Below are 64,465 nucleotides of genomic sequence, written 5' to 3'. Positions count from 1 at the left end.
ACCGAAATCTGCAGTTCTCGTAGATTAAGCCACAGACAAGTATGAATACATGTTATATTATGTCTTTTGTTCCAGCTTCCAGTCTTCCAGCACACTGTATATTTTATGTATTCATTCCGCGTATACGTATACGTGCTGCCATTGTCGAATGTCTCTCCATGTGGAGTTGTTCTCGTTTTCACCGTCGATCTCGCTGCTAGGCCTTCGGGCTTTCTTCCGATACGAGTCGCTTGTCGTATCGTATAGGAGAAAAGCCCGAAGGTCACGACTCTCAGCTAGACCACGCATCACAGACAAGTAAGAAACTGTTCCTTGGTATTATATGGCCGTGGAAGCGTACTAATCGGTAATACCTGCCTATATCATCATCATTGTCGTGGACGACTTAATTATTAAAACCTTAAAATCAAATCACAGAGGGGTACCCCACAAGAAATGCTCATGCTTTCTCTTTCCAATATCTTAGAAACTACAGGGAGGATAGATATTGGTCGGTAATTACCAACGTCAGTTCTACCCCCTTCTTTAAATAATGGCACAACCCTAGCTCGTTTCCACTCCGCAGGAACATGTCAGGCAATAATTAATTTCATATCAATTATATTATTCAGGTAGAAATAGCTTAAACTGCTTTGAAATTGTGAAAAGAAATATATTAGATCACCGGCATATTCTTTTCCTTAGCTAAAACTATTCCTCACACCTTCATATTAATGTAATACCCTATCCACAGAGGGCGCACAGCATATCCCATGTGAATGTTGACTGTAGACGAACAGTCCTGTCGGTAATTGCAACACGAGTCACACCAGCCTGTACCTGCCAGCCTCCCCTATCTTATGCGGGAGGATCCATGTCTTAGATTGCAGTGATGTTTTAATGAGGTGACCAGAAACACTATTCGTACACAGCCGCTACTGGATATTCGCTATCATGACCGGGTTCTCTTTGGTCTTATCCCGGCGCTGGAGGCTATGTGCGGCCCTGGCATCGACTTTTGCCAAACTGGCCATGGCTTCCCAGGCAGTGGCACAACTTTGTCAAAGTACCAAACAAAACTACAATACATTGGAGTACATATTGTACCGAACTGTGAAGGGGTCTGTTACCAAACTTTAGTATATCACGCAATTACTTTTGATGCCTTCCTTTAATTTTGAGCCGGCTCTGGATTTGCTCAACACGTGCACTTGGAATACTAGTTCAAAGTCCTAAAATGTGTAAATCACGGAGTTCTGTCCGATTTTCGATATGTTTCCTACTTGTCTGTGGTACAACCCAGGGACGCTGCATCTAGATTTTGTTGACTATTTTTCAATGTACATATTTCAAAATACATTTTATAGTTATATATATGTGTATTATCATAATATATATGCATAATTTATTTCAAAATACATTGTATAGTTATCTATAATATGTGTATTATCATAATATATATGCATAATTTATTTCAAAATACATTGTATAGTTATCAATAATATGTGTATTATCATAATAATTTTCTATCTCGCATACTAATAATAATTTTGCTCTCGCTTCAAAAAAACAATGTTTTCTTCCATATTTCAGATTGGATTGTATCTACGCATGACCTGTTTGGCCATATGGGAAATTTCTGAGTCGATATTGAAATTCTATTCACAGGCATTTCTAGGAATGGTTTTATTTGGAGAAACTCTATCATTGATATGGTGGTTTGGAGCATCCCTTATAATTGTAGGGTTGTTGTTTATACATAAAGGAACTGTTGAAGATGAAAAGAAGGCGATACAAGTGGAATGGATATTGCAGATACTTTGAAAGTTGACACGTGGTGGCGCTGTCGGATTTTCGAAAAAACAACAACACGAACGTACAGTCGTTTGCAGCAACTTTCGTTGGTAATGAACTATATGTATATAAAGTACAATATACAAATTAACCATTTCATTATCATTATTATTTCGTCTTTTGCGTCCTGGACGTTATATAATCTGTTCTAAAAATGGCTTAATCGTTATGTTTATCGGCAACCGATTGTCCGTGAAACCTTTGGGTTGGTCTGAAAACAGTGATACGCGTTGAGAGTCGTTCATGGATACGTGCATGCATGTGTACGTATATAGGTGTATGTGCGCGCGTTTACATGTGTGCGTGTACAGTGTGTGCGTTGGGTTGGTGGAAGTATGTATGGGCGTATGATTTTCAAATGCCAGTGACCTCTACCAACGACCTTTTTCAATACACCATTCGCTTGTAAGGTGACCTTAATTTCTTGTACTTCCATATCGTAAAGAAAGTCATCAAGTGCAGAGTTTCTTTGTTGATCTCTTCCAATGTTGTCGTCTTTTATATATGGAATCACTCCTGTACAAAGGAACTCACTGGCAAACAAACCACCCGAACTTCAATTTACATACAGTGAAGTATTTGTTATGTGAATAAACACGTCGGCACATGCTACAAAGAATGCTTGATCAAATTTAGAAGACCAAAGATTCCCAAATCAATAGCATAGCTGTATGCTTTGTTATTCCGAAAACTTAGGGTTCTTTTGACGAGAAAATGTCCTCATATTTATAGACGTAGTGCATGATAAAAGGACTCTGCCCCGCGTTGAAGGACAGTAGCGCGATAAAAAAAGAAATTCAAGAAGGGGTTGGTTCTGAGTAGGTCAGATGGAAAGTACTTTTGTTTGTTCACAACTGAGAAGACAAAAAAAATACAGCTATTCAGGACGCCTCTTTCATTTCTTTATGAGTGATTCGACTCCTACGTACAGATGCTCTCAATTCAACTGGCTGCTGGTGTAACGTGACGTCATATAACTACACACTAAAATTCATGTTTTTCCCCAAAAAAGTCTGAATTCTGAATGTTATTGACATTCAATCTTGACATAATACTTTCAAATTTTCAATATCCTTCAAATTTCAAACGCCGTTGTTTCTGTCGAATGCCCCCCCCCCCAACATTTAAAGTGTCGAAATCTGCTCAACCAAACGGTGTCCGCATGAGCCTAAGCTGCACGCCCTCCTTAACAAAAAAGAAATAAAAAAATTCAACATCAAAATTTCAACATTGAATGAAACACTACACAAAGTTGGAACGAGGATTTTTCATCAAAAACCTTGTTATGTACACGTGATATTGTTCACCATTCTCATATGTCCAAAAACGTCCTTGGTCCAAATTAAATAGCGTTTGACGATTCGGATTAACCCTTCAGAGTTCCCACACTTCTGAAACCTTATGGGATATTATGAATTCGCATCAATATTTGATATATTAGGGCTATATTTGGCGATATTTTTGGACTTATGAATTATAAAACAGAACGGGTGCGTATATAGCTAGGCTTCACACACACACACACACACACACACACACACACACACACAAATATGTATTATATAAAAATGTATATATATACATATGAATGTATATATATATATATATATATATATATATATATATATATATATATATATATATATATATATATATATATATATATATATATATCGCATTATATATTCGCATCTAGAAGCTTCTTCTCAAGGGTCTTCACATAATATTCTATAGGCATTTGATTGAAAAACTTGCGTGTGGATAAGTGGATTAGTACCTGGGCGATTATTGTAATACGGTACTTTGTAAAGAAAGTAGTAGCAGCTTGACCCAAAAAGACGACCATGAGCTCAATGAATGACATAGCTGCACGTATTGTCATTTTTGACTGTTCATTCACAAATAAAACTCAAAATCAAACAATGGCGCATGTACTGGGTTAGGAACAAAACATATTTGATCTAAGTGGGTCAGTCCAAAGAAACTGCAGTGCTGTACGGCCGCGGGTTGTGATTTTATACAAATTAATTGAACATGACTTGCACTTGGCCATATAATTAATACATTGATGCACTACAGCACTCTTGGAAAGGAATTAATATGAAAGAAAAATAACAGAAAGACGCTCAGTTATTTCTTTTGAAATGTTGACTGCAATAAATGCTTCTTTATGTACTTGAATACGATCTTGCCATGTTTGCTAAGGTCAGGCAGGAGTAGAGGAAGATGATGGGCATTGGTAGAACGCCTACGTACGTATACAGTCTCCGTTATAGGGGCATCGTCAAGGGAACCTCATTGAATTTAAGACCCTCTTCGGGTGTTAGATCAGTTTTAAACGTTTTACCGACCTTGACAACATCACACATCAGAAGTATCTTTCAAAGCATATTTGCATCCCAAAAACGTAATTCCGTCATAAAAATGTATTTTTGTCTCTTCGTATAATAGACACAATATTAGGCGATCATAACATTTCCAGGTTTCTTGGTTAATTTCATTTTTTAGTTTACTATGTTTTTTACTATGTTCTGCTTTAAAGTCCTAAGTTTAGTAAGAAAAATGGATCGTGCTTAATCATATACCTGTGCCATAAGTAGCTCTTGTACACTCTCCCTGCAGTATTGACACATCCATCATCCCTACCCAGAATGGAATATTTGAGTCCTTTCTTTGACAAACAATACAAACTTTTATACGGGCTCTAAGGTCATCAGCGCTCCTGTTTCCTTAGACGTAGTTGTATCATTAGTCTAGCAACATGGAAAGCCATCGGATTCTTCTTCTTTGGCTGTTTCTCGCCCTATTTGCAACTCTCCAGCAACTCACCCTGGGACAGACGTGTACTGACTACACAAACTGGTGCCAGCAGAACAACCAGTGCGCGTACATCTTTACACAACCCCGTCAAGACGGACAAACCTGCCTGCAGAACCTGGAAGAAGTGGACGTAGGACAATTAGTTACAGAAAATGCACAGCAGAGAAATCAAATAATATCGTTACAGACCCAACTGTCAGCAGTGCAGGGACAGGTTGAGGACCTAAACAATTTATTCAACGGAATAGAGAACGTTGTGGTTGGCCACACCAGTCAGCTACTGTGCACGGGTAAGGCAAAACTTGTTTCCGTTGTCAAGAACAATCCATAATCCACTCGCTTTACCATACCCATAGTGCAGTGGCATGCACGTTATTTACTCTCGCCCCGCCCCGCCACTTGCTTTCTCTCAAGAATGTTTCATGTATTAGCCAGAAAAACACAGAAAAATTCAATCGATATCAAGCATGTCTAAAATGCAACTTCATTATAATTGTGCTATGTTTCCTTTGCTTGTATATAATCACAAGCGTCACTAAAATATCAATGAGAACTGTTTTGGTATCGACAGAAAATTTCAATATAACACGAACAGTCATTATACAGTTTATTTGGTGAACCCGACAAATGTTTTAAATATCGTCAATGTGAAGTGCTTCTGGAATTGAAAGTGCTGTACATGTGCCTGGTAACCTTGAGTGATTATCATGTATTATTTATTGCAAAACAACGTTGTAGTTATACTGTCACTCATTCAATTATTCGGCACTGTACTAAGGCTCTCAATGGGTGGTATTGTTTTAATCGACTTGTGAGTCAATAATCATGATGTTGAACTGAGTATATGTACTGTAAACACAATAGTGATCTCGGTTGTAACAGCTATGAAAGACTGTACACTTTCGTTGCGTCAACGCTAAAATGACAATTGCAAGTTTAGTGGAGGTAAACATGCGACGGCATGATGGAACGATCATCGCATGTCAACTTTTCCTCTAGGATCGACTCATTAATTGAGAGGTAGTTCAAGGAGATAAAATACGCCTTGACTCCTGTCTAAATCTGTTGACACTTTTTAACGAGACATATCCATGCGAATGTGCCTTTTCGATGCGGTCACGAATTTCGCCCTTTCAAAAAAAGGTAAATAAAGACATCACTAAGATACGTTTCAGGGTGTGGTGACACGCCCATGATAAATGATATTAGCATGTTCAAAACGTCAGTCTAGTGCCATCAAGAAAACGATACACCTCATCCTATATTATAGCATATCACATAGAGAACAGAAATATGTTGAGGACGCGCTAGTTCGTGTAAAAGTGTGCGTGTAATGAGCGTACATTATTTTTTTTTATACAATAAAAAGTAAACAGTGGGTGAGCCGATGTCATACTGGACATTACAGTGGATGCAGTCACCCTTGACTGACCGGAGAATACAAATATCACCACGGTAATCACCTTCTCTATAGTACTGTAGTAAAAGTGAACCGATGCCATTAAACCCTGTTTGCTTCGAATTCTAGACTGCCCGGGCAGAACTTTGGTTGTTTGTTTTTATTCCAACTTTTCACGTTACAATATCAATATATTGTCATCCACAATACAACACATTTGATCAACCGTTGACTCCTAACATTTGACATTTTATGCAAATTCTCTATGAAACTGTTCTGACGAAAATAATCAGAGAAAATATCTTATATATCGGGTTAGGTTGTTTTTATCCCCCCCCCCCAACTCGAGGCTTCCAAACATTTTAGTTTTACGCCGGCATATACCTATTATATTGCCAGATAATAGACTTTTTGTGAAGGAAATCCAAACATACTCGGACGACTACCAATCCACTGAACAAATAAGAACAATTCAAAAGTCAAACAATTTGGAACATAAGTCGAATTTCTCACTTTCGAACTTACTAAATACTCTATTGTCAATTTGTTCATTTGATATTCGTGTGCTTGAAACTCGATGGTTTAGAATCGAAGCTTTGTGACGCGTTCTCGGAGACGGTATTAAATACCAGGGTACGGGCGGGTGCGGATGTTTTGTTACTGCATGCGGGCGAAGAATTTTACACACATTTTCGACGATTTCACCTTTGTTTAAAATTACACGAGCGATAAATTCAGTGTTCCGTAAGATGTAAGCTTTGGAGAAGTCAACTAGTGTCATGACTTGCATAAAGAAAGCGGTCTTTGTGTGTTTGGTCACTGAACTGAGTTGGTAGGGCAAAAGTACTTGGACCATTGAAGGTCACCCTTCTTTTCTTACCAACACGTTTACGCTCTATAGTCAGGACTATAATACAATATCACTTCTATCACTACCCTAGAGTGGGAGTTTGTGCCGATGTATGTATGTATGTATGTATGTATGTATGTATGTACGCAATTAATAAATGCTTAATCTTTGAATTAATTTGTTAGAAATGTATTCATGTGTCTCCCACCCTGCCTTATTTTCTTTTTTCTTTTCTGTATCAACTTGAGCATTAAAAGTATCTTTCGCCCAAGTGCGAGTACCTACATGTGTGTGTGTGTGTGTGTGTGTGTGTGTATGTGTTGTATATCAATGTTATTTTGAAGCTGTTCTCTACTTTTATTCTCTTCTCAGTAACAACCAATGTATGCGATAATAGTCCATGTCTAAATGGCGGAATTTGTGAACAGTCCCTTATCTCCTGTGCTATGTATACCTGTACGTGTGTTGGTTGTTGGACAGGGGTTAATTGTGAACTAGGTAAGTATATATATAGAGACATTTTTAGCACCAACGGTCGAGTGAACTACTGGGTACAGTTATTTTAAACCGATATGGTATGGAGCATGTTGTTTTAGTATCCTTGGTGAAACGTGAACAAGTAGCATGCAATGCGTGGTTATAAAGATATTGGTAAGCACAGTATGATTTTACAGATATCACTCAACTCAACTGCAATAATGTCAGGAATGTAAATCAGTTTTCTCACTGAGTTGCAACCCACTGTAAAAATCAATGTGTGTTTGTGACTAATTTCTTTTAACCAACGATAGACCGTACGTCTCAGCAATCATTCGTATAACATTTACTAACCTTTACGTCAACAAATCATGTCGTCAAAAAATCCTAGTGAGGATGATTTTTGACGATTATAGGTTGCTATTGAATCGGACTCGATTCAATCATCGATTTTTGAGTAACTTTTCAGGTTTATGATATATCTTAAAAAGCCGACATACATTTATGGATGGTGTAATTATATTAACTTTTATTATGGACCACTGTAACATTTTTTTTCAGCTGTAAATCAGTGCAGTCCCAGTCCATGCTTAAATGGCGGTGTATGTCTACCAGTATCGGGTTCTTGTACCGACTATGCTTGTCAATGTCCTCAGTGTTATACAGGGCCACAGTGCTTGATCGGTTAGTACTATTGCTACCACTAAAGTTACAAATTTCCGACAGATAAATTGTGTGTGTGTCTGACAGACAGACAGACAGACAGACAGACAGACAGAGACAGACAGACACACACAGAGAGACAGACAGACAGACAGACAGACTGACTGACACAGAGATATAGACAGACAGACAGACAGACAGACAGACAGACAGACAGACAGACAGACAGACAGACGGACTTGAATGAGTGGACGTTGAGGGCATGAAGGAAGTAACATAGGTACTAGTGAAAGGATTACATTGTTTATGATAGCGACGACGACGATGACGACGGTGTCGACGATGTGCTAAGATAACAATACTTAAAAAAATGGATGTCGCCGTTTCATTGTCGTTTTATTTGCCTGACAGAACTGAATGCCTGTAGCCCTACCAATCCATGCCTAAACAACGGTTTATGTAGTCCTGTACAGGGTAGCTGTACGTTATTTACCTGCCAATGTCAGCCTTGCTATTCGGGCAGTATCTGCCAAATTGGTAAGTAGATTTATTGTGTGAGAGCAAATATATAATGAAATACACAGTGATGAAACTGGTAAAGTCAGAACTTAAAAACAAGTTATACGGTGTCAATCCGCAGATTTGTCGCAGATGTAAAATATAAAACATGTATAGATAAATACACGAGACAATTTGAAAAGTACAAAAACATTCTGAGCCAAAACAACAACAAAATTAAAAAAAACAAAACAACAACAACAACAACAGCAGCAGCAGCAGCAGCAACTACAACAACAACAACAACAAAATAGCTATCATCAGTAACTATTTTATTTGGTAATCAGTATTCTGTAAGTTACGGTGGCCCACAAATGACACCACAAACTATATTGGTTTGAATGAATCTTTTATTTTTCGAGAGTAAACTTTTTATACTTTTGTACGAAGCTTTTATTTCCAAACTTTTAATACCTTAAAGGAAACTTTTAGTTTTCAAGAGTAAACTTTTTATACTTTGTCTACGAAACTTTTATTTTCCAACAATAAACGGAGTTTGTGGTGTCAATTGCGGAGAACGGTAGTAATGAGGATTTTGTTTAAATATTTATTGACAGATGTTTTTTTTAGACAGTTTGACAGCTTTCAATTCTTTGATTTCCAGGTGAGGACCAATGTAGCCCTGATCCATGTCAGAATGGTGGTACATGTATAGCCCTGCCTGGAAGTTGTGTGACATTCTTCTGTTCATGTCCAGCATGTTATTCAGGCACCACGTGTAACAACTGTAAGTTTGAATCTAGAGTCTTATTTTTCCATAGATATAACGCAATATGCGGTGGCCATATTGGATTCTACATTGTAATGGCTAAATTTTGTTTTGTCGTCTATGTAAAAATATTTGTACAGTGACCCCTGATTTTCTTCTTGTTGTTAATGGGGGTGTGAGTTTTCGATCGCAAAGTGATCAGAAAAGCTCAGGATTTCCGTTTTGAGTACCCCTGCACTGTCTAAGAAAATGTATAAATTTGCGGGGAGTAGCCCGGTCAAAGGTCAACGGAAGGTGATACACCTGTCTGCTTTGAAGGCGGTTTGCAGCAATACTAGTACTAGTCATGCAGCCCTTCAGCAGCAGGATTGCCTTCATTTAGTAGAATTTTGTGTGACGTCACTGGTTTAGGGTATCAAATGAAGGCGATCTGTATGTGGTAACTATGGTAACAGTAGTAGAAAGATGTGACAAGAATAATAACGACATAAAGTTCCTATTGTATATTTTTTCACAGTCTTGAACCCATGCGTGACTAATAACTTATGTCAAAATGGCGGAATCTGTACACAAGTTGCTGGATCATGTACTTTGACAACTTGTCAATGTCCCGGATGTTACTCAGGCATATACTGCCAGACATGTGAGTCAGATATTGCTTTTTTGTAATTGTTTTTTATTGATAATTAAATTTCAAATGTTAGAAAATTCTAAATCATAAAATATTAATAATCAAATAATACATGTTATAAGATATTGTTTTTATCCTATATCACTGAGAATCAATCGTATTTTTTAAGGCTTAGTTTGCTACTTTAAATACCACTTAGGGAAGCTGTTTTCTAGGCCTTTGTTATACATACATGAAATTCAGAATTAATAAGCAAAAAAACAAGGGTATAACATAAAGCCAATGTGAGGGCGTCATATATATCACGGAAACATCATCCAAACGACTGATATGCAAGTTAACTCCGGCCTTAAAAGGGCTGACCGATTTGTGAGGGCGCCCCGTCACGGCGTACATCGCAGTCTACAGTAACTACTATTACTACTATTACTACTATTACGTTTGTAAAGGTAGGATCTACGATTCTCACTTATCCTTAGCCTAGAAGTAAAAGTGTCATTTTTTTCACTGTATATTATGCCATGATTAGTAATACGTCGTTATTTTCATTATCTGGGATTGTTCAAAACGTGTTCGTTGAACATCGCCATTTCTGTTTGCCTGAACTTGAGTTAAAAGAATACACAAATGACAACAAAGCAGTGTAACTATAACTGACAATCATTATCTGACGATTTTCATCACCATAACCCACGTTTACCTCTTCCTCGTTGCTTTCATTGTTTCTCACGTTTAGTTGATGATCCTTGTCGGACACAACCATGTCAATTTGGTGGAGCTTGTCAGGTCGTAGAGGGCTCTTGTTCAGATTACAGCTGTACATGTCAAAACTGTTACACAGGTGTCGCATGTCAAACACGTGAGTTATATCAAATTATCATCCAACATGTCTTGAATTAATTAGTAATGACGCCATGTTTTTATTATTTTATTTGATGTGTGGAATTTAAATAATTATAATTGATTATGTTTTTATTTTTAATTCAATTTCATGAACGGATAGAAATAAATCCATGTGAACCAAACCCATGTGAAAACGGTGGATTCTGTATTGGAAATAGTCAAACACAGGATTGCAATGACTATACGTGTTACTGCCAAGACTGTTACACAGGTTCTACCTGTACCACGTGTAAGTAGAACAACGGTAAAAAAAATCCCACCAAATCCCATCATATTCCGGTCAGCAGAAAAACGAAAGACTAAAGAGTTTGGTCACTAGGAGTGCTGTTCGGAAACAGTCTTGGCCCATGACCACACCTGAGGGCTATGATACTATGATAGTTATGTAACTAAATAGCCTACACTGAATAAAAGCTTTAATTTCCCCTAGTTTCACAATAAAAGAATTCAATAAGTTGAAAAGTTTCTATTATCATTGTTTTAGATCAAGTATCGAACATAGATGTTTGTTTGTTTGTTTGTGTGATAGTATATAGTCAACCTAACTTATACATATACTAGTACACGAATTTGTCTGTAAGATACGTGGTGATGGTGCGCTCTCATGCATCAATAGATCCATGACCGGTGAGGGCGGATCTTATGATGGGTCGTACGATGTATCTTAAAGTCTATACACGTATCGGTTCTAAACAATTCATTTTTTCCGTTTTTTCCTAAAAAGATATCGATGCCTGTTCCAATAACCCATGCCTAAACGGAGGGACATGCACTGTGTATCAAGGCTTTTGTAGCTTATATGCATGCGAGTGTGCAGAGTGTTATACCGGCAGGAACTGCGACCAATGTAAGTAACTTAATAGGCCTGGTATAGATTCAATAATACGTTTATACCATGTACCTTTATACTTGTTCTGTCCCTACCTATACCATTATAATTAGATGCAGTCGTAGATGGCGCCCTACACATGAGATAATAGAGCACCCTCAACGACTGTATATGTTTCCCTTATTTCAATGTCAAATGTATACAAAGACTTGGATGACTCTATGACTATTTATACTCACTAACCATCTCGGTGCGGGACTATAATCTTTACGAAAGACATTCATTGGTTTTATAGAAATAAAACTTTTAGAGATATATGTATACATGAAACTAGGCGCACAGTTTATGGAAGTTGGATTCAAGACTGATTCCATTATTTAAACCAAAATTGACACTCTTTTCAGGAATACTTTTGTTATTTTGCACGTAACATCCCTAACCTTGAGTTATTCATTGTGGATCACACTTTGGGCATGTTAATGTAACTTAGTGATGAATGCGTACAATGTGTCTTATACCTACAGTCCAAGACCCCTGTGGCAACAACCCTTGTGCCAACGGCGGTACGTGTGCTGCTACGTCCTGCACGGAATACACATGTACTTGTACAGGTTGCTTTACGGGACAATTCTGCCAGATTCGTAAGTAGTATGCATATAGATGCATTATGGAAGTAAGATACAAGACGCATCAATGTTGTATACACATATAGATCAAAATTTGCCAGACAAATCCTTGTTTCGTTTGCCAAATTATTGAATGCAGCTTGACTACGGTTGTTGAATGTGATGTGCCCAGATACTAATGTCTCTGAAAATCAAAGGCCTTAAAATCATTCAAAACTTAGCTTGCTCTTAGTCCTTTTATAACAAGATAAAATAACAAGAGAAATTGGAGGGCTTATATAGCCATGCTTGCAAAGGAATCGACAATGTTTATTTTATATAGCATTCAGTGGCCATATCGAATTCTAAACCGCCACGATTTCATTTTTACACCCTATTTTAGAAGAATGCATGACGATTTTAACTGCCAATGTGTTTGAGTTGTTTTTTAGTTTTCTTGAGCAAAGTAACAGCAAAAGTTTAACATTTATATTTTATATACTAGTATATAATATTTCATTTTATATAGTGTACTACATTAACTTGCTATTCATGGTTTATACACCGCCATCAGTTGTACTATCTCTAACCCATAGTTATAAGGAGAGGGCGCAATTTGATTGTACAATCGAAATTCAAAATCATTTTTTTTATCAAATGAATTTTGTGGGGTATTTTGTCAATACTGTTTCATTTTACGTGATCACGCAGTCATACGATGTCTCTATAATTTGCCGACTGCGTTGCTCTTAGGAATCACCCTTGACCCATTGCCCGTTCTATTAAAATATTTATGACATTGGAGAGATACTATACGTCATATCTTGTTTTCATGTTCTTTATTCTATTGTGTATACCTTTACTTTTACATTTACTTATACACTCCCTTTACAGCTAACAATCCATGTGATCCAAGTCCTTGCCAACATTCTGTTTTCTGTCAACAAAATTTCCAAACGCAAGATTGTACCGATTTCACTTGCTACTGTGAGCCATGTTATACTGGCGCTTTATGTGACATATGTAAGTTGGGCCAACTGTTACCTCAATTGATATAATACTTTTTTTGACTGATTTTTACCAGTCGTTATCATTGTGTGTTGAATATATAATCGGGATTATACTTTGCGATATCAAAATGTCGACTGAGTTTTCCTTGGGACAATACTAGTCTGTAAGACATGCCGTGTTAGGGAGCCCTCTTGCATCGGCCTCACAAAGGCGACCGATGAGGGCGGAACGACACGACACATTTTACAGTCTATAGAGGCTTACTTCTATCAAATGTATAAACTGGCAATTCTGAGGAGTGTAACAGATCGAGACACAAAGGATGTTTTGTTACTAACGTGCATGACCACATCTATATAATTGAAAATAGAAAATATATTTTATCGAAATAATAAAAAAGTGAAACTTTTAAAAATCAAAGTTGAAGAACAAAATCCAGCCAGTTTCATTTGTTCATACTGTTTTTAAGCGTGACAATCTCTGCTACTAATGAGAATGCATGAAAATTGTTTGCTTTCGCAAGGTAACGAGACTAAACAGAATATTACCGTTGGTGGCGCCCGACAGTTTTCAAATATTTATTACACACAGATCGAAGTTTAGAGTAAGTGCTCCATCAATGGATGTATTTTTATAGCCGACAACGGAGACAGCCTGTGAAGTGATTTTAATTTGGTACTGTTCTAAAGATGTAATAATTTTCTGTCTTTTCAAAGTCATCGATGTATGTGACCAGCTACCATGTCTGAATGGTGGTACGTGTGCAAATGCCCCCGGTAACTGTAATGTGTTTACCTGTACCTGCCCTGCATGTTACACTGGCAGAAGCTGTGAAACTTGTAAGTAAACCGCAAACAAGTCTATATAATTGAACGAGTTCGAACACAAAGTATGAGATACATTTATACCCTGGTCGTCATTCCTGGCGTGTACAGTGTATAATTATAATATTCCCTGAGTTAGTCTCATTCAGCTAGAATATATATATATACTTGTGATGACCATACGATTTTGCCACTTCTCGTATTTGATTCACAGCGACAATGCCCCTTCGGTCACTAGTAATTTTCTTTTGGCCGAAAGAATGTGGTTAATTTGTCTTTTTTCTTAGAAATGTCATACTTTAAGACCGCTGAAAAATAGTGTGCAAATAAAAAGATTATTGCTATTATATTTTGTCTGGTACTAAAGTGACCTCAGCATTTTGCTCTTCTGCAATTAGATATTTATGATCAACACAAATTTGATGTGTCTTTTCTTGAACAGATCTAGACCCATGCGCCAACAATCCTTGTATCAATGGAGGGTTGTGTACAGCATCATCATGTGCGACGTATGAGTGTACATGTCCATCGTGTTATGTTGGAACTTTATGTCAGCAACGTAAGTTTGACATTTCTACTTAACCCTTAAAGTATCACACTCCTGTACGTAGGAGTTAGATTGACGTTCAGGGCGCATTACAGTACATTGCAGTACAGTGTAGTGCAGTACTGTATAGTATAGTACAGTACAGTGCAGTACAGTAAAGTACAGTACAGTACAGTACAGTGCAGTGCAGTGCAGCACAGTGCAGTACAGTACAGTACAGGACAGTAGAGTGCAGTACAGTACAGTGCAGTGCAGCGCAGCGCAGCGCATCACAGCACAGCATAGTACAGTACAGTACAGTAACAGTGCAGTGCAGTATAGTACTATATTATGTGACAGAACCCCATGACAATTGAGTGCAAGTGTGGCTTACTTGGGGTATTTGCACGAGTGCTTACAGTGTTCTCATCGCCACGAGCCTAGAGAGTGAAAGTGAAGCAGACAACACTGCAAGCACGAATACAAATACCCACACTGCAACTCACGTGGCATGCCGTTGTTAATATTGCATATGTTTATCTGATGGAAATTTCCATAAAACACACACAAAAGTACAGCACATCGAGTATTTTTTATCACGGGAGGTTTTCTTCTCTATACTAGTTTGGAACAGTTTTCTAGGGTTTTGTCAGGGAATTTACCGACATCATTTGGTCTACTGGAAGGAACAACAGGGTCTCATCAGTAACAATCGCGATACCTCACACGAACGATCTAAGCTATAGCTAACGACCATGTTAAACTTGAATACAGAATACTTCAAGTTGATCATTGAGTAGTCCTGCTTGCATGGCTTGGCGAGTATTGGGTCAGTGACTCGATTGTGACTGTTGACACTTGACAGAGATACGTTTCAAAATCAGTAATTATTCTGTTTCATCAGGTATAAACCAGTGTGAACCAAACCCTTGTCAAAACCAGGGTACGTGTGCGCCGACTGGTTCTGGTTGCACAGACTTTGTGTGTTTATGTCAGAACTGCTATACTGGGACAGACTGTGGAATATGTGAGTGTGTTTTACATTTATTTTACATGTTTACAAAAATCGTATTTATTGATTTTGTTTAAAATCATCCATACACGTAAGAAACAAAAACACGTCGACCAAAACATCACGTTACAACTAAATACACCATGACACTTCATATTGATATACTTATGACTTTCAGCTTTAAAATATGCACTTGACAATGTACTAAAAATCTCGCTAAACTTTGACTTAATTTATGAAGATTTATGAGGGCTGATTCGTGGTCCTTTTGAAATATTAACAGAAATTTCGAAGTTCATCGTTTTCTTTTCAGTTTACCATAGTAACATGTGCAATATCAAGTTTTGTGACCATATTTGATTCTGAAATGGATTCATATTGATGACATTTGGCCTCTATTTGAGAGAAAGAAATTGCATGATGGCACTTTGTCTCTTGATTTTGAAAGAGAATGTGTTTGTTTATGAGGGTTTTTTTTTTTAAAAAGTGAAAAAACAAACGTTTTAAATATTTTTTATTTCTGAAACATACTACGTAACAAGCTTGAACTCTTTAGATTAGAACAAAGTTACTACAATCATGGAGAAAGAATGTCTATCATGCTAGAACTGGAAGTATTGCTACGGCGTCGTCGATACTCTGACCTACATCCGGGTCAAAGTCAGTTTATCCTCGAAACTATACATCAAATCAAATCAATTAAGCACTATTCATTTTAATTTCCCCTGCCTACTGTAGTCTGCGAGATGAAGTATTTCTTCACTTCGTCGCTTCATTATCGACTCTTCTTCCTTATCCCCTAGTCTCGTACGTACTTACCAGTACAAGTTCTACATCATCCTTTCTGTTATAAACAGTTTGTATAATAATCCGTTCAAACTAATGAGTTTTCTCGACTCTCACTTTACTTACACAGTGATAGATCAATGCGCACCCAATCCTTGTCAGAATGGCGGTGCATGTCAGAAGATAGCGGGGTCATGTACATTCTTTCTCTGCCAATGTCAAGGCTGTTTTGCAGGAAACACGTGTGAAGAAGGTAAGACATGTATGTTTTGTGTGTTAATTATATAAGGTGTCACGAGTTATCCATTGTGCAAATTGAACGTGGGCGGCCTCGGCAATTTAGCACAATATGGCGATATTGTGAACTTGGGGAATTGACTTGAACTAGAACTCTGTTTAATTAACATTTATTACAGTCCCATTGTGTCGACTTTAACTTTCTTTGTATTCTACATATAGTTTGGCCTACAACTATTGTTGATTTGAATCAGTATATGTACCTTTTATTACACAATTATACTGTAACCTTCGATGGCTATAGTAAGGTAAAACATCAACAACAAGAACACAGCCATCAACAACAAATTTACCATAGCTTGGATAAGTTGCTTGCCCTGTTCTTTGCATTGTCCTCGATTACTTAAATCCACTACATGGTTGAGGCGTACAGACTTTTACACTAACAGATCATACCACAACGTGCATCAGAGCTTTCCGAGGTATATAAACACAAATGACAAAAGTAAGGACGAATTCTAGGTGTTGTAGAACCAATCCTTTATAACCCTTCACCTCATCACCCATCTCGAGCTCCGGTTCTTCATCTATCAAAATAATTTCAAGACATTGCCCCCCCCCCCCATAAACTACAAAATGTATCGTGCAACTCGTAAAATTAACAAAATCATTAACTCTAAAATATACTTGTCCAATAGAACAATTTGATAAAATAATGTTATGTATCATTTAAAGGTTACTGGTACAGTCCGCTGTAAGTTTGAGTTCCTGCAAGACAGTTATACCTACTAAACTTTCAAGTTAAGATCGCGAGGTCGCAATTTCTGGCTACATTTTGTCTAAATGAAATAAACTAGTTACAGAAATACTGCACCAAGACGCAGACACATTGGCACCAATATTATGACTTCTGTATACATTTGATGTCTACATGGTGGCGAATTAGTTTATTTCATTTAGACAAAACGTCGCAATAAACTATTATAGTCATTCAATCGTGCTATCTTAAAACATATCTTGTGCAGTTTCTTATCGGTTTCTGTATGGTTGTATGAAACAAATCCACTGTACACCAACTTGCAATGTGCTGTAAATATTTAGGCCAACTGTTACAGTTTCACATCATTACCATGTAATATTCTTTTTCCAGTACTCGATCCGTGTGCGAACGATCCATGTCAAAATGGTGGCGTTTGTGTAGCACTATCATGTACAGAATATGTATGTACTTGCCAAGGCTGTTTTACAGATGATAATTGTGGCACGTGTACGTATAATATCTATTTTCTTTTCTTTTTTTAATTTTTTAAGGTAAATTTTAAACTTTGTGTTTACTTTTCTTTGTCAATAATTTAGATCAATAGTTCTTTGTAGGATAAAAAAAAAACTAAATTCTTTTAGTCAGCCCTCTGTGCCCCCCCCCCCCCAACTCCTCCTCCTAACCAAACTGGCCAAAATTGAAAATTGCTTCAAACTGCACAATCAATTTCAAATCAGTATGCAGTAGTATGCAGTGCTATGAATATAAGGCCAGTATGCAGTGAGTAAAGAAAATCATTCTTTTGTTGACACTATACTTTATTTTAGTGCCATGCATTTACTCTAGCAAATATTCTTCAATTTCTCAATTTGGTATTTTAAAAAGAAATATATAAATTGGTTTTTAGGGGTACAAAACATTCATTAAAAAAGTAAAATCGATTTTGTAGGATGAGAACTAAAATGGCTCAAATCTTCCCCCATCCCCAAAGTAAAAGAATTTAGTTTTGTATCGGACATTGCACTATATATTGATCTCGAGCTCACCACTTACCAAGATATTCTTTTGAATATTTTTGAATATTTAAATTGTACAATCTTGTATACGTATATATGTATGGCGAATTTCAAAATTTTTTGAGAGACAGGTTGAATACACCCTCTTTTGATATTATTTAGTAACTCAATGAATGACGTACATGCATGCTAAAGCATTACTTACTTGTTAATCACATGAGTAGCGATTTACGAATATTATGAAACGATTCCTTATTTTGCTAATAAAAAAACCCCGATTTTTGTATTTCTAGCACTGTGCCAAAACGAGAAAGGGAATGGCGTATCTAGTACTTGTTAATTTGGTAAACATCCCCACAGTTTAAGAATCTTTCGTGAAAAAGTGACCCATTATGGGCTGCATATTGGCCGCACATCCCCATTCACCTTATCATAGGAGTGTCCCATCCCCACGATCCCCCTATCTGGTCAGAACATTACATTTCAATTGGTCATAATTTTGGTGTCCACTTTTCTTTAAATTTGCACATGCGAAATATTTGAATTTTGTATTTTTTCCCCCGAAATTGAAAAATTTAATTTTTTATTTCAGTTATCAATCCTTGCAACAATTCACCATGTGGAAGTAATGGTGTGTGTTCATCAGTTGGCACCTCGTGTACAGAATTCAACTGTGCATGCACTGGATGCTTTACTGGCATTTCCTGCCAAACAGGTAAGTTTTCATCTCAGGAAATAAGACGTAGCTGCCTTACAGCTAACTGCTACATGATGACGGAAGTGGGTGGGGGAGGGGTGACAATTAACACAACGTATGTATGTTACAAGTTCACAGATTTGTCCGTTACCACAGGGTAGACAATGAACACCTATTGAATTGCAAAATGGACTTGAGGCTCCTACATGTTTTACAGATTAATATGTTGATATTATGATATCAAGACATTTCTATGGAGTCCACGGACCTTCAATATACAATTAGGACTGTACGTACTGTCTTCTTAATTTCTTTGAAGGGCTGAGGGGGACCAGCCAAGACATGGATTCAAATGTGTGGGTTTTTTTTAAATACACTGTCGGTAGTTTCAGATTGTGAATTAAGACACATTCTATAGAAGTGCAGTTGATACACGAACTCGGGCTATTCTGCTAGTTTTGTTGTAAGAACGACTAAAGGTTGCATAGCGCCTAAGGGGCTGTGGAAGGACAACTGTCGTGCACCAGAAGGACCGCCGTCCGAGGCTTTTGTTCGACGACTGATCCAAGATCTTGTCACATGACTAATACTGTAGGTGCCAGATTATACTCTGTTTATGTACTTACCACTACACCTTTTCATAAGGGGTAAAATATGAATGGGCCATTTCTGTACCGAGAAATTAATGCTGTATACATGATCTTATTTATATTACCGCACATGTACATAACAAATATTTGCTATCGTTGTATATCAATAAAAATATCATTTTAATTTCTCTGGATTTTGATACTTAACTTCGATTCACTACAAAATTCCTGATCAAAATGAGTGTTACATTAGTAGTACACGGATTCCTGATCAAACTGAGTTTTACAGTTGTAGTACATGGATACGTACAAGGTAACAACTCTCATTCAAGCGAAACAACTGAAAATGCGGTCACCATACACTGCACCAAATGCTGCATATTCAGTACTATGCGAACAAGCATATGTCAGCAATACTTTATGTATGCCAGAAGTATGCTGAAATATTCTTATATCTCTGTATGCTTACGTATGCCAGTGTGAATATTACGGAATATTTCGGAATATTGCATATGCGTAGTATTTTAAAGTGAATATGTTGGGTAAAGTGACATACATATTCATTCTCATATTCCCTAAAGTATTTTGCAAAGAATATTTAGGCAAACCCAATATGGAAGCCTGAATACGCTGGAATAGTATTATGAATAAGAATATGTTTGTACTCATACATATTCTTGTTCGGGATATTTATGTGTGGGAGTGCAAACATTCATGAGTATATGTCCCCTGTTACGAACAATATGTCCAGACGTATTTTTAATAAGAATATGTCATTTATGACTCGTGCACATTCTTGTTCGAGAAGATCATACTGACATTCATATGTGTGTATGTAACGGAGAATACCTATTACATATCCGATATGATACTCTGAACATTCCAGAATTTGTATTGAATCAAATATAGGTATAAAAACTAATTGGCTCATATACCTCACCAGTTTTTTCATATGTCACGTGTAGCATTACATCACATTATTGTCCGGATTGTCTAAGGTTTTTGGTAATGGCAACCACTTAAAGCGAACACATTTGTGTTGGTTGTCCAAGTGGCAACTGTGTATACAGTCTCGGTTACTAAGACTATCCACCACCAGTCTACCCCGGCCAACAAGCGACCCATCAGTGGTGAGCTGAATAGCCGAGAGTAAGTGGAAAACAAAAATGAATTCAAATGAAATGATCGCAATTATTTTTCTTATAAACAGCGCCACCAACGACTGTATGATAAAATCCCAAAGAAATTCAAGGAAATCAAGAAAACATTTCTCCTAGTGTAGCGCCCTCTAGTAATGACTTCAGAAAATAATGTTAGTCCCCTTTCCACATATTCATTTTTTTATCTTTTAAAATGGACATTTGGTGTCAATATAAGTGATGATTTACGGCCATATAGTCTACATTTACCAGACAGCGTCACTCTACGGACACGATCCCAATAGATATTGAGTGCATCACTGTACCTACATGCATACGACCACGAATAGAACTCACGTTATTTTGAAAAACGATTTCCTGATGAATGTTACACACAAAAAAGTAGACTGTAAGATACGTCGTGACGTTCTGCCCTTACCGACCTCCTCTCAAGGAGGGTTTGGCCGATGTGTGAGGGCGTCCCGTCACGGCGTACCTTACAGACTAACAAAAAAGCTGTCGACATAACAAACAGAAGTAGACTGGAAGTATAGGATACAAGTAAAAACAGAAGCATTGTTTTGATTACTTATTGAATACTTGCATTCTCTATACTGCAACCTGTGAGATAAAAGAAATTAACGGGAATGCTGAACTCATGCAAGCGCGACATTGCACAAAATTTCATGACCGGATTATCGATAAAGGTCAAATATTTACGATGGTTACAGAAAATCTTGTCGGGAAATACCCTCTATCTTCTGTGTAGTCTAAGTTTTTAACAATATTAGATTTTTAGATGATACTATCGGATAAAAACTCTTTGTCGTGGAAGGCCAGACCTCAACCTCAAATCTGTGTAAGTCATTCAAAGGGTTCGATTTTTAGACGATACTGTCGAATAAAAACGCTTTGTCGGTCGGGAAAAGCCCTCCCTCATCTGAGTAGTCAGTCAAAAAGATATTCAAAATGTTAGATATTTAGCTGATATTGTCGATAATATTAGATAGAAACGCTTCGTTGTGGGAAGCCCTCTCTCAATATCTTTATCTTTAAGTTTTTTATTAAATGTCCGATTTTAGATTGTTATCATATAAAAATCTCTTTGTCGGGGAAGGCTCTCCCTAATCTTTTATTCAAAATGTTAAACTTTCAGACGAATATAGATATTATCGCAGAAAGTCAAAAAGTGCAATGTTGTAGCTTCAAATTTCGTAATTGTGTCTTTGTGAATATACAAATAGCAATGTGTATATCATTGTAAATAAAAATAGCAATGTGTTACATATATGGTTGTAACAAGGACGACCTATACATTTTATTTATGATAAGCAAAACTGTTTTAATAACTCAATTTTTTTTCATAAAATGTTGACAAATCAAAGAGGAACACTAGGGCCAGGCAACAATAGTGTTCGTTTGATGGGCATATTTTAGAGCAACTGTAATGGTGAAAATATAGAAATTATATCCATCTGTAACAACTATTAAGATCTATCACGAAATTTCGTAGTGTGCATACTAACAATACACAATGTACATTGTGTGCATGACATATATAAGCCGATATTCGGTTAGCAGAATGGACGTCAATGTGATTAGCTTGTGTGTGACACAGACATTGGTTAAACAAGAGAAAATAGAGAATTCAATGTTTATTCCATCTCGTCTTCGTCGTTCATCTACACTTTGGAACTGTTGTCAAGGTCTATGACCGTTGCTTATGCATTTTCACCTAGTTCCCTTATGAGTAACATCACCATGCTCCTCAAGGTCTATAATAAAGAGAAAACAATAAAGGGTGATTGCTAAAATGAATATGATATGTAAATAAGATGGAAATCTTTTGTATATCAAAACATTTGGTATTGACTAGTGCTTAAATTAATATGACATGTAAATAAGATGGCATTCTCTTGTTTATCAAGACATTTGGTATTGACCCGTGCTTGACATGTAAATAAGGTGGCAATCTTTTGTATATCAAGACATTTGGTATTGACCAGTTAAATATAAACTGTTTCAAGTCGAATTGAAAACCATTATGTAACGAATGGTTGTATATTAGCGGAAAAGAATGTTTTTAAGCTTTTGACAATTTGAGGAGATGTGCATTGTTCTCAAATCCAGTTGTAGAACAAATGTACTTCTCTATTTTTCTCTTCAGAGTATATTTATACAAGGACTGTAGCAATGTGTGCTATCCACTGGACTGACCTTGAATGTATGTTAGCTCTCTGGAGATATACTATTCCGCACAGTAACATTACCCCATACATTATTAATAGAACCAAGAGATCACTACATTGAAACACACTCATACTGACAGTTAACCTATTCGTGGAGGTCACATATTTGATGCAAATTGCCACTTCAAATAACTACATATACTATGAGGTATGGTAGAATAGAACAACATTATGTGTCTGACAAATACTACCTGACACTTGGTTAAAATTGATGATGGTGATCTGTCAACAGCTTATGTCTGACACAAACACACCACAAAACCCTCTACACTTTATATCCCTATACACAGTACATATTTTACAGGTCTGAGTTGTGTGGCCAAACTATTAGAGATTGCTGACCCTCACACCACAAAACCCTCTTTACTTTTATCCCTACACAGTACATATTTAAAAGGTCTGAGTTGTGTGGCCATCCTCATAGAGATTGCTGACCGTCACACCACAGTACCGCTACACTAAATTATCCCTACACAGTACATATTTAAATGTTCTGAGTTGTGTGGCCAAACTATTAGAGATTGCTGACCCTCACACCACAAAACCCTCTTTACTTTTTATCCCTTCGCAGTACATATTTAAAAGGTCTTAGTTGTGTGGCCATCCTCATAGAGATTGTTGACCCTCACACCACAGTACCTCTAAACTGAATTATTCCTACACATTACATATTTCACAGGTCTGAGTTGTGTGGCCAAACTATTAGAGATTGCTGATATCGCGACCCTCACACCACAAAACCCTCTTTATTGTTTCTCCCTACACAGTACATGTTTTAAAGTTCTGAGTTGTGTGGCCATCCTTATAGAGATTGTTGACCGTCACACCACAGTACCTCTACACTAAATTATTCCTACGCAGTACATACTTTAAAGTTCTGAGTTGTGTGGCCAAAGTATTAGAGATTGCTGACCGTCACACCACAAAACCCTCTTTACTTTCTATCCCTACACAGTACATATTTAAAAGGTCTGAGTTGTGTGGCCATCCTCATGGAGATTGCTGACCGTCACACCACAGTACCTCTACACTAAATTATCCCTACACAGTACCTATTTTAAAGTTCTGAGTTGTGTGGCCAAAGTATTAGAGATTGCTGACCATCACACCACAAAACCCTCTTTACTTTCTATCCCTACACAGTACATATTTAAAAGGTCTGAGTTGTGTGGCCAAACTATTAGAGATTGCTGACCCTCACACCACAAAACCCTCTTTATTGATTCTCCCTACACAGTACATATTTAAAAGGTCTGAGTTGTGTGGCCATCCTCACAGAGGTGTTACCTGTCTTAGATAAATGGATGGCAGTGGACGACAATGGTTTGTCACCAACTTATGTCTAACACAGACTAGCTGAGACTTGGTAAAAAAGGATGACAATGATTTGTCACAGCTTATGTCTGACACAGACTAGCTGAGACTTGGTTAAAATGGATGACATTGATTTGTCACAGCTTTTGTCTGACACAGACTAGCTGAGACTTGGTTAAAATGGATGACAATGATTTGTCACCAGCTTATGTCTGACACAGACTAGCAGGGACTTGGTTAAAATGGATGACAGTGATTTGTCACCAGCTTATGTCTGACACAGACTAGCTGAGACTTGGTTAAAATGGACGACAGTGATTTGTCACCAGCTTATGTCTGACACAGACTAGCTGAGACTTGGTTAAAATGGATGACATTGATTTGTCACAGCTTTTGTCTGACACAGACTAGCTGAGACTTGGTTAAAATGGATGACAATGATTTGTCACCAGCTTATGTCTGACACAGACTAGCTGAGACTTGGTTAAAATGGATGACATTGATTTGTCACAGCTTTTGTCTGACACAGACTAGCTGAGACTTGGTTAAAATGGATGACAATGATTTGTCACCAGCTTATGTCTGACACAGACTAGCTGAGACTTGGTTAAAATGGATGACAGTGATTTGTCACCAGCTTATGTCTGACACAGACTAGCTGAGACTTGGTTAAAATGGATGACAGTGATTTGTCACCAGCTTATGTCTGACACAGACTAGCTGAGACTTGGTTAAAATGGATGACAGCGATTTGTCACCAGCTTATGTCTGACACAGACTAGCTGAGACTTGGTTAAAATGGATGCCAGTGATTTGTCACCAGCTTATGTCTGACACAGACTAGCTGAGACTTGGTTAAAATGGATGACAATGATTTGTCACAGCTTATGTCTGACACAGACTAGCAGGGACTTGGTTAAAATGGATGACAGTGATTTGTCACCAGCTTATGTCTGACACAGACTAGCTGAGACTTGGTTAAAATGGATGACAGTGATTTGTCACCAGCTTATGTCTGACACAGACTAGCTGAGACCTGGTTAAAATGGATGACAGTGATTTGTCACCAGCTTATGTCTGACACAGACTAGCTGAGACCTGGTTAAAATGGATGACAGTGATTTGTCACCAGCTTATGTCTGACACAGACTAGCTGAGACTTGGTTAAAGTGGATGACAGGATTTATGGCAATCGCTGCATCAAAACGAAACGAATTGAAACGAAACAAATAATAAAAATTTAGGTGATTTTTATATGAACAGTGGCTTAATTCAAATATGTAATTTGTGGTATCAGTTTTTGTCTATTGTAATTCTGTTTGCCAATTAAAACAGCTACAGGGATACTATGAGGTACAATGCAACAGCCATAGTGCACACAATATACAACACAACAACCATCCTCATCACTAGACTGAAACACAGTACCGACCGTTGACCCCTCAGTGAAAGTCACAGCTAGTAACCACCGTTTGCCATTTAAAACAGCTACAGGGATACTATGAGGTACAATGCAATAGCCATAGTGCACACAATATACAACACAACAACCATCCTCATCACTAGACTGAAACACAGTACCGACCGTTGACCCCTCAGTGAAAGTCACAGCTAGTAACCACCGTTTGCCATTTAAAACAGCTACAGGGATACTATGAGGTACAATGCAACAGCCATAGTGCACACAATATACAGCACAACAACCATCCTCATCACTAGACTGAAACACAGTACCGACCGTTGACCCCTCAGTGAAAGTCACAGCTAGTAACCACCGTTTGCCATTTAAAACAGCTACAGGGATACTATGAGGTACAATGCAACAGCCTTAGTGCACACAATATACAACACAACAACCATCCTCATCACTAGACTGAAACACAGTACCGACCGTTGACCCCTCAGTGAAAGTCACAGCTAGTAACCACCGTTTGCCATTTAAAACAGCTACAGGGATACTATGAGGTACAATGCAACAGCCATAGTGCACACAATATACAACACAACAACCATGCATCCTCATCACTAGACTGAAACACAGTACTGACCGTTGACCCCTCAGTGAAAGTCACAGCTAGTAACCACCGTTTGCCATTTAAAACAGCTACAGGGATACTATGAGGTACAATGCAACAGCCATAGTGCACACAATATACAACACAACAACCATCCTCATCACTAGACTGAAACACAGTACCGACCGTTGACCCCTCAGTGAAAGTCACAGCTAGTAACCACCGTTTGCCATTTAAAACAGCTACAGGGATACTATGAGGTACAATGCAACAGCCATAGTGCACACAATATACAACACAACAACCATCCTCATCACTAGACTGAAACACAGTACCGACCGTTGACCCCTCAGTGAAAGTCACAGCTAGTAACCACCGTTTGCCATTTAAAACAGCTACAGGGATACTATATGAGGTACAATGCAACAGCCATAGTGCACACAATATACAACACAACAACCATCCTCATCACTAGACTGAAACACAGTACCGACCGTTGACCCCTCAGTGAAAGTCACAGCTAGTAACCACCGTTTGCCATTTAAAACAGCTACAGGGATACTATGAGGTACAATGCAACAGCCATAGTGCACACAATATACAACACAACAACCATCCTCATCACTAGACTGAAACACAGTACCGACCGTTGACCCCTCAGTGAAAGTCACAGCTAGTAACCACCGTTTGCCATTTAAAACAGCTACAGGGATACTATGAGGTACAATGCAACAGCCATAGTGCACACAATATACAACACAACAACCATCCTCATCACTAGACTGAAACACAGTACCGACCGTTGACCCCTCAGTGAAAGTCACAGCTAGTAACCACCGTTTGCCATTTAAAACAGCTATAGGGATACTATGAGGTACAATGCAACAGCCATAGTGCACACAATATACAACACAACAACCATCCTCATCACTAGACTGAAACACAGTACCGACCGTTGACCCCTCAGTGAAAGTCACAGCTAGTAACCACCGTTTGCCATTTAAAACAGCTACAGGGATACTATGAGGTACAATGCAACAGCTATATAGTGCACACAATATACAACACAACAACCATCCTCATCACTAGACTGAAACACAGTACCGACCGTTGACCCCTCAGTGAAAGTCACAGCTAGTAACCACCGTTTGCCATTTAAAACAGCTACAGGGATACTATGAGGTACAATGCAACAGCCATAGTGCACACAATATACAACACAACAACCATCCTCATCACTAGACTGAAACACAGTACCGACCGTTGACCCCTCAGTGAAAGTCACAGCTAGTAACCACTGTTTGCCATTTAAAACAGCTACAGGGATACTATGAGGTATAATGCAACAGCCATAGTGCACACAATATACAACACAACAACCATCCTCATCACTAGACTGAAACACAGTACCGACCGTTGACCCCTCAGTGAAAGTCACAGCTAGTAACCACCGTTTGCCATATTAAACAGCTACAGGGATACAATGAGGTACAATGCAACAACCATAGTGCACACAATACAACCAAACAACAGAATAAAGTCACATACATTATATTCCTAATGAGTCTTTTGTTTCTGAGACACTGAGACACACTTTTTCAGTTTTTTTCCTTAACAATATTCATATTAAACGCACTTTGTAACTTTTCGCCTGGGACGTTATAGTAATTGTTGGACCATGTAAATAAATAGTATTAACAGTATACAGACCATTGACCTATCTATGTAGGTCATGCAACTCTGTAAAATGGCTACAAAGATGTCCTTCGTATGACCTCGTGATGTAGTTTTATAATAATATCACGATATAGATGACCTTGCCAAAGCACACATCAAGTCCTTCTGCAAAAAAATCTGTTTGAAAAAGTGAAAAGTATAAATCTTTTGACCTATATCTTAATTCGCTCACAAACACACATGCACACAATGTGTATACATATATATATATATATATATATATATATATATATATATATATATATATATATATATATATATATATATATATATATATATATATATATATATATACATATATATATGTTGAGGGTAGAAGAAAATCAAGTCGGGTTTTTCGTCTCTACAAGCCTGTTTCGTGAGTAAATCACTCGTCAGGAGATGTTGATGTACATCAACATCTCCTGACGAGTGATTTACTCACGAAACAGGCTTGTAGAGACGAAAAACCCGACTTGATTTTCTTCTACCCTCAACATATACTCCGCTCTGCGTGCAGACGTATCGAGCACTGTACTACGGACAAATCTTACCACTGACTTCCTATATATATATATATATATATATATATATATATATATATATATATATATATATATATATATATATATATATATATATATATATATATATATATATATATATATATATATATATATATATATATTGTGTATAACATACTGCATCTTTGAATTTTGAATTGTCTTCTCTTATGTGTGAGGTTCACGAACAAATGTATACGAGAAAGCTGACGATGCCTGACCGACATATGGCAATATCAGATTTATATATTAGTTGTTATAGTTGTGTTGACATGTGAAATCATGATGCCCTTCTGTCCTGTGTATGTAATTCGAGTTGGAGAAACTGATACTGTGCATATGTATCGTATATGTATTTCTTGTCGGAAAAATGAACTTTGTCACTTACAAGGATATTCCCATTGCTGCCTCCTTTAATGAAGTTAATGTATTCCTGACCCAGGGTTTTCACAAGGTCACATACGTCACATGCTTGTCTGGTCTGTCAGATCACGATTGCTTCGTCAGAGGTTCAGGTTGGCACCCTATAAATGATAAAGTAAAAATAATACAGTGAATATTTCGTTTCAAAACATGACCTTTCTATTGATTACTTGGAGGGAAATGTACAAACAATTCTTTACATTAATCCTCCTTCATTACATTCTTCTAAAAATTATTCGGTTGTGATTAAAATGAAAGATGACCACAAACAATGAATAGTCCTGTGGTGCATTATCTACGGTATCTTATACTCGGGGCCCTCATTCTGATGACTTAGTCCGGGTTGTTTGATAGATACATGTTTTAATGTACACGATCATGCACGTGTGTGGAGTGATGAGATACCCCTAGTCATTGGGTACAAGTTCGATTTCATTTCAGTTGCAGCTACTGTATATTTATATCAGAAATGCTTGTCATCTACCAATGCTAATTGTCCTAGAATGACGTAGACCAAAACACGTCATGATGTATATATAATTTACACTCCTTACGCAAAGTTATTTCAACATTAGACCTACTGACATCTTCATTAATTAAATTATAGACTGTGGTATTTCTATACTGAACTAGACTGGGATTTAAGAAAAATGTTAAAAAGGTAAATAAAATACAAACCAAATACTAAATATTTCGAAAATTGAAAGTGGATGCACAAATCATCGTCCACATATTTTCATTTAAATACCACTGGGTTTGCAGAGAACACCTACATGTATGCAAGCTTGCTTCCAATTGAATTGACCTGTGCTGTAGTTAAGTCACACCAAGGCTATTTACTTCGAACCGCGGGAAATTTTATTTCTCATGTGACATTACCGGGACCAGGGATCGGAGTCAACTCTACTTCGACAGAAGTCATAAAACCTGACATTATAAGCTATTGTTTGGTACTGAGAAAGTCAGATTGAATTACTTGACAAATGCGTTTCCCGCCTTAGGGTATTGTTGAGAATCGTGTCATCAAATGACATCAACATGACTCCGAAAGAGGCGTAACCTACACGCATTCATTTCACCGTGTTCACTAGTGGCTACCAATGATTGGCTGTCGGCCATTCCGAATAGAGAGACATGCAAGATGTCGTGTTTCTGATCGATGTGCAAGCTCATTCACACGTTAGCTTTTCGCGCCAACATTCTGATCGGAACTGAGGATGTACATGCGTTCAACACATTTCATACGCAATCATTTTTAAAAAGACAAACATGAAGTATCAGACCAGCCGCGGCTTTGGTAAAAACATAGAGAAAATGTGTTTACTTTCAATTTATATGGCGATTTCCTGGTGAATGTCATTAGTAAAGAAAGTACAAGTTATACAATTCACAAATTCAAGAGGACTCGACCTTGCACAATTTGATGTTACATACCAATTAACTAATCGAATGCAAAATCACACTCTAGGCTCTGATTTCCATCGTGGTCAATGATAATTGGCAAAGGAATCTGAAGTCTGCAGTCTTTTTTGAGTTTTGGAGCGGGAAGCTAACACATGAATAATTACGGATAGTAACAACGTAAAAGTATTGCATGTGAAATATTAACAATGAGACTATCGTTAGCTACATAGCTGTATAAATACAACTTCATATTTCAGATTATTAAATAACACTTACCAATTTATCACATTTCAATGAATAGGAGATTCTTGTAGACGTTATCTTCAGCATGGTAGGTTTATTTTTTTCCTGCATATGTGTAAAGCACAGTTCGATCAGGCTCGTTCGTTCCAATAGAATGGTAATTTACCTCGATACGCTGGGCGCGCTTCTGAAACGCGCATGCGTTCTTGATTGTTATGTGCGAATATTCATTGAATTGATTAATGAGTTTCCGTGGCTGAATAGAGTGCAGTGAGTGGTAAAAATTCCATTGCACATTGCAAAGCTATCGACTTGCAGAGATGTGTCAAAGGCGTATGAATTTTGTGGACTCGACCAGAATTCAATATAGACATTACAATTCACGCCACTTTTACATGTAATAAACTCCCAAATGAAATGCCCTATCTGTTACTCAGCAGGACTATATTGCCGCGCTCCATAAACCGTTCCTTTTTAATAATAATAATGATAATAATAATAATAATAATATTATTATTATTAATAATAATAATGATAATAATAATAATAATAATAATAATAATGATAATAACTACTACTACTAATTATTATTATTATTATTATTATATATATATATATATACTCACCGAGTTATATATATATATATATATATATATATATATATATATATATATATATATTATATATATATGTGTGTGTGTGTGTGCGCGCGCGCGCGCGCTCTCGCATGTGTTTGTACAATTGTGTGTCACGTTTTGCACTGTTTACACACAAGATAAAAGAGTGTCAAGTCTAGAATTTTTTATCAAATGTACTTAGATTCGTAAAAAAACCCACAATAAATTATTTGAAAAACGACCTTTCTACTTCAGATGTATCGAACACATTCCTTTGCTTGGTCTGAGACTTATTTGTGACCTTGTAAGCTATGTGTGTAGGTTCATCAACTTGTCTCTCAACCTATCATCTGCCACAATCCCAAGTGTATGATTATCTTGGTCGATACATTATAAAACGGACTCTTAACGACGGTCCTGTTTTGGTACAAAGCTAAAGACAACAACTTGACAGTTTTAGCTACATAATTGAAACCCTAAACAAGAGATTACGATTGCGTGTTTACACTTCACATTTTCATTGATCGCATCCATGACTGGGAGTACGGGGGCAGGGATCTTTTTTTGAATTCGTAGTCGTACGTAGTCAGTAAATTATGTAATATTATCAATGTCGACCCAATTGGCAAATTGCATGTTATTCCGATTAAGTGGTGTGAATTCTAAGTACAATTCCCTGCTTTCAGGCCTGTCATAAAGTATTTGCCTAACAATACCATAAAATGTGAAAATATTTTGTCAAGTTGAGCTTGTATCAATTCCGTTAGTTTAACCTACTCTCTTGGATATCAAAGAACTAGCATGCGGTTCGATACAAATTAAGCTACATGAAGGCTCCAAAACTAAGGTGAGCTATGATGTGTCCCCTGTTGAAAAAAAACACTCTAGTTCGCAGCTTGCGTTTTTGCCTTTTCTCCTTTATTGACCATTTTGAACGTTTCTTCATTTTACGCTTTCAAGCTTATTACAAGTGCTAGGGAATTCGAGTTTGTGTTATTTGATAATTGATATGAAGGACGAGAAAGAAACTCCTTAGAGGGGTTTATGTTACTGAGACAGGCAATTAGCACTGTTTTGTTGAAAACGGGGTACACACAAAACAAAATTTATGATGACAACTGTAAAAACAAATTGTAAAAAAATCAAAATTGCCTTGTACAGGAAAATATGAAAAATATGATATAATAATATATGCAGGTGTCAAATTTCATCATAATGTAAACAAACTATCCTTTAATGTTTTTAATGTTACGAGGAATATTAAAGGGACAAACTCGGAAAATTTGGAGTCAATATCTTTATTTTTAACAAAGTTACAACAATATTTCTACAATAAAGAATTGGATGAAAAATAGCCTAAACGACAAACACCAGGTATTTAAAAAAAAACAACGAAGTGCTCATTGACTTCAAATAAACCTGCACTGTAGTTCCTGATCGTTATGCTGTAAAATAGAATGTGACCGAATATAGATACCTAGGATATACAAAGTTTAACTCGCATTTAGGGCGAACACAGATTCCAGTCCTAATAATCATGTTTTGTTTGAAAACAATTATTGTCCATTAAGTTTTGCAGACTGACTTCCATCTTTGAATTTATTTGCATTTTCAACTGCACTGTTCTTACATCGTTTTATTCGACTAACAACAAGAATGTACTGACTAAGCTTTAACTGACTTATTTTTGTTTTATGGGTGGAAATAGAATCATGAGACCGTAAATATATAGATTCTGTGATGAAAGCATAGCATTAGGAATGGTGAATTGTAAATATCATATTTTGATACAATTTCGTTTCCAAAAGTTTAGAAGAGTAAAGATAAAGTCGGGTTTTGTACCTGCTTCCATTGATATCCTAAATATCACAATAGCTGAAGTGCATATTGTAAAAAAATGCTTTGTGCATCTATCGTGTAATTGTTAAATTTGCACACAATTTCATCAGATTTTAAGACATTTTGAGATCTTGATGTGTCCCACACAAAGTCCCCAGTGCAGGGCTTTTAGGCTAGCTAACACCAAAACCAAAACATTTGACAATGGTTATTATATCTGATTGTTAAAACTTTATTACGCATGACACCTTGGGTAAGAGATGTTTTCATGTTGTTGAATACGTGAGTTGGGGTATCGTACACAATATGTTGCAACTAACTATAAAGTTAGCTTCTTTTGATCACATCATCTTATAAATTGGAGATGAATCGATGTCAATACGCATGCGTTCTACGAAACTGGATTGTGTTACACGACTACACTGCAGTTTATCATATACTTTGTACAGAGACCAATGTATAATGATCTATGATCAATCCATTTGTCCATCCATCACTATTCATACTGTTACAAAGCTAAAGTTTCATGAACAATTATACAAATAGTAGCAGAATTGTCGGCCATTCAATGTAAACTCCCAAGCAATTCATATTGTCGGACCATTTTAAGCGCCGACGAACATTAAAACACAAATTTTGATAAAGAAATGATCTATGTGAAATGTATTGATCGAAACCAAAAAGGCTATAACATATTTATTGTCATACTCCTTTCTTTTGCCGTGTTCTTTTCTTTGCTGTCCACAATCATCATATCCATGTGTCACGGTCTTACCGCTATATCAATGTTGTCCTACATTTGCCAACTTGTAAATTCTTTCACACATCACCACATATAGCTGAATGACCTAAATATCACCAAAGCTATCTGGTAGCAGGGAAGAGAACATGTGTTTTTCTAGACAGTAACCCTTCCTTTCCAAAGGTCAGAAATTCGATTCTGTGTGGTTAATGACATGGTTCCCCATCCATCATTTCTACTATTAAGCTAACAATATCATACTTGTAGATTATTTGTTTACTGATTAATCTACTACAAATAAATTGCCCCAATAATCTTTTTATGTAGGCTTGTGTGGTTTCTAATTTTCTTGCGATCAATTGAAGTCGACACTCTGCATACCTCGACGTTTAATTTGTAAATGGTTATGCTATTCTACATCATTATGATAGTCCCGTCAGTATCTGAATATGCTAGTTTTATGCCAGCACCACATTCAGTCATTTAATCTATTTACGTGTATATTTAGAGGATATCTGTCGAGAAGTTAAAACCAAAGAGCCAAAAACTACAAACAACTACGATGACAATGAGTGAAATTTAAGTTCAAAGTCAATATTGTGTTGCGACCTCACCCCCGGGGGGGGGGCAACTCCATGGGTAACATTACGGGGGGGGGGGGGCTCCTCAAAAGCATTAAAACCCAAACTGTTGTGATACCACTTTTATGCAAAAAAGGATACCCTTTCTGATACCATTTTAATTCTAAGTACAATCGAACTGTTCGCTGTGACCGTCTCAGTCCACTAGCACTCACTCTGTTGTCTTGTGTTGATGGTGGGACTACAAATCTGATAACCCCATCATCATCATCTATATGTTGATTATGATCATTATGGTCCGGTTCTTGGATTTTTGGATGTTTTGCTGGGGACACACTCGAGTGTCTGGTTATGGTTGCACTTGCAGGAATATTGCATGCTAGCTGTACGTGACTAAAACCAGGGGTTTTCAGGGGAAGGTGGCCCTAGATCTGAAGTGGCATGAACGACGAGAGAAGTTTTTCAAGGAAGAAAAACTGGCTGAAACACATAGTCTAATTTACAGACCCTTTCTGATACCAACACTTCATGAAAAGTATACCCTTTCTGATACCAATCAGCATAAAAAACGACCCCTTTCGCGCGGACCCTCCCCGTATAGCCGTCTATGGGAGTTGCCCGCCCCGAGACCTCACATTTACTCATCTTGGCATTACATCAGTGTAGCATTGATATTATAACTCACTCTTAGTATAAAGCTAGCAAATTCAGTATGGATTAGTTAATCATACTTCTCTTGATGTATTGTTCACGACTTTTGATCATTTCAATGTTAAGCAAATCGGCAAGTCAACCACAGTTTAGTTATATAATTTTCAAAGTTCAGCGACGTTGATGGCTAAAATGGGTCAACGACTTTTGGCGCAATTTTTGTGCTCTAAATTCCTTGAAATTGAGAAGGGCCGCCCAGCCGTCTAAACATGTTTGTTCCAATTACACGGATTGCGTGGTCGTTCATGCCAGTATGGGGTAATCATACAATAATGCAGCTTAAGTTAAGGTGTCTTTTTTATGTGTAGTCGCGCCAATTTCAACGTATTATCATCGGAACGATAGAACGCTCATGATCTTCGAGAGAATCACAGAGGTATTCATCCTAGTAACTGGTTTGGTAGATATAGCTAAGATGGCACTGTCAATGCTGCCGTGTGCCGATTGCCATATGAAGACATAGAGGAACGAGAGACACGTAGGTAAGTTGACAAAATTCTTTTAGTGAATTGATAAAAAATATTTTGTACCATTGTCATTACATTGTGTATATGTATTCCATAACAGCAGACTGACTGAAAATGCTTGAAATGGTTAATTACACAGAAGTGAAGTTCATACATTGTGTCTCCGTTTTCACGACACTTTTTATGCACATTTCCATGATTGGATTTTATCTAAATCATGTAACATTGACTGAGAAAAATGAAGAACGTATACAATAGAAGTGAGTGACGTGTAACAAAAGTATAGCATACTTTGCTCTTTCGTGACCTTACTCCTGATAGTGCATATGCATGTCTTCTGAATATTCATTAACTGATGTATTAAAGCAAAAACTTGGGAAAAGGCGGGAATACAACATATGTGTATCTGATGTTGAAATCAATCCCGTTAGTAAACTGGCACACTTTATTAATCTAGTGATCTCGTATAACATAGACATGTATGGAATTTGGTGAACATACGCTTTCACTATATTTTAGTTCAATCATCAACCAAGTAGTTAATTACTTGCTTACTTACTTACTTACTTACATACTTACTTATTTGATTAATTAATTAATTATTAATTAATTAACCAATTAATTAACCAATTAATCAATCAATTGTAAAGTCTTTTAAGATGGATGTGTATATATCTGTACGAGTAGGTTGATAGAACTACTAGATGTAGACACAGGAGACAGTGTTTGCTATTTGGAGGTTGTTAAAAGGATCAGTTACACTGTGATGAGGAGGTGGTATATGTGGATGTTTAAGTCATTAGGACCACTTGGTAGTTGAATGTGTATTTTGTGGATACTGAATCGATCAGTCAGTCAATTAATCAATCAATCAATTAGATCAATCAATAGACCAATCTGTTGATCGATTAATTTAATAAACTTAACGAATATTTAAAAAAGTTATCTTAGTTATCTTATAACTTGAAGTCTCAAATTACGAATGTATCAAGGCTTTGGTTTCAATTAATTAATTAATTAATTAATTAATTAATCAATCAATCAATTAATTAATTAATTAATAAAATAATTAATTAAATAATTTGTTTGTTTATTTATATATATATTTTTATAATTCTATTTATTTATTTGAGATGTCGTACAATATTTACGAACACTATAAAAACAAAGAACAAATTCACAAAGTTCCGTAACATTTACAAATCAATTATTTATTTTAGTACATTTTCTCTAAAATTACTAAGACCGGTAAATATGCTGGTATTTTGCAAGATATTGATAAAATAGGTAAAAACGAGTTTTTCCTTTTGTGTGCAATTAAAACGGGTCACTTCAAAAGTGTAGTGTTAACGGTGCTTCCTAGATCCTGGAGGGAAAATGAAACGGAAACCTGGGAACAATATACATTGGGTTAATTAAAAGAGCCGTTTCCCTCGAGATTGAAGGCTTTAAAATACTGATGAAAGATTACTGTAATCTTACTTTACTTCATGTTTATATATATTGTATAAATGTGTTGATTCTTGAACAGGCAATTAACACATACACGGCTATTACATATAGTAATTAGTGTGTTATATATACTATCTGTAGGCTCCACAATGATGGACGATGTTGAAAACACTCAGAAGAGAATTTATCGTCAGCAAATTATACAGATTGAACCTGCTGAATAAGAAGATAGAAGATTCGACCCTAAAAAAATATTGAGAGGAGTTTCGGTACGTCACAGTTATTTACCTTTTTACACCTCTCATCATAAAAATTTAAAACAAAGCATCAGTATTCACAGTTTGTAATCATTCTTTCAAGAAAAAAGAAACGTTTACAAAAATAGCGCGCGTTTTACATGTATTCATTTACTTTGACTGAAAATGCCATGTGTTGACGTGATACTGACTGTGTTGACCTTCATCAGTACTGGTGCGATACAGTTACATCGGATCGGATGACACTGCATGCACTCAGGACTAAATATAGTCACTCCTATTCAATCGACCATGAACATATACAAATAGTTTACATTGTAAGTACGTTCAGTGTGTTTCACAGACATTAGTAGGACTTTTCTATATCACTTTGTTTCGGATAGATACAGTATATTACCAAATAATATGGGTACATTTCTCGCGTAATTGTTGCTGGAAATGTAATTCATATGTTTTAAAATAATTACCTAAAAATCATCACTTAGATAAGTAAGTAAAAGTTGTATTTGTGTAACTTGTTATTGTTTTCCTAATACTAATACTAAAGATAATTAAACTATGGCATCTTTTACTTCGCAGAAACTACAGAGATGGTTGACAGTTAATCGGCCAAGAAGAAAATAATATTTTATAAGACAGTGCTATATATGAGTTCTGATGACGACGAATCGGAATGGGAAATTTGGAAGTAACACAAGATGAACTAGATGACATTGTGTAGCAAACGAACAATCAATGAATTGCATGTTAAGGGAGAGTTCATTTTTACGGCTGGAGATGTGCCGGGAATTGTTTGTGTTGTACTGAAACAAACTTTTCCCCTTGTGAGCCCTTCCGAAAGAAGCCCCCACCCCTAAATGAAAACAATTACTATTTTAAAAAAAACAAAAAAAACAAAAAAACGTTAAAAGCAATCTCCAAGTGTATGTCATGGGGTGTTTATAATTACCGAAGGCGATGGTGTTGAATAGCCAAAGAATACTGGAATATGGTCTTCAACACCTCAATTATTTAGTAATTCAAAAATTATTCTACAGCACAATGTTATTGTCCCAATTTTAACGATATTGTATACATTGTAGATTTGCTGACATAATGATGTACATGACAAATTCTAGCCAAACGTTTTTACTTGAGTTTATTGGGCACTATCCAGTTTTCAATTTATTACACATGCGCGTACGTTTGTATGTGTGTGTGTGTGTGTGTGTGTGTGTGTAAAGATAAACTATTAATGGAAGGTTATAACCTGCCTCATAATTGTACATAAGTAAATGCACCTTACATAATTGCGGCAAAGCTGAACGAATTTTTTTCTTCAAATTTACAAGGTTAATAACTGCTCCTGGGGCTTAGTTTGATTCGGAGAGGCAAAACTCAATATCGGAATAAGTCAAACCGTCCCACCGATCTGCTTTGTAAAAGTGATGACTTAGCCCACCCCCCCCCCCCTCCGGCCGTAAAACTGAATTTGCCCTAAAATGCTTTGAACAAATTTAGGTAAAGTTTGAGGGAAGGGAGGGTGTTTTAAAGTGGCACAAGCTGAGTTTGTAAGCATATTACTCAAGTGAAAATACTTTAACAAACCACATTCCAGTGCATTGTTAATATTAATGCATGTCGTTTCCCATGACATTACGATTGTCTTCTGGCATCGTTAGAACAGTTGATTACATAGTACAGATTTCCTGAACATGTTTTTACATCATTACGTATTATAAATGAAATCATCGGATATTTTTTTTAATTATATCATGACAACCATGTTTGAGTTCAGTCAATCACAAGTGGTGGTGGTGGTTAAGTGTGCTTCAGTAAGTACAATACTGCAAAAAATTACACCGAAGTACTTATAAACTCAGCTTGTGCCCTTCAAGTCTAAGGCGAAAACTATTAGTGTTTCCCATATTTTGTCTTCACTCTCTTCAGGTTATATTGTTAAATTTATTGTATTGAATTACGTGTAAATGTTTCACTAATTTTCCATAATGTGCATATAGAGATATGGCAATAATGTAAATATCTGACCAAACTGCCAGTGTGTATGTAGTTTTACAAGAGTTTACATAAATCACATGTTGTGCTAGACAACCATGGTGCATTTCACCAAGTTTGCACATTGAGCCAATTTACTAGCTGTAATTCTGGGCATGTCAGTGCCTTTAACTTTGATATTGTTAGTATTGGTATTTTATGTCAGTAACTAAAGAGAAGGAAGGGCTTGTTAATTATTTGTCTATTTTCGAAGAACTTTTGTATTGTTTTTGTGAGAAAAAAAAAACTTAAACTATAAATGAAATTGATCGCTTATTATCGTAGACGATATATTACGGCCGCTAAGAGTTCACTATAGTTAAATGAACTCAATTCTTCAGTATGAAGTTGATCGAGGTCAGTGTCAATGCAACCGAAACATTAATACTATCAAATTATGATAGTTTCAAAATAGCATAGTTCACTCTCATTATCATTTATCATATTATTCTGATTCTTTTGTTTTACCGGCTATTGCTTATGTCTCCTTTGATCATCAAAAGAGGGCGTACAACTATTTGTGAGGAATGAATAACTTGACGAAAAGGAAGTGATTTAAGAGATTGTCGTAGAGGTCGCTGCATTGATGAGCAACTATTTCTTGAATGGGAATTTATGAGTATACACTTGATGTCACAATACAGCATTCGTGTGAATAGATTAGCAAACACAATAGATCAGTTATTCAGAGAAAGGTAGGACCTAGCCGACCCATTCCAATATTCCAATATGATATATATATATATATATATATATCTACCTACATATAAATAGCAAGTGACAACTAGATATAGATAATTGTTTCACATATTTCTTTTCTTCTCTGTTTTGTAATGGTTTAGATAATCACCTCTGGAGTACACTCCTTTAATAAATTATTCTAATTATTAATTAATAACGTGTTTGTGTAATCATTTATGCAAATGTATGCATCGGGTATGAAAGATATTCATATGGGTATGCCTATAGTATTCTCATCAGTTTACGTTAATAATACGTTTACATATTCCCTGAATATGCCCTGATTATGGTTAAAATACGCCCATATTCCTATCAAAAGGCATGTATTCACATCCTATTCATAGGCGTATGCTAAGCTATTCATGGTGAGAATATGCTGTGAATATTATGTGTAAAAGTGGTTCATCTTCTCATCGTTTTTCATGCTATTCTTATGAACATACGTCGACTCCAAATTCTTAGAATACGTGTGCATATGTCTGAATAGTAGGATATGCCACTAGATATTTACTACACATGCAAACGTTTTCGTATGCGAATATGTAGCATTTGGTGTAGTGATAAACCATATAATAGTTCATTTATTACGACATATGAATTTCTCATAATTGGTATATGGTTAAAAATCATGAAAATAAATAAATAGTTCAATTTCGCACAGTGTGGTCACAGTTGTTGATCGATATCGACTCAGTAACTACATATTTTAAATCTATCTGCAGTGCTGAACCCCTGTCAACCCACTCCCTGTCAAAATGGTGGATTCTGTGTGCCGATACAAGATTCGTGTACTGCATATACGTGTTACTGTCCATTCTGCTTTACGGGACCAGACTGTAATATTGGTAAGTCCACAACACTGTTCAAGTTCCCAGATCTTAGTACTAGATATACTTCCGAATCGGATAATAGTACGATAGCTCAGTGATCAATACAGAGTCAAAAACGACAAACTTTTCCAATATGTCACTTAGCAGAATTTGAACTTTTTGTCAAAGAACATGATGTCCATCGACTGAACGAAGTCGTCTCTGTTCACGCTCAGCTCCGTTACCCGCATAGACATTGAAATATCAACCGTTGTGGCTCTTCTCACCTCTGCCACAAACCAAAGGGACGGATGATGCCGGCGCTTTGGTAACGTACTTAATTTACTGGCTATGTTGACCATTAGGTAATTTGTAACGAGGAATTAAAAAGGTATACGAAAAGAAAGTTTTCAATCTATGATTTCATTTCAGGTGTACTGTGATGTGTGTATGTGCATTTCACATCGGAATCACCAGAACTATTAATCATTGAAATAACAGAAATAACAAATGAATATACGTCATTGCCATGATGTTTCCAAATGAACAATACACCATGGTGAAAGACTTTATTTCCATATCCCTAAAGGAGAGATGAACTGATAAGCACAGACATTTGTATATCTTGCATCTTCTTACTTTTAACAGCCATCGACCCATGTGCAACTAACCCGTGTAATAACGGTGGCACCTGTACCCAATCACCAGATTTTTGCACCGCTTTCCAATGTCAGTGTGAAGGATGTTACACTGGCTTCACATGTGACGTATGTAAGTAAACCCCTACCTGCCGGCTGCACCAGAATTGTGCAACTACGATAAAATAGGTGTTATGTTACAATTAATGATGTAGTAACACACATTTTGTTACCAATAATGTAGCAACCCAATCATGTAGCAATAACGTATCAAATCTGGTTTATACGTTCTCGGTTAGTTATTACATTATCAGTTACATACACATCGATACAATTCTTTTACAATGTTGTTCACGTTGATTGTACCTGACCGATGTATACTTTTCATAAGGTGTGACATGTCTATATACATACATAAAGAGAGAGAGCAAAGTAGATGGGGATGAATTATCATTGGATAGATTTGACAATGTATTTGTTGTTGTCCGTTCATTAACAGTGTTGGACCCTTGTCAGTTTAGTCAATGTCAGAATGGTGGTATATGTGTTCCTGACGAGGGATCGTGTACGACATCTGTTTGTCAATGTCCGCCATGTTACACTGGAGTCATATGTCAAACAAGTATGTAACAACTCTTTTGTTTTCATTTATGACACTGTCTAACTGTAAAGATTTCCAATTTGAACGTCGAGTATTAATCTTCTTGTGCTGCGTTATTTAGTCTCTTAGACTTTAAAAAAACTAGAAGATGATGAAAGGAAAGTACATCTGTATCACTACCAGTCTTGACTGATCGATGTTGAACAATAAACTTTCCATACAAGTAATATAAAAAAAGACGGTTGTCGGGTTCACTTGAACTATCGACTAATCAAGTAGAGTGCATGTCTCTGCCGGATATCAACTTGAAACACCAAGATTTGAAAATGGAATTACTTATTATCGTCTATTTATTTCACTTCAGGAGTCGATCCATGCTCTAACTTTCCATGTCGGTTCGGTGGAGTTTGTACTTCCACAGCCAACTCTTGCACCGACTACACCTGTACCTGTAACGGCTGTTACACTGGCTTTAATTGCGACATAGGCAAGTTTACAATTTTTTCAGACCTTCTAGTTAAACTATATTTTAAAATACATAAGGATTCAGTTGGTAATTTTCCATGTCTACTTAGCCCCCCCCCCAAAAAAAAATAAATAAATAAATAAATAAATAAATAAATAAATAAATAAAAAAATCAAAAAAAATCCGCATACCCGACCCCACCTAGATTTCAACGCTAAGCCTTTTTTAAATATTCGTGAAAAACTAATAAAATAACGAAAACTGAAGTCTCGCAAGAAATAATGGATGTGGAAACTGACACCAACTTAAAAAGACAATATAAAATCTGTAATGGCCGAACATCTGATGAGAAGAAACCAATAACACAGCGACCATTATGTCTGCATGGTGGCACGTTGGTTCCTTTCATTTAGACAAAATGTAGCAAGGGATTGTATGCAGTTTCTGCATGGTTGTATCAAACAGAGAGAGGGTACAGAAACCTGTAATGTGCTGTAAATAACCCTTTGCATTGCATTTGGTATACGTTGATGAATATTTAGGGGATTCAAATAATAGATACCATTAGACTTGTACACAGAGAGCAACATGTAAATAAGTGTTAATTCAGTGCTGGGAATTTAATTAGCAGTGACGTTCTCATATTGTCATTTTTCAAATTTTATAAATGGTTTCCCGCGTTTTCTTTATTAATAAAGTTTTAATTAGTGAGACGCCATCCGATTTCATTATCTTTTACTATATCAAATATCATCTCTGATATTGTAATACTGTAGCTATTGCCGACCCATGTGCACTAAACCCATGCCAGAATGGAGGCCAGTGTCAGAAGATTGGATGCACTAATTACGTATGTGTGTGTATTGGATGCTTTACTGGAACGAACTGTGAGACAGGTAAGTTAAGTTCACCATTCTGATATACTAAAATACAAATCATAAATTTTCAAAGCAAGGAATTCCGAAGGTGTTTTCTTCGAATTGTTCGTGTTCGTGGTTACCGTTTTGATATACGTACGGTCTAGGCTTTTGTTGCAATTTTCATCAAACGAGGATCGATTTTCTAATCTCATGCCCAACGTTGACGCTACAAATGTGCGAGAATTAATTATTTTAACGTGTTTTTACGCGTTTCATAGAGTACGTGATAAAGCCTTTACGACATGAGGACCTGAACAGCCATTCGCTTCCACTTGCACCGTCAGTCCGGAAAGCACATTTACCTATTAGGCCGCAATACAAATTATACATAATTTATTGAAGTTGTGCATGCGAGGAAACTAATGTTACTATGTTTGTACCTTAAACATTAGAACAAGATCCTTGCAACAATCTTCCCTGCCTAAATGAAGGAGTATGTATACAGCAACCTGGTTCGTGTACTGGGTTCTCCTGTGCCTGTAATGGTTGCTTCCAGGGATTCAATTGTCAAGCAGGTACATGCAATTTCTAGCTAACAAGATTTAAAAGTTCATGAGTTGTAACGTTCGATATGGATAGCTCCATGAAATACTTTGTGTATTAACAAGCACGATGTCTGTCTGTCTGTCTGTCTGTCTGTCTCTGCGTGCGTGCGTTTTATTACGTTTGTTTGGTATCGTACGCTTCTATGTAATTTGTTTGTTGATACTGCATTTACCCAATCATCTCGAATACAATTACAGCTGAAGAAACCCTTACATTGAAACAAGTTCAGTTTTATTTGTGGAAGCATTTTTACACTTACAAATATTTGTTCTTTGTCACTACAGCTATACCAAATCCATGTGAACAGAACAATCCATGCTTTAATGGTGGCGATTGCGAGCTTATCCCAGGATCATGTATAAACTATGCGTGTACCTGTGTCGGTTGCTATGTTGGAAACTTGTGTGAGACATGTGAGTACCTTTTTAGTCATTTGCCTCATCATGGTCCTAATACCCAGCAAATCACTTATTTAAGAGATTACATGGATCTCTCTGCTTAGATAGTGACTCTGCTTTACATGTAATTTTCTGCTCTGGACCATGAATCTTAAAGTAAAACACTCTACACAATATGTAATGACGTGTAATTTTACTGAGCTCTAATTACGTCATTGAAATATGCATATATATTATTTTCCATATACACTGTATAGTTGATAGTACCACAGATGAGAATGTAATATATTACACATGCACTAATAAGTACAATACTTTAAGAAGCATTTAGCATGATATATCATCTAAATAAAGATTTGGCCCCTTTAAGGCATCCATAACAACCAGATAGAAAATGAATGCGTTCTTTCAGGATTGTGGTTCCAATATCCTTTGTTATCATCAATGTATTATTAGCGTAAGTTAAATAAAATGTGAAGAGTGAATTGTTAAGATGTATAACGTGAGTTTGTCATCATCAATTCACTTATGTACGTAGTCATAATAAATTTGAAGCATGTATTATTAAGATACTGCCTAGTTACTTGCGTTGCAATATTCCAGAAAACATATCAGCCTTTCATGCATAAACATCATATTTAGTGTTTTCATGGGTTATTTTACATCATTGTATTTCTAACATCGTTATTTGCATGTTAAAAATGACTGTTTCTATTTGTAACTGTCATGTTAGTATAACACAATGTTCATTAAACCGACATTTGTATTCATTAAACTGAAAATTTTTGTTTGTGATTTTCCAATATTGTTATGAATTATTTGTTGTATTCGTAAATCATATTTGCATTCATCAACCTATTTTTATATTCGAGTGAGGGAAAATAAAATGATTCGTAAAACTATATCTGTTCATTTGTCGTGATATTTGTTTAACTTTGACGTATGTACAAAATCATATTAAAACAAAAGCTTGTATTCGAATTCTTTAGTTATCACTTATCAAATTGTCAAAAGGCATTCATTATGCAAGTGATTGAAAAAAAAACTAGAAGCAGGACACATGTTCTCTGATATCATCGATGTATACTCCAACTTTTAATTTGTAGCTTGCAATCTTAAGATAGAATATAATTTAATACTGAAAACTATGCATTATGCAAATGGATCATTAATATTCTTTGATGCTAATCATAACTTTGTCCTCACCATAACGAAGATGTGTAGCAAATGCTATGGGAACTGATATAGTAGTGTCATACCGTGTCCACGGATGGACGGATACAGAGACAGACAGACAGACAGACAGACAGACAGACAGACAGACAAAGATAATAAAGACTTCCATTAGAGAAGGGAATATAACGCGGACTCGGAGACGTAGTTGACAAAGTGATGTTTCTTCTTCAATATTTGATACGATAACAATGCTCCTCTTTCTTTCTTGTTGAACTTAGTGTTGAATCCATGTAATAACAACCCCTGTCAAAACACCGGACTTTGTGAACAGATCTCCTGCATAGAATTTAATTGTCAATGTAATGGCTGCTTCACTGGTCCCACTTGTGAATTAGGTAAGGGGTATTATCTTAAACACACATAAACACACACAAAAATCCTCTTTTAAATATTTGTTTACACGTCCCTATGAAACCAATACATCCAATATCACTAATTTCTCTAAAGTATGTACCCAGGCCTGTCCAACATCTTTGAATCAACGGCCTATTTTAAGCTTTGAAATTGTCGTTCGGTGGACACCTTGACACTTATTTATGAGTTTATAGTAATTGTGGTTTAAACTGCTACATATAGTAGTTCCAATGAATTAATAACCAATCAAGGTTACCAGACACATTTACCAGGAACATTTGGCTCTGTTTCATTATCATTGGTACATATGGTAAAATAAATACATTCCAATGACACTTTCACCCTTAAGTGTCATAGTCAGTTAACCAAAATGATGATTGATTTCAATTATGATGTTGCCTAGATTGTACTTTAGGGAAATAACCGTGATTTTGGTGATAATGGAATGAAGTCGATTAGCAATCGGAGAAACGTGATGTTAGTTCATGATATTCCAAACCTTTCGCCTATCTCCTTTGACATTATCATATTTGTAAACAGAAAGCATATCCGATATAACTTATAACAATTTTTTTTAAATCCGACACACACTGATTTCTTGTGAGAAAAATAACTATAATTGTCGAGCTTTTATAAGCTTATACCGCTAGTTTGCAATCAGTCAAACAATACAATGATTTCGCGCGAATTTACTTCTCGCGAGAAAAAATATTTATATAATGTTCTTTCTGTTTTTAAGTTATTCCAAACCCATGCGACAACGATCCATGTAACAACGGAGGTGCATGTATCCGTCTCGGTACCTGCGATGAATATGTGTGTGCTTGTGTAGGATGCTACACTGGGGCAACTTGTGATGTTCGTAAGTTAACCTTAAGTTATTACATGTATTTGAACCTTAAACCCCGACGGGGTCCATAATTCATTATCCCAATCAATGAAAGTTATATAGTTGACGAATATTTCAATGCCAGGACCACCTAAGAAATACATATACATATACATATACATATACATATACATATACATAAAATTATACATATATACATAATACATATACATATACATATACATATGCATATACATATATCCAAAGTTCCAAACAACAAATATAGAGGGAAATCCTAAGAATTGATCAAGTGACGCAAAGTTTACAGTATATTAAAATGATCAATATTTTTAGATGTGTGCTTATTACAACATCTTACCGGGACTACAAGTGCAAGTCAAAATGCGTTTTATAAAATGTTGTATTTTTCTAACAGTGAGTGATCATTTCTAAATCATGAAAATTGAAGTGCTCGATATCAGGGCCAAACTGGTGATGAAGAGAGTATAATGTTACGGGTTACGACCACTGTTTTTTCTTATGCAGCATGGTGTAGACGGTATTTGTTCTTGCATTTATGCAAGTGCTTTTGAGACGAAATTTGTTTAACAATTGTTGCGCTAGATAATTACTTAGTTGATTTGGCAAAACAACTTGATTTTCTATTTTATTCTTTTTGTTCATTTTTAGTTCAAAACCCCTGTAATAATATTCCATGTCAGAATGGAGGTGTGTGTATTCCCCAAACTGGTTCGTGTACAGCATACTCCTGTACCTGTAATAATTGCTTCACTGGTTTCAACTGTGACCAACGTAAGTTAACTATTGTTTTATCTAAGGAGGGAAACACCAACAAGTACATTGAAAGTAATGTCATTCTACCTACAAATCTCCACATCAATATGTAGTTTCATATGAATATTATATGTACCAAATTTAAATTAAGTTTATCAAAAGTTGCTTCTTCAGTCGCAGATTTGCTTTGATATCATTGCAACGTACGTGTATCGATTCCAACCTATACCCATACCTAACGGCGTCAGAGCCCTTGTTTATGCCAGGGCCCACCCCCTATTTCTCTTGAAATTATGAATTGGCGTTTAGTCTTGGCTTCCAATCACCAACTTCTGACAGTGTTGTGTCTTTGACTTTGAAAATATTGAATTTCGTAAACACCCTGCATTAATACCGTTAATAATTGTTGTCAATGTATACAGCTATACCCAGTCCATGTGCAATATCTACTTCATGCCTCAATGGTGGCTTATGTAGCCTTAACCTAGGATCTTGTACAGAATTCAGCTGTGCATGTACCGGTTGTTGGTCAGGAGACTCTTGCCAAATATGTAAGTATGAATCGTTGAGAATTAGTACTATCCATGGAAAGTATATAACCTCTATGTAGTACTTTCATAAAGCAGGGTAAGCTTACTACAAAATGTATATATACTACCTAGTTGACTTCCATATGCATAGGAAACAAGAAACGTAAACTTAAAGTACATTAAATTTTAATGCAAAGTGTTTTCGATAGAGTTTAATGCAAAGTGTTTTCGATAGAGTACATTAAATTTTAATGCAAAGTGTTTTCGATAGAACCAAATTTGAACAACGATAAATATTGCAAGTGGTGAGAGTAATTTTGGGAGTCTCCCATACTGATTAAACTAGAAACATAGTAAGAGTAAAAGAGCTTTTTTACATTCAATTTGTCAGATACTGTAGTAAATGAAAAGTCTTTCCGTCCTTGTTAAAGAATATCTTTCTTGTCACCATTATCATCCATTCTAGCTCCTAACTGCAAAGAACAAAGAATGGTGGCAAAATATACACTTGCAGAACGGGTTCCCGACCTGCTTGCCATGTAATAATTTCTGCGTTCATACATATTAGCTTAATTTCTCCTACTTAAAACTGTTATCGGGGAGCGTTTCGTAGCCATGGGATTAGGGTTCCTGTTTTACAGGTATTATACAAAATCTAAAGATGGTGGATTCTAACTAATGTGCTCTCTTTTCTCTAGTAACCGATCCTTGTTCTCCAAATCCATGTCAAAATGGGGGAGTATGTAGTTCAGTTGGCAATTCATGTACTCTTTACACGTGTCAATGTGTTGGCTGTTTTATTGGTACAACCTGTGAGACAGGTAAGTCTCTTTTTGCTAGCTAGTTATCACAATCACCATGCAAACGTCATTTGTTATTCTATGTTCATTGCATATATCAAAATTACTACCCTTCTTGTAACAGGAACAGCAGTGAGAAATAACTGTGCTAACCGTGTTCGACTCTGAAACCCAAAAATAACGATACATATCTCTTTGATATTTGAAATCAATATTTCCCCTTTCTGCTCGCTTCAAAATAAAATTGTTTTTATAATGTTTTATTATTGCTCATGCAGTAATACCAAGTCCGTGTGAACCAAACCCTTGTCTAAACGGTGGAAATTGTGTTACTGTCGAGAGCCCTTGTGTCGGTTACAGATGTGTGTGTGTCAGTGGATGGGAAGGAACAAATTGTGAAGCCAGTGAGTAATAATGCTATTTCGTATTAGTGACTTTGTATCATCGATCGAATCAATGAACTTCGTGTGATTTATTGGTCCAAAGTCGTACGCGTATCAATTTTGCACAAATCAAACAATCTACTATACAATTTCGTATCACCGTAGTGTGTTTATCTGTTTTCTTATTAATGTAAACAATTGTTGTTTGTTGTTTTCTGACTATGTAATCAGTGTTAATTTGAGCAACTACAGTCACCACATTTTTTTGTGATATACAATTCGATGCTTTTGAAATTGAATGGCTAGACTCGATTAGTTTTCCGAAAATTATTTTCTAGTCTCTCACCCACAACTTGAAATCGTTTTCCTTTTGGATGTTGTCATTTATTTCTTTTCTGTATGTTTATTACTTGTGGGGAATAAATTTCAATTTCACATATTTATCTTCTGATATTTTTTTACCAGGTACTGTTTTGGCATGTACCACAAATCCTTGTCTTAATGGTGTATGCACTGATTTGACTGGTGGTGGCTACACCTGCACTTGTGCTAATGGATGGAGTGGAACAAATTGTAATATTCCAAGTAAGTCGCCTTAATATGAATCTGGCTGAGATAGAAATAATTATAACCCTTCCCCATAAATGTTCTAATTTAGTAATTCTAAATGTTTTGTTTAGTGAACACCAACATTTCTAATGCACTTATGTAAGGAGGGCGTGCAGATTTGAAGACATTGAGCTCAGAAAGTTTCCTTGCATGGTTTTGTTGTTCTGTTTCTGAAAAAAAAAGAAGTGCTACAAACCTTACAGTCTATATGAGTCAACAATATGTAGAAAAGTTATCAAACAATTAAAGGGACGCAAGCTGAATTTACACGTGTTTGGGTATAGTTTATGCAGCATATTTATAAGGTACTCGCAGTATTGTAATTACTGGAGTACACCTGCAATTAACTGGATTCAAACCTGGTATCAAGATATAAATATATAAATGATCCAATGACGTAATTTATCATACTAATAAGAGTCATTTTTAAAATGGTTTTATTTGAAGTTATTATGTAAGTATTTTCACCTGAGTAAAAAGCTTATGAACTCAGCTTGTGCCATTTCAATCTGAAGTATGATATGGGTTGACAGAATCTTGTTTTAAATATAGTTGTGTTACCCTGTGATGCTAACCCATGTGTCAATGGAGTCTGTGCGAATGTTGGCACCACAGCATATCAATGTACCTGTGTTCAAGGATGGACTAGTACAAATTGTGATGTCCCAGGTAAGTTACTAAAATACCAATCTTTTTACTTTGAGGGGAAATAATAACAACCTTTCTCATGCAACTTTTCAATTGACTTATCTACACATAATTTTTCGGGGAAGAGCTGAATTTTTGAAAACATAAGTTGATGTCGTTCACCTGAACATCATACTGAAAGGACATAACCACATAGTAGAGAACCATGACCACCAGTGGTGAGTGTGGCATTGTTAATTGAGGCTAATCTTTTAAGCCTTGAAGTCAGTCTTTTAAATACACCACTAAGTCATTGTTTACATACACAATCTAATATTACAAAAATACATACTTTAGAAAAGATGCACAAAACTGTTCACCTATCACAGCAAAAACACTCCTTACAATGGCTGCCATAATGCATAACCCATGGGGGGGGGGCTGTATATTATTGTACAGAGAAGACACAGTGTACTTTTCAACTGTCACTGCGATAAAAACACTTTACAATGACTGACATAATGTATAACCGCTAGGTGTTGCTGTACATTGTACGAGGGCGCTTTTAAAGTGACACTACATCAGAAAATGATAAGGAATTAATGGAGTGCATCTGTGCCAAGTTTCACAATTCTAAAACAAAGTGTCTGTAATGCATATGGGGCTTATCCGCCTGACAATAATGACCACATAATTTGTCTATATATTGTTATGTATATAGTTGTGTTACCGTGTGCTGCTAACCCATGTCTCAATGGAGTATGTGTGAATGTTGATACCACAACCTATCAATGCACCTGTGTTCAAGGATGGACTGGTGCAAATTGTGATGTCCCAGGTAAGTCACTAAAATACTAATCATTTTAAATTTGAGGGAAATAAATAACATACAAATTTTAGTCAAACAGTACCATTCACCTGCACATCATAGTGAAAGGACACCACAATAGTGAGCTATGATTAGTAATCTGTTTTTGCCCGATTTTAAGCATTCTAGTAAGAAAGAGCAATACACCACGATCTAAACTTGTCAATAAACATAATGATAGTTTAACTGTATGTTGTTATTTGCATAGTTGTGTTACCCTGTGATGCTAACCCATGTGTTAATGGAGTCTGTATGAATGTTGATGCAACAAACTATCAATGCAATTGCGTTCAAGGATGGACTGGTACAAACTGCAATACTCAAGGTAAGTCATGAAAAAATCTATCTATTTAACTTTGATGGCAAATCCCTCCAGTAATCCAACTCGGCAAGTGACTCACCAACATATTTTTCTTTGAACATCAACATTTCTCAAAATTATGGTAACTTGAATTTGACAAACAATGTTGTTCTTCGGTACTCCTTTGCAAACTGTCAACAAACATCATTAAATGTAAATATCTCTTATACATGTATGCCACTGGTGGTTCACCACTTCCGCTCGCCTCGACAACCAGAAGTAGGCTTCTAGCATGATGAGCATACTGAGTTTGGCATGGCCAATATAACCGACAGTAATGGCCACCTTTTACAACGAAATGTTTCACCAATATTCAGTTTTTATTCATTTTGCATCATTTATGGTACTCCTGTAAGAGGGTTCAACAAACCCGACTGTCCATACAAATAAATAAACATGGAGTGAAATTACAGACAAATTAACTTGACTGATGGTAATGTGATTTCATCTTGTGTCCTACAGTTGGGTTACCCTGTGATGCTAGCCAATGTGTCAATGGAGTATGTGTGAATACTGGTACCACAACATATCAATGCAACTGTATTCAAGGATGGACTGGTACAAATTGTGATGTCTCAGGTACGTACAATATTGGCTAAACGATATACAAGATTAGATCACAGTGACCATTGTCTCAAATTTCATGACTCACTCTTACTCAAAAAATGACAGTATCGAAAATAACCATAAAAGTAACATTGTAAGCATACACATGATTGATAACTATTACCAATTTATTGTATTTTTTTCAAAATTTATAGCACATTTTGAAGAAAAAATACTTTCAAATTAACAAAACTTACAGTTTTGATAAAGCCGAGGCACTTTAGCCTGTAGCCTACCTGTAGAGGTGTAAGACTAATGCTACTACACTATTTCCACTGACCTTTTGATTTTTAGAATTTTCACTCGTCCAACGCGTCTACCGATAGTTTTTACAACCACCAGTATTTCCATGTCATTCCACCAGAGAACGTGATTGGTCGAATACATAATTAGGCAAATGTAAATCGCAATCAGGTCACATGGTGAATCCGTTTTCATGCTTTTACGTGGGAAACGGATTCTACTTTATGGTAATTGTTTGCATATGTTACGTGTGGTGGGGCTGGGCTTAATACCAACAGATCGTAGAAGAGTTGGACGAGCAAAGATTCAAAATATCAAAATGTCAGTTGGGAGAGTGAATAAAGTGTAGTATTGTTAGTCCTACATGTCTACAGGTAGGCTACTTGATCTCTCATACATAGCAAATGTTTTATTAGTGAAACATTTTCAATACAGAAAACATTACCTATCAGACAAGTGGTTTGTTTCAACATTACACCTATTTTTGTCTTCATTAACAGTTGTTACACCATGTAGTGTTGGTTTAAACCCATGTGTGAATGGACTGTGTCAAGTTGTCAATACAGTCTCCTATCAGTGCACATGTAATGTTGGCTGGACAGGAACGAATTGTGACCAACAAGGTAATGCTAACAAGCCATATTTACCATGAACAAGAACAATTATTTTACTAAGTCAATGGTAAATCTTGGAAAGGTTTCATTGCAACTACTCTCCATTTGTGTGTTAATTTCAATGATATTCAAAGTCTTGCCTTCTACAAGTATCCCATAGTAAAGTAAAATGTTTTGGATCATTTGTGAAGCTAGCATATAATACTACTATACTTCTTGCACACTTATGCAAATATATGTAAACAAGTATGCTAATATACATGCAAATTAGCCCCCCCCCCCCCATTTTCTGTTTACATCTATGGAGAACACTGGATTCATATATCTTTAACATTATAATTAATTTGAGTTTGCATTTTATTCTGTCGGGTCGGTTACCGTTGTTTTCAATAATTTAAAAGGCATTATATTTTATTTGTATGGGTATATTTCAGCGACCAATATGTGTACGAGTGAAACCTGCCTCAACGGTGGCATTTGCCTAAACGCAGACAATTACTTCATCTGTGTTTGTCCAAACGGGTATCTTGGACCAAACTGTCAATACTTGACAGGTAAACAAATACATTTTTATAACCTTCTGTGTCTGTGAGTAACGTTTTCATTGATTGTATGCGTACTATGTATCAACACTCTGTATAAAAATATCTGTACTTTGGAAATTTTGAAGATGTTTACCAGTTTTTTGTTTTACTGTTCGAAACAGTAGAGTAACAGTAACTTTTTGTAAGCAATACATTAAAGGTGTTGAGATCAGTAAATAAAGTCCAGTGAAATGATTTTGGGTTTTGACCTTAAAAATCAATTATAAAGGTGGAAACGTTACCCAGAAAGCTAAAGTGGGGTAGCACTGCAACATTTGCCTTGTGACTCGAATTGCCGGAATAGAACCAACATTGATGACTTTTTGGACAGGTAAAGCAGTAGTTGAATAGAATTCCACAATGTTCTGTGAAAGTTGACTTGGTTTATCAGTCCTGCTGTAACATATATCATTGAATGTTTCTCTAGAATGAATGAATGAATGAATGAATGAACTATCAATAATTTGTACTCAGATCACGTGATTGATTATTGACATCGAGGAGCTAACGAAATTTAAATTCACTTGTAGTTACACAACCTAATGTTGACGCCTGTGTTACCAATAATTGTCTAAATGGTGGTGAATGTTTCAACAGCTATCATAGCTTTATGCAATCAGCCCTTCAACCAGAGTACGCATGCGCATGTGCAGTTGGATATTCCGGCATACATTGTCAGATACCAACAGGTAATGTAGCCATATTTCGTATTTTTTTTAGGCCCTTCTATTCAGGGTAACAGCTTGAATGATATTTTACAGACATGAACATCACATGTTTAGCAAATATCGAATGATGTGCAACACACACACACACATGCACGCACGCACCAACACGCACACGCACACGCACACACACACACACACACACACACACACACACATATATATATATATATATATATATATATATATATATATAGTTTTGGTAGTAACTCGGAGTTTCAAGCATTGCTCGATCATCAGTCTGATGATCGCGCAATGCGTGAAACTCCGAGTTACAACCAAGAAAGAGTTCCAGTACTACCAAAACTATTGCACTCTGCCACTGCGGTATAGATCACTGTCTTAGCAGATTGATACTCACCGATATATATATATATACATTATAGTATATATATATATACATAGTATATATATATTGCAACGTCTGTATACTTAGGCTCATAATATGCTAGCGCAATAATCGAACTGTGTTCGTCTAAACAGACATCGTACCCCCAGCAAATCTGTGTGCAGATGTCATCTGTTTGAATGGTGGAACCTGTAAGAACATATGGTATAGTAGAACCTTCGAGACTAAAACAATATGTGAGTGTGAGCTTGGTTGGACAGGAGATGTCTGCGAAATCCAAGACCAGTGTGCGAACGATCCTTGTGTGAACGGTAGATGCATTAACTATGGGACTTTCTATACATGTACATGCGATGAAGGATGGTCTGGAACGGATTGTGATCAAGGTAATTTAAATGCAGTTAACATTCCGGAAAATGATGCTATATGACGACTGATAAGAAATTAGCCGTACAATTCAAGGTCTTTAAGATTGAAACGTCAGCATATGTACAAGCATGCCAATATTTATGCATGTGGTCAATTTGATACCTATTGAATGTCCTGATATGATTGCCCCATTATACACTAAATCCTTAGTCCAGATATTTAACCCTGGGTCTTCTATAGATAAAAACCTTCTTGGCAGAATCCTAAAAAATAATACTCGTGAAAGTCGCTCCAAGGTCTGTACTCAAATTACATCTTGTCTCATGAAAAGCATCAACAATTGACTTTGAGATATGGAATCCATTATTCTTTTAATTGCCCAGAGAGTGAAAGCTGTCCTTATATTGCAAATCCGCAAGGTATCAAGTGCACATTATGTTGCGCTTACTAGCTAGCCCTGAATTGCGGCCGACAGCTAGTTCCAAGAAACCCTCATTGTGTCGATCCCGGCAACGAATTGTATAGTCCTGTAGTTCTCTTTTCTGTATGAATAGTCTGTTAACAGGAGATAGCAATCTTGGCTTAAATCATCCTCGCCAGAAAAAGACTTTTTGTTTGTTTGATTGACTGCGTGAACGAGTGAGTGCGTGTGTCTCTGTGTAAACTATATAAGTACCTATATGTACCTATGTACAATGTATGTGTGCGTATATGTATGTGAGTCTGTCTCCGTTGTACCATACTATCTTCATACCTTTCTCACTGGGACCATGTGGTCTTTCTAATCATGATATATTTCCATAATATAACTTATCCATTACTTCAAAATGACAAAAATATTGATTGCTACATACAATTTCTTTAGCAAATCGACGAAAGCGTGATGTAAACGAAAACCAAAGCTTTATTGGTAATATCATCGCCAAAGTCCTTCGTTAACAGGTTAGTTAAAATAATTTACCAAATTATTTCTATAATTTGTTTATGAAGAAAGTCATATTCTATAACAATCTGATCAGTAAGCATCACCTATTCAATATTGACAATGAGAAAGTCTATTTTTTATTTAAATCAAAATGTTAAAATTAATGTAAGTGAAATTATTAATGTATTGATTGATTGATTGATTGATTGATTGATTGATTGATTGATTGATTGATAGATAGATTGAGTGTTTGTTTGTTTGTTTTTCGTTTGTATGTTTGTTTGTTTGTTTGTTTGATTAATCAATCAGAAGAGTTCCAAATATACCTAAAGTCAAATTGTGTACATCTTTCTTAACCTGAGTATTATAATATATATTTTATTTACTATGAATGTAAGTTTTCCAATTCTCTTCTTACAGCCCCGTTTTACACTGGATGATGGATGATACGGAGCTGACACCTTATATGTATCAAGATAATGATACACCCCAACTGGATTTGTCATCGACCAATATATGTTTAGATACTGGTGGTGTAACATACATACTAACATATCATTAACGTCAATAAACATGAAATACTAAACTCTTAAAAGATAAATATTATGCAGGATTAATTTTTGAACATGCAACTTTTAAAATGAACATATACTAAAATAGGATTAAATTGGTTTCATATATTGAAACCGCACTTTTTGTAAGCTCAGTTTTCAAGTTTGTTGTTTAATTTGTTGATCGTTCTTTGCAAACTCAAATGATCATAAGAACTTACTTTAAAGACAACTTTTACATAAATCAAATTTCTACTTTTGAAAAGAAAGATTTAAAACAATATATTCAAGTCAAAGAAATTAAACTATACTCCTTTGTTAACTATTCTTTGTTTTCCCATAGAACTAATCATTAGTCGGCGGCCATATTGGATTCTAAAAAAGTTTCATTTTGATACCATTCTGACATCTACTTAAGAAATTGAATGGCGACCCGTTCTTACTCCAGTAAGCACACCCGGAAAATATAAAATCTTTTCGAAAGAACGCATTATTGTATTTTTGCATTCGCTATGTTCTTGTCTGCTACATCATATGTTGTATATTAAACAAACGAAGAAAGCTATTGTTGCATTAATTAACAGTCATTAACAGTCATAAGTGCAATACAAATGTTGATACCTTCATCAAAGGGACTCTTATGTTGAAGGGAGAGTAAATGGCCAAAAGGCAACACTCCATTCCTTTCCTTGATTAGTGTACTTTTTGTATCACTCTAATCATCATCCATACTTGCTTTTATAAAACATCATTATCATACATCCTTCAGTGATTGGCTTAGATCGTGTCACGTGGGACAGACTAGTGACGCATAGTGACCTCAATTTGCATGTACAAGTCATATTAGGTTAGGTTGTGACTATGGAAGAAATATATGCCTTAGAATGCGATGTGGTATAAAACACTTATTTCCTTGCTTATTCGGGCACTGGTAGACATCATATTGCTCATCAGCTTTCAGCCTCAGCAAATAGGTGCTGCAGAACATCCCTCGGGATAATTGACGTCTACTCGTGCCCTCATATAGCTAGGTAATAAGTGTATGATAATTCAATAACTTCTATTTTGTACACCATCTTTAGCAAGTACTGTATAACATATTTCTTAATACGATAGTTGAAATTTTGTTATGTAAATCCAAAATACTAAGACATTGGTGACTTTGCAATACCAGTACAATTTTTAAAATTCCTACATTAACAGCATACATTTTTGTGCTGCTTTTAAATAATATTCGTTTAATATCAGCCTATTTTGATTGGGCGAAATCGATGCATGGTGCAAAATGATCATTATTCTATGGAATAAGAAGGTCTGTATTCCCTAACACTCGTAATATCTGTATCATTAGTACATTACCCAATGCGAATCGTTATGTATATACGAATTCTTAATTTAGCATTGGTAAATACTAATTTTTATTTTGACTATTTTGATCAGTGTACAGTAATTAAACTTCTACAGTAATCCAGAGACTGAGTATTGTCTGTCGATTTCTGATTTGTACGTGCCAATGCATAATAAAAGATCATAATTTTTATCAGTGATAATATGTAGATGTGTGTAAATATTTATACTAAAATGACACCAACTTATGGCAACACTGGAGTGTTCGAAATGAAAGATAGCTTGTATATTTATTTTTTAGACTTGCAGCTCCTGACATCAAAGGCATTCAGGACTACAGTCGAAGGATCAAATATAAAGACTAGGGGCATTTAACTACCTATAACACTATTTAAATTCATCGTGGAAGAACTAAGATTCAACACAAGTTCTCTCCTTCCATTTTAGATTGAGAAACAGACATGTTTCGAACAAATCACCTGCCCTTCAGTGTCGAACCGGATGATCCAAATTTTGTTGGAAGTGTTGGTGGAGTAAACCGGAGGTGTGAAAACATTTTCTTTTTCACACCTCAGGTTTACTCAACACCTCCAGCTATATTTGGATCATTCTGTCTGATCCAGTTAGATGTTGAAGAAGGTCAGGTGATTTGTCTGTTTCTCAATGTAAAGTGGAAGAAGAGAATTTGTGTATTGATTACCCAGGTCTAGATTGGCCAGATCATACCGACACCTACATAAGCTATTACAGTACTGTGAAATGAGGCGCTCCAATGAAAATCGCTGATCAGGAGAGATCGATCAGTGTCTTTTACTAAGTTTAAACTGTGAAACGTTTCTGTCCGTTAAGGAATTACATAATTTCTACTACTAGCACACACATGTACAATAAGCTTACTAATGTACATATTACGACCAAACACAGATACAAGATATAGTTCGGACATAAGCTTACTAATGTACATATTACGACCAAACACAGATACAAGATATAGTTCGGCTTTGTCTGACAAGAATATCAAACATGCACCACACCAAAAATAGTAACTATATGTACATTTAAAAACATGTTGCTTTATTCTTTTGTAAACAGAGTTTGAAAATCACTGCTGAAAGATATCATTTGATTTACTAAAAACATATTAACCGTAATACTGTATAACAGTTGAATCTCTAGAGTTTTTAATTCTTTCCATGAGCATACTTACTACAGTTTTGAACAAAAGATGTGAATATTAAAATCAACCCCAATATACATTCCAGTGTAGACTCCTATACATTTTTATAGCTATATGTAAACACGGCAAAGTGCAATTATAAGTCAATACACAGCACTATGAATTAACTACACATACACATCTATCCAGGGATAGTAAGTCTGCCATTACATTGGTTAAAGCACTGTACATGGATATAGATGTGAGTTGCATTTATGGCATCTCACAGTCTATCCACAAATCAAAGGCCCTCTAAATCAATGGTAGTTATTTTATAGCTGACGCACAGTAACAATGGAGATACAATAAAGAAAACTTTGATATCTATATATTGAGATACAATACACATTCTGAAAATATACATTAGTTAAAGCTACAACATATCAGCATCAATAAACGAGCAATGTTACAATTTTTTTAGACCTTTTCCAATGATTGAAATTCATGCTTCTTTATCAGGCTAGTAAGAGTAACAATATTATAACAAATATCTGAAAACCCTAGAAGATACAATAATGAGAAAAAACAAAAGGAACACAAGAATATACAATATGCATATACAAAAACACGATATGTGTAAAACATAATAAGGTTGATCAAAACATTGAATAGCATCGTCAAACATGATATTTAACGTTTTAGCTGCGTTTCGCTCAAAGCTCTCTTAAAACAAGCTATAATCAGAAACAACATCAAAACTATCATTATTGAAATCATCCCAGCCTCCATACACTAGAAATACTAGTGTGTGTGTGTGTGTGTGTGTGTGTGTGTGTGTGTGTGTGTGTGTGTGTGTGTGTGTGTGTGTGTGTGAAACCTCTAGCCTCTTTTAAACTACAATTGAAAAGAACTACAATAGTTAATTAATGTCGTACTTCGGCCCTTCTGTTAACTCTATTTTTAGATCTTAATTTAAGTTTTAATCTTTCCCAGAAAAGCTTCCTACCAATGTTATTGTCGGGCCAAGTTATATAATTCTTCGTTAGGAAGACAGAACGCAAATTCCGGGGCATTTTGTCATCTGGGATGTGTTCTAGTAATACTAGTACAAGAACATCTCTTCTATCTGCGAATAGGGGATTTTGAGCCATTCTCATCTCGTAATAACACCACTCACTTTCTGCAAAGCCAGGTGATAATATCAACATAGTTTTGTGGCTATTCTCTATGCTGTATATAATATTGTCAAAGATATCAGCACCTGGCATAAAGTCACGCTCGTGTAAACAGAGTTTGAAATTAGGTGGATTAATTTTTTCTAAGTTAGGAACTAGCTGTTCCATTACCCAAGGTCTGTCATCTTTACTATAACAAACAAAAGCATCATATTTCTTGTTTAGTGGTTCTTCTTCATCAACATTGACTTGAAGTTGATAACCTCCACCTTTCAGTTTTATCTGGAAAATAGCATGTCTGATGTACCAGCGAAATTTAACACAAAGGGATATACAGATTGTAATAAAGGCAAAAATGCAAGTGATTGTCACACTAACAGTCAGTAACACATTACATTCCCATCCAAAATCTAAATCATAAAGACGTGTTCCTGCTTTGTTTTTTGGTGTTGCACAGGAAAATAAATAAGGATATTTCAAACTTACAACTTTATCAGTTTTCATCCACTTAACAAATGTTTCCATGTTGCATTTTGAGCAGTCAAATGGGCTCTCCTGTATATTCAAATATTGCAGGGTTGGGATCAATTGTGGATTTATATTTGATACTTTGATACCTGTCAATTCAAGTGTACGGAGATGATTCAGCTCACTGGGGTGAAAGTCAAAATGTTGTAAGTTTCCCCAGATGATAGAAAGCTCTTCTAAATTTGGAAAAAAACTTAGAAATTGGGAATCTCTCAACATGTCTTGAAAATGCAACGACATTTGAAACATTCCTATGAATGTAATGTTAAGAAAGGTCACATCTGTGATATCAAAATCAACACAGTGAGAGAAAAAAGCAAGTTTGGTCAGTGAGGGTGGATAACGTTCTACTAACTGACTCATTTCAAGGCACTGTAAGCTGTCATCTCCAATTATATATAATTCCTGTAGAGATGGTAATTCATCTCTATGTAAATAGGTCATACCACGTAAGGGCAAATTCAATGTCTTAAGGTTTTTTAGGTTATTCAGAAGATGTGTATTTTCAATTTCAAATGGGTCTACATCAGAACCACTTAGTTCGAGGAACTCTAATGACACTAAATCTGAAAATACATTTTGTGGAAACGACCGAATAGAGTTATAAGAAATATCTAAATGTCGAAGCTGAGACAGGTTACTGAAGCTGTCGGTATTCAAACTAAGTCTGTTACTTGCAAGATCCAAATATTTCAGAGAGCTCAATTTAGCAAATGCATGCGAAGGAATTTCACCTGCAAGTTTAATTCCTCGAAGAGAGAGATTCTCTAAAGCTGATAAGCCACTTATGGCTTCTAAGGGGTTAGCAACATCAAGTGATCCAGCCTCGTGATAATACATGTCCATCATATTCAAAGTGAGTAACTTGGGAAGTCCTTCAAACGCTTTCATTGAAAGACTGATTAGTTTGTTTGCACCGATGTCCAGTAACTTTAAGTGTGGTAACCATTGGAAACCTCCATCAGGAAGACTCGTCAAGTTATTCATTCTAAGATATAGTTCTTCCAGTGAAGTGTCCCTAAGACCTCTGAAGGTGTTGTTAGTTATGAAGTTGAGTGGTAGGCGTTGGTTGTTTAACTTTAAGGTTTTGATGCTGGAATTTTTGAAGACATAAAGAACATCAAGACTCTCAATCAATCTAGTTGTAAGTAAATTATTTGAGAGATCGAGCGACATAACATGATTTAGATTTGTGAAAACTTCTGGTCTGAGAGCGACTATGCCGTTTGAATTTAAGTTGAGTTCAGTGATTTCTATATCATCAAATTGAATTCTGCTTAGAATATCATCATCAATACCACAATTATTAAGTGACACACTTTGGAGTTTCTTGAAACTTTGGAAGTTGATATCAGTACAGTTTCCAGATATTGTGTTGGAATCAAAGTAAATAACCTCAACGTTGATGAGCTGTTGAAGAGGTACAAGTGTGAAACACAAGAAATTGTTCCTTGATAGGCTGATTTTTCGTAACTTTGTGAGATCTGCAAATATATCATTTGGTAGTTCAGATAAGTTATTTCCAAACAAATACAGTTGTTGTAGATTGTGTAGTCCAGAGAAAGTTGACGATGATAATGTTGTCAGTTGATTTGAAGATAAATCTAGTACTTCTAACTTCACCATAGAAGAGAAAACATGTTCACCAAGAGTTGAAATACTGCTGTGGCTGAGTCTCAGATCTACCAAATTTCCAAGACCTAGGAAACTGTCTGGTGATAGATTTGAGACGGTGTTGTAGGATAGTTCCAAGTGAGTTGTAGATGGTGGCAGATCATTAGGTAGATGGTACAGCTCCCTATGTGTACAGTCAATGTATGTGTAGTTGTAGATTTTACATGGTATTGATCCTGATGGAGACACTGTCAATCCGAATACCAGCAATACATACAGCATGGATAGGTACCGGAACTCCATTTGTACAGGCATAATCCTATTATCAGAGTTAATATACACATTATGTTACTGTATGAATAATTTAAGTTAAAAGTAATATCGTAAAGAAAAACAAGGCCAATCAATGCCACCAGGAATATAATCTTCCTGTCCCCGTCTGTATGCCAGGTTTGTTTTTAACACAACTGAACTGATAATAATATCCAGTAGTGCTATTAGTATGGTGCAGTGTCTGTCTATATGTGTGTGTTTGTGTTTGTGTTTGTGTTTGTGTTTGTGTTTGTGTTTGTGTTTGTGTTTGTGTTTGTGTTTGTTTGTTTGTTTGTTTGTTTGTGTTTGGTTGTTTGTGTGTGTGTGCGTATGTGTGTGTGTGTGTGTGTTTCTGTGCATGCGTATGCGTGTGTGCGCGCGCGTGCGTGAGTGTGTGTGTGCTTGTGGAGGGGGTATTTTGAACGTCTTTACATAGTTGGCACGCATGGTTAATTATCAAATTGTACGGCGTTTAAAAACATTCCGACCTTGGGAATAGAACCCCCTAGTGATAGTTTTATCATATGCTTGCCTTGATGAGCATACTAGCTACTTGTGCAATGTTCACGGCATAGAAGTAAAGTACTCGCAAGTACTGATGGAATGCTGGTTTACAATCGGCTGCCACCGATAGGGCATGTAGTTTGTTGGTGGTTGTCTGGTAGGTTTGGTCGCCTGATTATAGTACTTATAAGACCTTGTTTGGTTCTGGTTACTCCATCCCACCTAGTTTTTCACACCGACCCTACACTTTTTTTACGTGCTCAAGAAAAAAAAATATATATATAAATCCTACCTCACCTATTCTAAAACTGAGCGTAATCGGAACCACACAATGTTTTTGTTAGGTCTATGAGCACATAGTCATGTAGATGTTCATTCCAGTGCTGCTGTCTACCTTTAATCCCCCCCCCAGCACGTCGGAGGGGACAGTCGTGCTATGCACTATCATATAATTTAAGTTCAAATGTGCAATTGATTGCAAGGTTGTGACCACTGGACGTAATTTGGACAAAGCACATAATTATATCATGGGATACGAAAGCCTATTAGAACTTCACACTTCACACCTCGTACTTCGCACTTCACACTTCACACTTCCTACTTCTAACTTTATTTGCACGCAATGCATCATGGGTATTGCATTAGTGTCAAAATGGCGTGTGAAGTATGACGTGGGAAGTGGGAAGTGGGAAGTGTGAACTATGAAGTGGGAAGTGTGAAGTGGGAAGTGTGAAGTGTGAAATCCTAATAGGCTTTCGTAATGGGAATAAGTATCTGAAATTATCTGTAAATGTTTATCATGGTGTAAACTTAAGTCAAGTGCGATGATCAGCATTGAGACAATAAAGAA

The 64,465-nt window shown here is 36.1% G+C and overlaps 2 protein-coding genes and 1 long non-coding RNA gene across 3 annotated transcripts; 2 read left to right on the top strand and 1 right to left on the bottom strand.

The window, feature by feature from the left end:
* Positions 1 to 4,558: 4,558 nt before the first annotated feature.
* On the top strand, positions 4,559 to 58,513 carry LOC144437625 (uncharacterized). Its single transcript, XM_078126605.1, has 41 exons — positions 4,559 to 4,943; positions 7,275 to 7,400; positions 7,941 to 8,063; positions 8,454 to 8,579; positions 9,205 to 9,327; positions 9,827 to 9,952; positions 10,677 to 10,799; positions 10,944 to 11,072; positions 11,568 to 11,690; positions 12,197 to 12,313; positions 13,172 to 13,300; positions 14,005 to 14,127; positions 14,555 to 14,671; positions 15,543 to 15,665; positions 16,567 to 16,689; positions 17,824 to 17,940; positions 19,042 to 19,164; positions 40,966 to 41,088; positions 41,701 to 41,823; positions 42,190 to 42,312; positions 42,656 to 42,778; positions 43,534 to 43,653; positions 44,070 to 44,192; positions 44,508 to 44,636; positions 46,076 to 46,192; positions 46,951 to 47,073; positions 47,731 to 47,853; positions 48,258 to 48,386; positions 49,064 to 49,186; positions 49,444 to 49,569; positions 50,014 to 50,133; positions 50,710 to 50,826; positions 51,506 to 51,622; positions 51,861 to 51,977; positions 52,476 to 52,592; positions 53,363 to 53,485; positions 53,911 to 54,030; positions 54,591 to 54,749; positions 55,269 to 55,520; positions 56,369 to 56,445; positions 56,849 to 58,513. The coding sequence occupies exons 1-40, from the start codon at positions 4,595 to 4,597 to the stop codon at positions 56,440 to 56,442; spliced, it is 5,241 nt and encodes a 1,746-aa protein (XP_077982731.1). The 5' UTR covers positions 4,559 to 4,594; the 3' UTR covers positions 56,443 to 56,445; positions 56,849 to 58,513.
* Positions 35,610 to 38,872, top strand: LOC144438278 (uncharacterized). Its single transcript, XR_013481036.1, has 3 exons — positions 35,610 to 35,774; positions 37,353 to 37,480; positions 38,057 to 38,872. It is a non-coding gene; the product is annotated as an uncharacterized LOC144438278 (long non-coding RNA).
* Positions 58,514 to 60,405: 1,892 nt separating the features above from the next.
* On the bottom strand, positions 60,406 to 63,114 carry LOC144438001 (toll-like receptor 2 type-2). Its single transcript, XM_078127034.1, has one exon. It carries the CDS (start codon positions 63,112 to 63,114, stop codon positions 60,406 to 60,408), a length of 2,709 nt encoding a protein of 902 aa, XP_077983160.1.
* Between the last annotated feature and the right edge of the window lie 1,351 nt (positions 63,115 to 64,465).

This window comes from Glandiceps talaboti, chromosome 7, assembly GCF_964340395.1.
Source record: "Glandiceps talaboti chromosome 7, keGlaTala1.1, whole genome shotgun sequence".
NCBI lineage: Eukaryota > Metazoa > Hemichordata > Enteropneusta > Spengelidae > Glandiceps > Glandiceps talaboti.
This window is presented reverse-complemented; position numbering and strand designations above follow the sequence as displayed.

Bases quoted from the DNA above. Each gene is read 5' to 3' on its own strand.
- LOC144437625 (XM_078126605.1), top strand. From the start codon at position 4,595: ATGGAAAGCCATCGGATTCTTCTTCTTTGGCTGTTTCTCGCCCTATTT. The intron at 47,854-48,257 runs GTAAGTTAACTA...CAATGTATACAG, and splicing joins TGGTTTCAACTGTGACCAAC to CTATACCCAGTCCATGTGCA. The intron at 49,187-49,443 runs GTAAGTCTCTTT...TTGCTCATGCAG, and splicing joins TGGTACAACCTGTGAGACAG to TAATACCAAGTCCGTGTGAA.
- LOC144438001 (XM_078127034.1), bottom strand. From the start codon at position 63,114: ATGCCTGTACAAATGGAGTTCCGGTACCTATCCATGCTGTATGTATTG.